Raw genomic sequence first — 72,089 nt, forward strand, 5'->3', positions numbered from 1 at the left:
ACATAATAAGTCAGTAGGTCCCAATCCAACTTGATTCCAACCTCTCTTTTAACAAGGAGGTAAAAAAAAAGGTAACTCAAATAACCAAATTCAAGTTAGCTAATAAAAATGTACTTCAAATCTGATATTCCCCCACTTAACATACTGCTTGACTAGTTGCGCACAAGCTTGCTGTACAATATTAAAACCCATTCAGTCTGTCTACAAATAGGATCTCAAAGTGCTTGATAGGAAGCCCAATAGCCATCATCACTGTTACATCCTCAGAAAGTATGAGCTCTTGAGTTGGAAAAATCTTGTGCAATACACAGACACATTTAAAAAATAAATTATTTCACCTTTATTTAACCTGGTCGGCTAGTTGAGAACAAGTTCTCATTTGCAACTGCGATCTGGCCAAGATGAAGCATAGAAATTCGACACATACAACAACACAGAGTTACACATGGAATAAACAAAACATACAGTCAATAATACAGTAGAACAAAAGAAAACAAAAAGTATATATACAGTGAGTGCAAATGAGGTAAGATAAGGGAGTTAAGCCAATAAATAGGCCATGGTGGCGAAGTAATTACAATATAGCAATTAAATACTGGAATGGTAGATGTGCAGAAGATGAATGTGCAAGTAGAGATACTGGGGTGCAAAGGAGCAAGATAAATAAATAAACACAGTATGGGGATGAGGTAGGTAGATAGATGGGCTGTTTACAGATGGGCTATGTGCAGGTGCAGTGATCTGTGAGCTGCTCAGACAGCTGGTGCTTAAAGCTGGTGAGGGAGATACGAGTCTCCAGCTTCAGAGATTTTTGCAGTTCGTTGCAGTCATTGACAGCAGAGAACTGGAAGGAAAGACGACCAAAGGAGGAATTGGCTTTGGGGGTGACCAGTGAGATATACCTGCTGGAGAGCGTGCTACGAGTGGGTGCTGCTATGTTGACCAGTGAGCTGAGATAAGGCGGGGTTTTACCTAGCAGAGACTTGTAGATTACCTGTAGCCAGTGGGTTTGGCAACGAGTATGAAGCAAGGGCCAGCCAACGAGAGCATACAGGTTGCAGTGGTGGGTAGTGTATGTGGCTTTGGTGACAAAACAGATGGCAGTGTGATAGACTGCATCCAATTTGTTGAGTAGAGTGTTGGAGGCTATTTTATAGATGACGTCACCGAAGTTGAGGATTGGTAGGATGGTCAGTTTTACAAGGGTATGTTTGGCAGCATGGGTGAAGGATGCTTTGTTGCGATATAGAAAGCAGATTCTAGATTTAATTTTGGATTGGAGATGCTTAATGTGAGTCTGGAAGGAGAGTTGACAGTCTAACCAGACACCTAGGTATTTGTAGTTGTCCACGTATTCTAAGTCAGAGCCGTCCAGAGTAGTGATGCTGGTCGGGCGAGCAGGTGCGGTCAGTGATCGATTGAATAGCATGCATTTAGTTTTACTTGCGTTTAAGAGCAGTTGGAGGCCACGGAAGGAGAGTTGTATGGCATTGAGGCTCGTCTGGAAGTTAGTTAACACAGCGTCCAAAGAGAGGCCAGAAGTATACAGGATGGTGTCGTCTGCGTAGAGGTGGATCAGAGAATCACCAGCAGCAAGAGCGACATCATTGATGTATACAGAGAAGAGAGTCTGCCCGAGAATTGAACCCTGTGTCACCCCCATAGAGACTGCAATTAGTCCGGACAACAGGCCCTCCAATTTGACACACTGAACTCTATCAGAGAAGTAGTTTGTAAACCAGGCGAGGCAATCATTTGAGAAACCAAGGCTGTCGAGTCTGCCAATAAGAATGTGGTGATTGACAGAGTCGAAAGACTTGGCCAGGTCGATGAATACGGCTGCACAGTCATGTCTCTTATCGATGGCAGTTATGATGTCGTTTAGGACCTTGAGCGTGGCTGAGGTGCAGCTCTGTGGTCCATGACCAGCTCTGAAACCAGATTGCATAGCGGAGAAGGTACGGTGGGATTCAAAATGGTTGATAATCTGTTTGTTAACTTGGCTTTCGAAGACCTTAGAAAGACAGGGTAGGATAGATATAGGTCTGTAGCAGTTTGGGTCTAGAGTGTCACACCCTTTGAAGCGGGGGATGACAGTGGCATCTTTCCAATCTTTGGGAATCTCAAACGATATGAAAGAGAGGTTGAAGAGACTAGTAATAGGGGTTGCAACCATTTTGACAGATGATTTTAGAAAGAGAGGGTCCAGATTGTCTAGTCCGGCTGATTTGTAGGGGTCCAGATTTTTAGAGCTCTTTCAAAACATCAGCTATCTGGATTTGGGTGAAGGAGAAATGGTGGGGGCTTTGGCAGGTTGCTGTGGAGGGTGCCGGGCAGTTGACCGGGGTAGGGGTAGCCAGGTGGAAAGCATGGCCAGCCGTAGAGAAATGCTTATTGAAATTCTCAATTATAGTGGATTTATCGGTGGTAACAATCCTTCTTAGCCTCAGAGCAGTGGGCAGCTGGGAGGAGGTGCTCTTATTCTCCAAGTCTTTACAGTGTCCCAGAACTTTTTTGAGTTAGTACTACAGATTGCAAATTTCTGTTTGAAAAAGCTAGCCTTAGCTTTCCTAACTGCCTGTGTATATTTGTTCCTAACTTCCCTGAAAAGTTGCATATCATGGGGGCTATTCGATGCTAATGCAGAAAGCCACAGGATGGTTTTGTTGGTCGAGGGCAGACAGGTCTGGAGTGAACCAAGGACTATATCTATTCCTAGTTCTACATTTTTTGAACGGGGCATGCTTATTTAAGATGGTGAGGAAGGCACTTTTAAAGAATAGCCAGGCATCATCTACTGATGGGAGGAGGTCAATGTCATTCCAGGATACCCCGGCCAGGTCGATTAGAAAGGCCTGCTCGTAGAAGTGTTTTAGGGAGCGTTTGACAGTGATGAGGGTTGGTCGTTTGGTCGCAGACCCATTACGGATGCAGGCAATGAGGCTGTGATCGCTGAGATCTTGATTGAAAACAGCAGAGGTGTATTTGGAGGGTGAGTTAGTTAGGATGATATCTATGAGGGTGCCCGTGTTTACGGATTTGGGGTTGTACCTGGTAGGTTCATTGATAATTTGTGAGAGATTGAGGGCATCAAGCTTAGATTGTAGGATGGCTGGGGTGTTAAGGCATATTAAGCAGGGCTAGAGGCTCTACAGTGAAATAAGACAGTAATCACTAACCATGACAGTAATGGACGAGACATATTGATATTAGAGAGAGGCATGCGTAGCCAAGTGAACATATGGTTCCAGTGAGTGGCTGGGCTGACTGGGGACATGGCGATTCAGACAGTTAGCAGGCCGATGCTAACAAGCTAACAGTTAGTAGGCCGGGGCTGAACAAGCTAGCAGTTAGCAGCTAGCAGTTAGCAGACCGGGGCTAGCAAGCTAGCAGTTAGCAGACTGGGTTAGCAAGCAAGCAGTTAGCAGACCGGACAAGCAAGCTAGCAGTTAGCAGCTAGCAGTTAGCAGACCGGGGCAAGCAAGTTAGCAGAAGGGCCTTTGGGGGACATCGCGATGGGGGTAAGTCTGCTTTTGCCTCTTCGTGCGGTGACATCGATAGACATGTCGTGGATTAGTAGTTAGGGTTCCAATTAGCTCTAGTAAGTTCCAAGTAGCTCTAATACATGTCTTGTATTCAAGATCTTAAATGGCATGCCCCCCCCCCCCACCCCCCCACATGGCAGCAGATCCACAAGGTCTGCCGTGAGAGGTGACTGTAAAGTTCCCTTAAGGAAAAGCACCTTTAGTCAAAATGCTTTTTCTGTGAGAGCTTCCCATGCCTAGAACACACTGCTATCAGACACATACAACTGCACCACCTATCACACTTTCACAAAAAACATGAACACATGGCTAAAGGCCAATCAGACTTGTGAACATAATCCCTAGCTGTGTATTGTCCCTTTACATGTTGTCTGTAGCTTGTGAGGTATGGAAACACTTCATTGCTTTTATGTATTTTGTTGTGTTGCTTTTTGTGCTATTGCTCTGTCTGCATGCTACGTGTTGCTTGTCCTATGTTGCTCTGCATCTGCTCACTGCTCATTGTTTGTCTGTATTGTTGTCGGAATTTGTTTTTAATAACCTGCCCAGGGACTGTGGTTGAATATTAGCCGGCTGGCTAAAACCAGCACTTTTACTGAAACGTTGATTAATGTGCACTGTCCCTGTAAAAATAAAAAAATAACTCAAACTCAAATCATTAAGCATTTCCCAATCAAAATGTACAACTATTACTTCCCATTGAAAAAAAACCTTTGATGTTTAGCACACAAAGTAACCAGTGACCTAAAGTTTAAAGTGGAACTGACAGCGTTTTAACTACTTCGCAGATATGAAACAAACAGTCAATCATAATATCAGTAAAAAATATAAAATTCCCAGTTTATGCTGCAAAACCAATTTTATAATCGGTTTTAAAAATAGTTTTTTTTACTTAACATTCCATAACATACACTAAGGCATTAATTCACCAATACATTTCTTGGTAGTCCAAAATATATTGCTATCAGGTTGTAAATCACATCTGGCCTGGTACATTGTTTGCTGCCTCCAGTCGGGATGCACTGTTTCAGTTTCAATGACTCAATATTCAGAGCAAAAACTGACAAATGGGACTAAGGCTTGGAATGTCAATACAATCAAACTAGCAAGGGCAATGATCACAAGTCAGTCATAACGTGGCTAATAAGCTAGTGTATCCATTTATGTAGCAAGCTAAAAACACAGAGCCTAACGTTAGCTAGCTAGCTGCAAGGAGGATGTCATTAGAGTGAGTGAGTAATGACTTTTTCCCCTCATATCGTTTTTCGGTGGCTATACACAGCTAGAGATGCAGGTGTCATTTGGTTAGCTAGCAAGAACTTGAAGGACAGTTTGAATTGACAAATGTGCAACGCCTACTGGTGTTGACCGGTGTCAGTAAACGTAGGCAAAAAAAGTTATAGTAAGTAAAGAACTAGATAACAGCCTAACCAGCTCTGCTACAGCGAGTAAAATGGTCAGAGTGAGATGTTATTTCATTTGTGTCTGGAAGTAGCTAGCTAGCAATCTAGCCAACTTTAGCCAGTTAGCTTGGGTGCTTGGTTGGGACAAGCATGTTCTGCAGCTTGCCTGCCAATGCGACAAGGAAGCTACAATTCCCCATTGTTTATCAGTCCTATTTGGACAGCCAACCAACTGAAAAAGTTAGAGAGGGTTTGTCTAATGTTCCTTCGTTAGATTTTAGCTCATCATGCTCTGGCTAGCATTAGTTGTTGATGTGTATAACTAAGGGAAAGCCTACCTCCCGTGGTGTTTTTTTTTCTTCATATTTGAAGAATCCATTCAGGTGTATTTTGTGGCTTATGGCGAATGCGTACTAATGATCTAAAATTGAGCTGTTGCAACTGCCTATAAACACACAGTCCAGTTCAAAGTGAATGATGGTAGGTCCATGTGGCAAATGGCTTGTTTGTATAAAGGTCTACTGTATCTCTTATTGGCTATAGCACACCTGTCTATGTAGAGTCCGGTCCTGAATAAGACAGATGGTTTTATTCAGTTTTATTTATGGCCGTGTCTATTAATTGTCCAAATGCACTGCCACTTTCCCACTCTATATTGCTATAGAATTTTCACAAATGCCTCAGTATAAGTCGTTCCCAAACATTCTAAGAGTTGATGAAAACGTTAAAATGACCATATCTAAATGGTCTCTTGTCATGTTTTTTTTAAGTGTCATATTCTTCCTGGGTGTGTACATGAACAGATTTGAATAAGACTTCATGTTGCTAAAATGCTGTCAGTTCCACTTTAAACGCAACAATGTTTCACACATAAATTATTTTCAAAGAGATGGCGAACAACAGCAAGCGTGCTGTAAAAAAACACACAGTTACACTCACTAGATTTATGATCATTTGAAACTTAACTTCTTGTTGAAAGTTATTCTTGAAAAGGGAGAAGCTAACAAATTAGCAACAACATCCTCTTTGATAACAGCTGCTGTGGCCGCGTCAAACTAGCCAACAGCACATTTTTGCTAGCTAGCTAGACCATGGGAAAAACTACTACTGCGCAGTGACCTGTTGGCATTCAAGAAGGTAGACGTTTCCATACTGTACATTTTTTGAAAAACTATCCCACTCATTAAGTCAAAATGTGACTTAATACAGTTGAATGGCACATGCCATCTAGCTTCTGAAGGCCTAGCCAATGGCTGACTAGCTAAATTTATCTCCCCAGAGACCAGCAAAGAAAAATCCTTATAGTATTTTTTTGTTGTTAATCCTTTCATTCCAACAAAAACTGAATAGATTAAATGAGAACATCATTAAAAATAATAATATAATTATCATTATTATTTTATTATAATCATTATTTTATAAATCCTTAACCCTTCTCTGAAGGTGTAGAGGGCCCATTGTTCCCCACTGTGTTTGGGTTAGTAATAATTCGTAGAGTGGCTCTATTTTCCCTCAGCCTGCATTTATTCACTATTCTGAATGTCTAAAGAATCCATGTGTTTTTCAGAAATATGAACACAGAAATATTGGACATTTTTAACTCTTATTATGGTGGGGATTTGATAAAATTACAATCATGGTCTTGAATTGGACTTGCATTTTTTGGTCTCGGTCTTAACTCAGTGTCTGACCCCTTGTCCCTCTCCCGGTCTCAATCTTGACTTTGCCACCCCCTCCACCGGTCTTGGTCTTGACAAGGCAGCTTTGCCCCAGTGATGTACTGGGCCGTACGCACTACCATCTGAAGTGCCTTCCGGTCGGAGGCCGAGCAATTGCCGTACCAGGTAGTGATGCAACCGGTCAGGATGCTCTCGATGTTGCTGCTGTAGAACCTTTTGAGGATCTCAAGAACCATGCCAAATCTTTTTAGTTTCCTGCGGGGGAATAGGCTTTGTCGTGCCCTCTTCACGACTGTATTGGTGTGTTTGGACCAATCTAGTTTGTTGTTGATGTGGACACCAAGGAATTTGAAGCTCTCAACCTGCTCCACTACAGCCCCATCAATGAGAATGGGGACGTGCTCGGTGCTCCTTTTCCTGTAGTCCACAATCATCTCCTTAGTCTTGGTTACATTGAGGGATAGGTTGTTATTCTGGCACCACCCGGCCAGGTCTCTGACCTCCTCCCTATAGGCTGTCTCATCGTTGCCGGTGCTCAGGCCTACCACTGTTGTGTCGTCAGCAACTTAATGATGGTGTTGGAGTCGTGCCTGGCCATGCAGTCATGGGTGAACAGGGAGTACAGGAGGGGACTGAGCACGCACCCCTGGGGAGCTCCAGTGTTGAGGATCAGCATGGCAGATGTGTTGCTACCTACCCTCACCACCTGGGGGTGGCCTGTCAGGAAGTCCAGGATCCAGTTGCAGAGGGAGGTGTAGTAGTCCCAGGTTCCTTAGCTTGGTGATGAGCTTTGAGGGTACCATGGTGTTGAACTGCAGTCAATGAACAGTATTCTCACATAGGTGTTCCTTTTGTCCAGGTGTGAAAGGGCAGTGTGGAGTGCAATAGAGATTGCGTCATCTGTGGATCTGTTTGGGCGGTATGCAATTTTGGAGTGGGTCTAGTGTTTCTGGGATAATGGTGTTGATGTGAGCCATTACCAGCCTTTCAAAGCACTTCATGGCTACGGACGTGAGTTCTACGGGTCTGTAGTAATTTAGGCAGGTTGCCTTTGTGTTCTTGGGCACAGGGACTATGGTGGTCTGCTTGAAGCATGTTGGTATTACAGACTCAATCAGGGACATGTTGAAATTGTCAGTGAAGACACCTGACAGTTGGTCAGCACATGCCCGGAGCACAAGTCCTGGTAATCCGTCTGGCCCCGCAGCCTTGTGTATGTTGACCTGTTTAAAGGTCTTACTCGGCGTGATCACACAGTCGTCCGAAACAGCTGATGCTCTCATGCATGCCTCAGGGTTGCTTGCCTCGTCTGGTAGGCTCGTGTCACTGGGCAGCTTGCGGCTGTGCTTCCCTTTGTAGTCTGTAATAGTTTGCAAGCCCTGCCACATCCCGACTAGTGTCGGAGCCGGTGTAGTATGATTCAATCTTAGCCCTGTATTTATGCGTTGCCTGTTTGATGGTTCGTCGCAGGGCATAGCGGGATTTCTTGTAAGCTTCCGGGTTAGAGTCCCGCACCTTGAAAGCGGCAGCTCTACCCTTTAGCTCAGTGCGAATGTTGCCTGTAATCTATGGCTTCTGGTTGGGGTATGTACGTACAGTCACTGTGGGGACAACGTCCTCAATGCACTTATTGATAAAGCCAGTGACTGATGTGGTGTATTCCTCAATGTCATCGGAAGAATCCCGGAACATGTTCCAGTCTGTGATAGCAAAGCAGTCCTGTAGTTTAGTATCTGCTTCATCTGACCATTTATTTATAGACTGAGTCACTGGTGCTTCCTGCTTTAATTTTTGCTTGTAAGCAGGAATCAGGAGGATTTGTGGTCGGATTTACCAAATGGAGGGCGAGGGAGAGCTTTGTACGTGTCTCTGTGTGTGGAGTACAGGTGATCTAGAATTGTTTTCCCTCTGGTTGCACATTTAAAATGTTGATAGAGATTTGGTAGAACTGATTTAAGTTTCCGTGCATTAATGTCTCCGGCCACTAGGAACGCCGCCTCTGGCTGAGTGGTTTCCTGTTTGCTTATTTCCTTATACAGCTGACTGAGTGCGGTCTTAGTGCCAGCATCTGTCTGTGGTGGTAAATAAACAGCCACGAAAAGTTTAGCTGAGAACTCTCTAGGCAAGTAGTTTGGCCTGCAGTTTATCACAATATACTCAACTTCAGGAGAGCAAAATCTAGAGACTTCCTTAGATTTCATGCACCAGCTGTTGTTTACAAATATGCACAGACTGCCCCGCCTCGTCTTACTGTGCTGTTCTATCCTGCCGGTGCAGCGTGTATCCCGCTAGCTGAATATCCATGTCGTCATTCATCCACGATTCTGTGAAGCATAGGATATTACAGTTTTTGATGTCCCGTTGGTAGGATATTCGTGATCTTACCTCATATAGTTTATTGTCCAATGATTGCACGTTGGCGAGTAATATTGACGGTAACGGCAGCTTTCCTAGTTGTCTTCTGCGGGTCCGGACGAGGCATCCAGCTCTTCGTCCTCTGCGTTGCTTCCTCTTGCGAATAATTTGGATGTCTGCCCTGTGGGTTGTTTGGAGAATATCGTGTGAGTCCTGCTTGCTGCTGCTGTTGTTGTTGTTGTTGTTGTTGAATAAATGATTGTCTAATCCGAGGTGAGTGATTGCTGTCCTGATATCTAGGAGCTCTTTTCTGCCGTAAGATACGGTTGCAGAAACATTATGTACAAAATAAGTTACAAATATCGCAAAAAAAAACACATAATAGCACAATTGGTTAGGAGACCGTAATACGGCCGCCATCTCCTCCGGCGCCATCTTGACTGTGGACTGGAGGCAGTGCATGAAAGGGATAACGAATCCAGTTGTTTGTCTCATCCGTTTTGGGAAAGTACCTGCGTAATTGCACACCCAGCTCACTCAGGTGCTTCGCTATATCACATTTGACATCGTCTGTAAGTTTGAGTTCATTTGCACACACAAAAAATCATACAATGATGAAAAGACATGTGTTTTCCTTGTAAATGCAGACAGAGAAGAGCTCCAACTTCTTAATCATAGCCTCAATTTTTTCACGCATATTGAATATAGTTGCGGAGAGTCCCTGTAATCCTAGATTCAGATCATTCAGGTGAGAAAAAACATCACCCAGATAGGTTAGTCGAGTGAGAAACTCATCATCATGCCAAGCGGTCAGACAAGTGAAAATTATGGTCAGTAAAGAAAACTTTAAGCTTGTCTCTCAATTTAAAAAAACATGTTGATACTTTGCCCCTTGATAACCAGCGCACTTTTGTATGTTGTAAAACTGCTACATGGTCGCTGCCTATGTCATTGCATGCTGCAGAAAATACATGAGAGTTCAGGGGCCTTGCTTTAACAAAGTTTACCATTTTCACTGTAGTGTCCAAAATGTCTTTCAAGCTGTCAGGCATTACCTTGGTAGCAAGAGCCTCTCGGAGGATGCTGCAGTGTACCCAAGTGGCATCTGGAGCAACTGCTTGCACAAGCGTTACCTCTCCACTATGTCTCCCTGTCACGGCTTTTGCGCTATCAGTACAGATACCAACACATCTTGACCTCCAAAGTCCATTTGATGTCACAAAGCTGTCCAGTACTTAAAAAATATAATCTCCTGTTGTCATGGTTTCTAGTGGTTTGCAGAAGAGGATGTCTTCCTTAATTGATCCCCCATAAACGTAACGGACTTAGACCAGGAGCTGTTGACTCATCCAGCTGAAACGCATAAAATTCATTGGCTTGTATGAGAAGCAGTAATTGTTTCAAAACATCTCCTGCCATGTCACTGATGTTTCGTAAAACAGTGTTATTTGATGGTTTTTGATGGTATAGTTTGATGGTATTTGATGGTATAGTTTTTTTGGCCTTTTCCCCCCCAGCATTGTCCCAGCCATATCCGTGGCAGCAGGAATAATTAAGTCCTCCAAAATAGTATGGCGCTTGCCTGTCCTAGCCACTCGGTAGTTCATCATATACGACACTTTTAGCCCCTTCTTATTAATGGTATCTGTTGCTTTTAAACATGTCTAACTACCCAAAAGTCATCTTAATTCTCGCTCAAAAAACTCCTGTGGCTTATTTTTTTTCAAATTAGCTTGTTTCATTTCTAAATGTCTGCGCAAGAGTGAAGGTTTCATCGAGTTGTGAGACAGTACTTTTGCACATATAACACTCTGTGGCTGAGGAAAGGCACTACTCCCAATATAAGTGAACCCCAAATCAATGTAGTTCTCATCATATTTGCGCCTCTTCGATGGTTCAACGTCCTTGTCTGTTGTTCTAAGCTTTCCCGGTTAAGGGGGCAGTAGCTTTTCGGCTGCATCAGATTCACAACTGTCAATGTCTATGCTAGCTGGGCTAGCAACAAATGATGTAGAATTACTGATGCGGGCATTGAATGTGCTCGTGGAAGCAGAACAACTTGTGTCATCGACAGGTGCAGGTGTAGTACTGCTGGTAGTTGTGCTACCAGTAGAGCTGGTATGTGTCTCTATGGACGCGGGCCTTAATTTTTTAAAACAATTTATCCATTTTCAAGCAAACTGAATGAGCAGCAGCTACGTTTGGCTACATACGGACCGTTAGTGGAATTCCCACGAGAGAGTAACAGTTAATGTGATTGGATGTTAATTATTTGACTAGGCTACCTGTATTTGACATTGTGTTGTTATTTCGCTGAACACTAGATTGTTTGATTTTATTTTTGGCAGTGAAACGAGACTACTCAAGAAAGAGAAAAACACCCACATTTATAGCCCCGTTGGAAAATCTAAATGGACTGTTTGAAAATGTGAATCACATTTTTTGGGGCATAACCGCCCACGGCATTGTGTGCACCCTGGGGGTACGCGTACCCCAGTTTGGGAATAGCTGTGTTAGAAGATACTTCAGAGCATATTTGAAAGACAAAGTTGCAATACTTGCTATTTACATGTGTATCATCATTATTACTAGCATCAGTAGTGTTATTACCAGGGGCAGTCATAGCACCGTTGAAGACACACAGAAGGCAGAGGAGGTTGCCTTTTGGCTGAGTTATCACTTCCTCTCCTTCTATCTCCTTCTTTATCTACCAGGATCAGTTCTTAGCCCTGCTAAGTTTCTCCTCCTGCCTGGCCGTGTCCTCTGGAGAGAGGTGGCTCTCAGCTGGGGAGAGGCGCCAGGGGCTACGCACTTTTCTCCATTGTGTGGAGAGACACATAGGACATGGGAGACTAGATCTGTGCTAGGGGAGAGAGAGAGAGAGAGAGCATCTGGGTGTTATTCTTTCTTTTATTTACTTTTTTTGTTATCTCATTTGATAGTTGAAAGCATCACGATGAAAATCTAATTTGAACCCTATCCAAATCTGTTAGATCACTGAAATCAAGTGGAACAATACTGAACTAAAATGTAAAGTGTTGGTCCCATGTTTCATGAGCTGAAATAAAAGATCCCAGAAATGTTCCATATGCACAAAAAGCTTATTTCTATTATTTTGTGCACAAATCTGTATACATCCCTGTTAGTGAGCATTTATCCTTTTCCAAGATAATCCATCCACCTGACAGGTGTACATATCAAGAAGCTGATTAAACAGCATGATGATTACACCGGTGCACCTTGTGCTGGGGACAATAAAGTGCCAATCTAAAATGTGCAGTTTTATCACACAATATAATGCCACAGATGTCTCAAGTATTGAGGGAGCGCGCATTTGGCATGCTGATTGCACAAATGTCCACCAGAGCTGTTGCCAGAGAATGTAATATTAATTTCTCTACCATAACCCACCTCCAATGTTGTTTTAGAGAATTTGGCAGTTCGTCCAACCGGGCTCACAACTGCAGACTACGTGTAGCCACGCCAGCCCAGGACCTCCACATCCGGTTTCTTCACCTGCGGGATTGTCTGAGACCAGCCACCCGGACAGCTGATGAAACTGAGGTGTATTCCTGCAATAAACCCTTTTTATGGGGAAAAACTACTTCTGATTGCCCACCCATGGCTGCGCCCCTGCCCAGTCATGTGTAATCCATAGATTAGGGCCTAATTAATTTTTTACAATTCAAACTGATTTCCTTATATGAACTGTAACTCAGTAAAATCATTGAAATTGTCGCATGTTGCGTTTATATTTTTGTTCAGTATATATGTAAGTGGACATGAATAAGTAGACAAAAACCGTATCAAAAAGTCTGTCTTACCTACTACTAAAAGTAGATACTGTGTACTAATAGTACTGCATACTATTTAGAAGGCACTTTTTAGTAAAATCGAATGCAGTAAGCAACAAATATCTACATACAAGGCTCGTCTATACTGACAATGTATCATCAAATGCAGAATTGCTTTTATTCCAGCCATTCATAATTTTGGAACAGTAGGTCGGTCACCTTATGTCATTATTAACTGCTGTCAAACACATGTGGGTCTCGAAAGACGATTCTCTTCCTCAACAGCGTGCAACGAATTGCACTAGACGGAAAGCCGCAATGAGTACGACATCCTGGAATTTAAAGCATACTGTCAGGTATACTCCCTCTCCGGCCTCTAGGTCATCAGGCTGCTGATTATCCTGCACACCTGTCACCATTGTCAAGTGCAACCAGCACCTCCTGACACTCACCTGGACTCCATCACCTCCTTGATTATCTTCCCTATATCTGTCACTCCCTTTGGTTCTCTCTTCAGGTGTTATTGACTCTGTTTCATGTCGGTGTGTGTTTTGTGTTTCTTGTTACGGTGCTTTATTGACACACACTCCCTGTACTTGCTTCCCCACTCGTTATAACATTGCTAAATGTCACATACTATAAAATGTTATATTTTCGCATACCCAAAATGTCTATTATTTAGAACCCAGGTATGGGTATTCAGAAACGGTCAGTGTTGTTCAAAATTATTATGGACACTGAATGAACAAGATCAAACAATTAGCTATTTTTGTTTGGCATTAATACGGATACTGAAGGCAATCAGATTCCTGTGATAACATTGCTGAAGACAGGAGAAATGCTCATTCTACTTGTGAGGCCATATTTGTATCTTTCTGCTTCATTGGCAGGATACATCTTCCCACACCCTCACAGGTGTGAGTTGAGGGGTTGTGACTGAGGCAAGCTAATGATCTTACCTCAGACTCTCAGGTCTCCTGTGAAAGTGATGCTTTCAGTGACTGTTTGTTTGAAAGCTGACAGGCTACAAGAGTCTCAGTGACACTGCCTATTCATCTCACAGAGTGTCAGAGAGAGGGAGAGAAAGGTGAGAAAGAGATACCATAGGTGAGATTGTTCATTGAAACCCATTCTAGGGGCATTGCCACAATCTATTCAATAGTTCAAGCTTATATCTTTGGCTTTGAATCGTCTATAGAAGGTCCCAGTTGTAATTGGAGAATTCACTCAGTCAGATAATGAATGGATGCTGATGTTTTCATCACAGCACAGCAGTATAACCCTGATTTGAATTATACATCTCACTCAGCAGATTCTTTCCCTCCATTCGGCTAATTTAGATTGAGATCCTTCCAGGCTTCCCCCCCATCTTTCATTCCCTCCCTCCTTTCCTCCCTACACCCTCTCCTCTCTGCCTCCCATCAGGCCTCTCTCTTTGTGAGAAAAAAAGGAGGAAGCCGAAGAAAAAAAAAACTAATGTCTGTGACTTTCTTGCCCTCCAGCACATGAAGCCCTCTTTTATTTTGATCATCGCAGCACAATGGATTCATGCCATTCTGGCAACTTTATTCAGTATCAGCCTAAATTTACATACTGCTTAACAAGTTGCTGTGGATGCCTCTGATCAAAGTGCTTTTGGAAATCTTTCTCTCATCACATTTTCTTTTCTGATTGCATACTGAAGACAGGCATGTTTGACTTCAGGGGGCATAAAGGTAACCTCAGCGCTGCACAAGCCCAAATGTCATCCAGCAAGGAAGGTGCATGTCCAGAGGACAAATATAATGTAATCTAAGCAGTATACAGCATGTGTTGGGATGGGGGGGGGGGTCATGTGTCATTTTTGGTGCTGAAGGGCTAAGACCTGCCTTCAGGCTTGTCCTCCCTGTCAGAGGTACTCAGCTATCTGCACACACACACACACACACACACACACACACACACACACACACACACACACACACACACACACACACACACACACACACACACACAATAACACACACACTCTGACAAACATAATATTACACACATTTCCATATGATACCGTAATGATAGACCTCCCAAAAAGAACATGACAGTTAAAAACACAACATGTACTTATTTCAACTGTCCAATTCAATTAATTATTAAAGGCCTCAAGTGTCTCACATCATGACTGGGAGGGAAAGAATATGTCCGACAAGTAATAGAATGATAGGCATTTTGTGTGGTGAAGACAATATGAGAGTGAGACTAAGGGAGAGCATGAACAGAAAGCAGCAGGTCCTGAATCAAGCCATCCAACAGTCAGGTCAGGGGAGCCTTTAAACCAATAGCCCTGAACATTTCCATGGGGAATGGCGACAGGCGGTAGAGGATACTGCAGTCAATTCTCATGGAAATACACTAGCCACACATTTACCATGTTATATTCATGAGTATGCTTGGCTACTAGAGAGCACAGTACAATTGAAAACATTAAATAATGGAGCAGAGAGAGAGAGATAAAATTGATTTAAAAATACAATGAAAAGAGGGTGTGTGGGTGGAAAGAGAGGATTCGTGGGAATGTGAGATTGCAACCCCCTCAGGCCATCGAATTATCCTATGGGTCGATGGTTCCTCCTTATGCGTTGGCTGACATTTTGCTGTAACCTCATTCCGTGTAATCCTATGTGATGTGTGTGACTGACTTCTGCCACGGCCCTGAGAGGCCAAGCACCCCCGGGCTACTGCTTCCTGCCCCACGGCATCATGGGAATTGTTTACTTAGCCCTGTCTGCTCCTTTTTGCCAATCTCTCCTTCCTTTATTTATTTTACCCCCTCTGTCTAGTTTTCCATGCCTTCTCTCTCCCTCCATCCCTCTAGTTCTCTCTCCCTGTGTATCTGATGGTATCATCTTTCAATTAGAAGAGGATGTACTCATATTCTTCACCAGTGAGACAAAACCATTGTATGTTGACTCTTGAGGGGTAACAGTAAACCAGCCCTTTAGTCTGTTAACACTGAACTGTTAGTGTTCCAAAACCCATTCAACACACACACAGGCCAAGGCTATCAATGCAGCTTGTTGTATCATTTACGCCACTGTGTATGTTGGCAACTGTGGTGACATTGACAGAGGGTGTGTTCACGAGGCGAAGATAGCTACTTTGCAGACCTATGAATGAAATATGTGGAAATGACTCTAGTCAATATCCCCGGAACTATAGTAGGGGATCACACATGTGATTACACATCTGTCTTAGGACTACACACTTACTTCCAATTTGTCCACCCTTTATTTCGTGGTGTAACCATAAACCCTGTAGGGGATGAGTGAAGGCTAGCGGTTCAGATCGCTAGCCTTCACGGATAATGGTGTATATATCTGTCAACAAGTGACAAGCAGAAAAGGGACAGTGTTGAGAGTGTAGCCTTTCATGACCCAACACACTATGACAGCTTGGCCATGGCTGCAGGACATTAGCCTTGTTTTTTTTTCTTCTGACAGTTTTAAGCAAACACAACTCTCCCTCTCTCTCTTTCCACATATATATATATATATATATATGGATTCAATTGTTCTTAGAGCCTCTGAGGCTCTATGTTAAAGCACAGAGCGACAAAAACATGTCAGAGGCCAGTATATTCAGCTAGCTGTTAGCTAGACTCATACTGTAAGCCTTAATGACAAAAGTGAGATGAAAGTGTAACTGAGAGGAACGTGCTGCTTTTATGCAACACTGCACCCGGCTGGTAACGAGTGGTACTGGCTCCATTTGATTTCAGCGGAACGGAAGCACTCTGTAAGAGAGGACTGATATAACCTTAGCTCCCAGGGGTTGTGTGTCTGTGTGTGTGTCTCTCTGTCTGTGTGTGTGTGTTTTGCCCTTGAAGCAGTTATCTTATCTGGACCTGGGGACATTCCACACTGATAATTTCAAACATCCCAAGAGGGGCCTGCTTTGAAATACAGCTAAGGGGGTAACACATTAGAATGACAAAATGTAGATCCCAAACCTGCGCTGCCTGCAATATGCACTGTATATGAATTGAAATCAACATGACAGGAAGCTACATTGATTTGGTTAATATTAGGCAAAAGTGCAGCAGACTCATACTACAGGCAGTTTCCATCTATGTTGTATGCATTCAAGTAACATAAAAGTCTATTAATTCAAACGCATAAATACACTGTGTTGAGAGTATGTGTGTTGAGCTCTGTGGCCTGTGTGTGTGTGTTGATGTACATTTCCATTTAGTTTGCAATGTCTTCTAAGTGTAGTCCGCAATATAAGAATACTATTGGTTTGTGAGGTGTGTGTGTACATCTCATACGGTTTAGGCTACTGTGTTGTCAGTAGTCTAAAAAACGCAAAATGTTTGCACAATTGGTTTGTGAGGTACATTAAGAGAGTGTGTGTGTGTGTGTGTACAATGTAATGCACTCAGTCTACAGCCTTGGGCACTGTGCATTCTTGCTTTGAGAGCACATGTCCCCGGGCCTTGTTCCTCCGTCAATGACCTCTGGTGGAGCCATTATTTTCTGCATTAATGACGAACAGCAGTCAGCCAGTGATGGGCTTTGTCCCCAGGCAAAGTAGCTCGTTCTGATTATGGGCAACAACAACGGTAGGCAGTGAAAAACAAAGAGAAACTCTTCCCACAAGAAGTTGAAACAGAACTAGGAGCAGCAGCCAGCTTTGGCATTAGAAACATAAGCTGTTCTCGGTCTATTGACAAGATGGATCTAGATAACCTCTGTGTCTGAAGGGATTACCCTTAGTGAACTTGGAGAAAGTTAAGGAAGTAGCTTATTTTGTTGCTCCTTTGTAATTTGTCTTCACTTTCAACCACTACCACCAGGATCAGAAAAGCAGTGTTTGTCTGTCTGTTTCTGTCAGAATAAGAATTTTGCAAGCGCTTCTGACATACTGAGAGCTGATCTTCAACATACAACTGATTGAAATACAAAATGTGTGTGGTGTTTGGATAAAAAAAAAAATGGAAAGCTCATTCTTGATTAGCACACATCTGCACTACCATTGTCCTTAAAACATTGAAGAACTGAGTTTGATAAATAATTGAACAATCTATACATTTATAGTAGGGTTACAAAGTATTCTCCTGAAATTAACGGATTCATACCCACACATCTATAACCCACACAAACAAGACAAATTGCAGACAAATAGCAGTTTCTCTTGCCATGGCAGTCATGGCACCCACTCAGGAAATCCTGTCTGGGGGAGATGACTCTAAATGAAGGACTTTACCATTCACCATTATGTCTTTGGTGAGAGTCACAGGGACCCCCCGGGGCTCCTCAGCAACGCTCGGCAGCACAACTTTTCAAAGGGCTCCAGATTAAAGTCACTGAAGTTTCCCACTGGGGTCTGAGGCCAGGATCCCATTAAGCAGGCCTACTACACCGGCGGCCATAATTGTGTCTTTGAGAATTCAGAGCAGCGGTTGCTTGATAAGCAAATTTAGGGTGAAATAAAAGAAGGGGGTGAGGCAAGAAAGGAGGGAAGAGGCATACGGACACTTCCCTTGGTCCATCACTAATTTGTTGTAAAGCCCTCATGCAATCGTTTGTCATTTTATTTTAAAATCATCACTGTATGTCTAATACACCAATGTGTGTGTTTATTTAATGAAAATAACTACAAAATAAAAACATGTATTTATTTCCCTGGGCCTCCTTTGACCCTTGAAATCCCGTCTTGATCTTGTGGGCGTTAGGAAACAAATGTGAATATATTTACGTACACAGCCCTGATTGGCTGATAGGATGGTCTAGAGTCCACCCCCTTGCCCAGATGAAAAGTAATGTCTATTATAATTAGATCACATTGTGATGTCATGATGTGGGCTAAAAGTTCCATCCCACCTGAACAGGCTGAAATTCCAGGAATGTCTATCAAACAGCTCTTACACAAAAACAATCATAATTTTCACAATTTCAAAGCGTTATACTCCGAGTCTATATTTACGTCATAAAAAGGAATTCTCCTCAACCACACCCACAAATTGGGGAAAACAAACAATTCATTCTTTCCCATTGACAACGGGAAGCTGTAGATTTTTTGTTATACAGAAATACAAAAAGCTGAAAAGCTGCTGTGTTGTTCAATGTATATGCTCCCATGTAGGGAAATAAAGGCCGCGAGAACAGCCCTGTGGCTTCAGGCTATTTGGAGTGGGAAATGTGGCGACCCGGGTTCCAAGTAGGCTACGTCTAGCTAGCTATATTTGTGTAAAATATTTATCACAGGTAAGACATTTAACTTGTTATATTAGACCATTTGTAACTCCACTCACTACTTGTAGCTGTATAGCCCGTTAACTCCACTCACTACTTGTAGCTGTATAGTCTGTTAGTAACTCCACTCACTACTTGTAGCTGTATAGCCTGTTTGTTTGTGCTGTTGGTCTTCTTCTAGGCACAACGTTCCAATACAGACAGAGGGACTATTTCGACGTCATAGCAGGAAAATCACATGTACAGTTGAAGTCGGAAGTTTACATACACCTTAGCCAAATACATTTCAACTCAGTTTTTCATAATTCCTGACATTTAATCCGAGTAATAATTCCCTGTCTTAGGTCAGTTAGGATCAACATTTTATTTTAAGAATGTGAAATGTCAGAATAATAGTAGAGAGAATGATTTATTTCAGCTTTTATTTATTTCATCACATTCCCAGTGGGCCAGAAGTTTACATACACTTAGTATTTAGTAGCATTGCCTTTAAATTGTTTAACTTGGGTCAAACGTTTCGGATAGCCTTACACAAGCTTCCCACAATAAGTTGGGTGAATTTTTGCCCATTCCTCCTGACAGAGCTGGTGTAACTGAGTCAGGTATGTAGGCCTCCTTGCTCGAACATGCTTTTTCAATTCTGCCCACAAATGTTCTATGGGATTGAGGTCAGGGCTTTGTGATGGACACCAATACCTTGACTTTGTTGTCCTTAAGCCATTTTGTCACAACTTTGGCTGTATGCTTGGGGTCATTGTCCATTTTGAAGACCCATTTCTGACCAAGCCTTAACTGATGTCTTGAGATGTTGCTTCAATATATCCACTTAACTTTCCCTTCCTCATGATGCCATCTATTTGGTGAAGTGCACCAGTCTCTCCTGCAGCAAAGCACCCCCACAACATGATGCTGCCAGCCCCATGTTTCACGGTTGGTGAAGGAAAAAGCCTCCCCCTTTTTCCTCCAAACATAACGATGGTCATTATGGCCAAAAAGTTCTAATTTTGTTTCAAACCAGAGGACATTTCTCCAAAAAGTACAATCTTTGTTCCCATGTGCAGTTTCAAACCGTAGTCTGGCTTTTTTTATGCCGCTTTTGGAGCAGTGGCTTCTTCCTTGCTGAGCGGCCTTTCAGGTCATGTCAATATAGGGGACTCGTTTTACTGTGGAAATAGATACTTTTGTACCGGTTTCCTCCAGCATCTTCACAAGGTCCTTTGCTGTTGTTGCGGGATTGATTTGCACTTTCCACACCAAAATACGTTCATCTCTAGGAGACAGAACACATCTCCTTCCTGAATAGTATGACGGTTGCGTGGTCCCATGGTGTTTATACTTACGTACTATTGCTTGTACAGATGAACGTGGTTGTATGAACCAGACTTGTGGAGGTCTACAATTTTTGAGATCTTGGTTAAGTTCTTTGGATTTTCCCATGTCAAGCAAAGAAGCACTGAGTTTGGTAAGGTAGGCCTTGAAATACATTCATAGGTACACCGCCAATTGACTCAAATGATGTCAATTAGCCTATCAGAAGCTTCGAAAGCCATGACATCATTTTCTGGAATTTTCCAAGCTGTTTAATGGCAGAGTCAACTTAGTGTATTGTAAACTTCTGACCCACTGGAATTGTGATACAGTGAATTATAAGTGAAATAATCTGTCTGTAAACAATTGTTGGAAAAATATTACTTGTGATACAGTGAAAAGTAGATGTCCTAACCGACTTGCCAAAACTATAGTTTGTTAACAAGAAATTTGTGGAGTGGTTGAAAAAAAATAGCTATGACTCCAATCTAAGTGTATGTAAACTTCCGACTTCAACTGTAACTGCACTTTAAATGACTATGTGAGAGATGAGCGCATCATAAAGCAGACCGTCTGGGGCCTGGGCTACTCTGCATTCGCTGAATGAGTGATATTCCTAAAGAATGCTGGTAAATGGAAACATTGTCGTTAAGGATGTTGAGTCTACTCTCTGTCGGAGTGAGGGATAACAGTGATCTTTTTGTATACTGCTGGGTAGGATACTCAAGTGAAGCTAAAATTACATTGTCATTTCTTCATATTGACCCACTGATATGTCAAACTAAACCTTCATTATCCCCCACGATGAAATCAGGGAAGGGACTGTGGATCTGTCCCTGGCTGTCCATTAGTCACATGACATCTCAGACAGCAGTAGCCCAATTGACATAACTTGGGAGAATGACGCGTCCTGCCAGAGATCCGGCATGTACAGAATTACACTGATTGGACCAAGGCATTAGCATTAGAAATGAACTTAAAATATGTTAGTTATGCGCAATATCTAAATAGGTCCCGGGGGGGGGGGGGGGGGCTGAACCATTTACTACTTCCCTTTACTGTTTCATTGTTGATTCTTGACATAGTTTGTATAATGCTGTTCTGATTCCATTTTACTACAGTCTTTTTTTAAATTATTAGCTGGGATTGGGTGCTCGACTTCACTACAGACATATTTTAGCATCAACACACACAACAAAGATAACATGAATCTGAAGAAAATAAACTCTCCCTATAACCCGATGAATGAATAAAAACTAAGGTACATAAACAAGTTGACTTTATTAAGTATGTCGGTCTAAATTCACTTAAAATAAATAACATACTGTTCTTAAAAGAGGGCAGAGGTGAGATCTCCAAGTTCTGAATCCTAACTTGAGATCCACACAGCTCAACTTCCACATAAACCATGCATTGATGGCAATGCCGGTGGGATATTTATGTGAAAATTCAACATACGAACCTTAGTGTGTGACATGAAAGCTATATTTGGGCCTATAAACCTTGACACTTTTCTATATTTACCGACCAAATACACTGCCTTTACCCAAGGGCTAAATGAAAGCCAGTGGTTGAGTAACGACTTCAAGTAGATTTCTTCTGTTTTTTCTTCTCTGCCTCATCTTCTTTCTCTTTCTCGATCTCAGCCACCAGGGTCTCAATTTCTTTGGACTCCAATAACTACATGGAGCAACAGCAAAAGAAAGAAGCAATTAACTCATAGACAAGGACATGTGTAAAGCAGCAAATACTGGGATCAGACCACCAAACTCTTTGGTGAGGTTACCTTCAGTGGCTGGTTTCTTCTGATCACAGCGAGATCAATGTTCTTCCCACCAGACTGAACCACCTGTAAACATAGTTCAAAAGGTCAAATGTACACAATGGATTTAATATGCTAACAGACAAATTTTTGGCCATATTGAATACCCAAATATAACTGTCTCAGACCTACAGAAGTGCCTAGGGGAGTAGGAAGTAGGCGTCGGTTTGGAGTTTAGCATAAAAATGACAGTGGTTGACCTCACCTCAAGCAAGGCTTTGATTGCCAGCTTAATCGCCTCGTTGTCAGTGGCGATGGCTTCATCTGTGTAGTTCTTCTCCAGGAATTCCCTCACTGTCTTAGCACTGCGGCCAATTGCATTTGCCTGAACAAAGAGATGGGTAACAAATCAGTAACTGAGTATTTTTAAAACATTAAAATACCAATAGTGTGGTTTAAATCCAGCTCAATACCTAATGTTTATTTTCAAAAACAGACCGCACAATTAAGACAAGAAAATCTAACTTTTGCAATGATACACTTCAGATAATCATTATGGCTATGAAAAACATTAAAACATATTTATCTGTTGAGAAAGGTGAGATATTTTTGTGGATTGGCTGACCTTCCATGCATGGTATGTTCCTGAGGGGTCAGTCTGATAAAGCCTGGGGGTCCCATCGTAGTCAAAACCCACGATCAACGCCGAGATGCCAAACGGTCTTCGTCCATTACTCTGAGTGTAACGCTATAGAAAAAGATAAAAAGCTGGCTTTATATGAAAATAAACAAACAGTCAAGTATCATATGGACTCTAGTTTACTCTACCAAACTGGGTACAAGGTAGCCTTGCATGCAGGCTTGGGGAGTAACGGATTACAAAACAACTAACTGTAATCCATGACCAGCAAAAATGTTGTAATCAGATTAGATATACTTTTGAAAAACTAGATGATTACTTCTAGGGTTACTTTTAAAATATATAATTTGTACATTTATTTTCCTAATGACATTCAAAATCAGCATTGAAAAAAGGCGCAAGTTTAAGTTTGTCATGTCTGAAAGACCACAAATCAGAGACTAATATGATGACACACCAAATGTGTCTGATGGATAGTTGGGCTCCCGAGTGGCGCAGCGGTCTAAGGCACTGCATCTCAGTGCTAGAGGCATCACAACAGACCCTGGTTAAATTCCAGGCTGTATCACAACCGGCTGTGATTGGGAGTCCCATAGAGCGGCGCACAATTGGCCCAGCATTGTCCGGGTTTGGCCGGGGTAGACTGTCATTGTAAATAAGAATTTGTTCTTAACTGACTAGCCTAGTTAAATAACAAAAAATGGAATGTAATCAGATTACGTTATTTCGTTTGGGTAATCCAAAAGTTACATGTGTGATTACAATTTTGGACAGGTAACTACACTGAAGAGAAATATAATAATATGCCATGTTTCATGAGCTGAAATTAAATATCCCACACATTTTACACACGCACAAAAAGCTTCTCTTAAATTTTGTGCACAAATTTGTTTACATCCCTGTTAGTGAGCATTTCTCCTTTGCCAAGATAATCCATCCACCTGACAGGTGTGGCATATCAAGAAGCTGATGAAAAAGCATGATCTTTACACAGGTGCAACTCGTGCTGGGGACAAAAAGGCACTAAAATGTGCAGTTTTGTCACAACACCACAGATGTCTCAAGTTGAGGGAGGGGGCAATTAGCATGCTGACTGTAGGGATGTCCACCAGAGTTGTTGCTATGGAATTTAATGATAATTTCACTACCATAACGTTCAACCGGCCTCACAACCGCAAACCATGAGTATGGTGTCGTGTGGACGAGCGGTGTGCAGATTGTGGACGAGCGGTGTGCAACTTTGTGAACAGAGTGCCCCATGGTAGCAGTGGGGTTATGGTTCTGTCAGGCATTAGCTACGGACAACGAACACATTTTATCGGTGGCAATTTGAATGCACAGAGATACCATGACGAGATCCTGAGGCCCATTGTCATGCCATTAATCCGCTGCCATCACCTCATGTTTCAGCATGGTAATGCACAGCCCCATGTCGCAAAGATCTGTATACAATTCCTGAATGCTGAAAATGTCCCAGTTCTTCCATGGCCTAACCAGACATGTCACCCATTAAGCATGTTTGGGATGCTCTGGAACGATGTGTATGACAGCGTGTTCCAGATCCCTCCAATATCAAGCAACTTCGCACAGCCATTGAAGAGGAGTGGGACAACATTCTACGCTATGCATGAGGCAAATGGTCACACCAGATAGAATTATTTTCTGATCAATGCCACAACATTTTTTTTAAAGGTATCTGTGACCAACAGATGGTTATCTGTATTCCCAGTCATGTGATATCCATAGATTAGGGCCTAATGAATTTTATTTCAATTGACTGATTTCCTTACATTAACTGTGACTCAGTGAAATATTTTAAATTGTTGAATTTATATTTTTGTTCAGGATAGTGGTTAGATTCTGGGTTAAAATCAGAACAGTATTATACTAGAGACATGATACATTAGAAGTAATACTATAGTATCTGAGGAGTGAGAGACTGATTTTTACACCATAAGTTAATTGTTTTCTGTAGGAGTCAGATTAAACTATAAAATGAAAGAGAAACACCAGTGTCTATTCTATTTTACCATTGCTTTATGAGATACTATTATTTTCTTACGGAGTTATCAAGAGTTGTAATTCTAAGTTGATTGGTTATTCACATTTTTGATTTAACATGTTATTTTTGATTTAACATGTTATTTTTGATTTAACATGCTATTTTTGATTTAACATGCTATTTTTGATTTAACATGCTGTTTTTGATTTAACATGCTGTTTTTGATTTAACATGTTATTTTTGATTTAACATGCTGTTTTTGATTTAACATGTTATTTGATTTAACATGTTATTTTTGATTTAACATGTTATTTTTGATTTAACATGTTATTTTTGATTTAACATGTTATTTTTGATTTAACATGCTGTTTTTGAATCACAATGTGAATCATGTGTTCGAATGGAAAATACAGGAGTATGAACTAATTTTGAAAATGGTTTCATCAATAACCGTATGTTATTATGCTCGTTCCTCTCTTGAGGTTACCATGGAATGTGACATCAGATCGTGTCTTAAGACATGGTAGGAATAATTTGACCACAAACAGTGTGTGTGAACCACAAAACCCTCCCTAACCGGCTGAAGAAAGAGCGACAGCGACTTTTAACACTTCTGAGTCCGAGCCAAACCTGGGTACGGGCGGAAGGAGTGCTGAGACTGCGCGTGTGGAGAGAGATAACGGCTCAGGTGAGAGACTCGTGTTCGTGGGAGAAACAGATGTATCCATTTGGATATTGAAAATCGGGACATGATCAAGGGCCATCAAATGTGACAGGCACGAGTTACATGTGCCGTTGGGAAGATTAACTGTAACGCTATCTGAAGAAGACACGCTAGAATGATGTGTCGGGAGAGGGGGGGGGGGGATCTACACACTGCGAACAATTTCGACTAAGTATGCATTGAGATATCGCTCTTTCATTACCAGGCGACAGTAAAACAGGGACAAATGGGGGCTGTAATGAGAAGAGTTTTTACCGGCAATAAAAAGGTTCAGTTAATAAACAGACAATCTAACAGGGATGATGTGTGCTAGGTTGAGAGACTTGAATTCGAGTCGTAGACTCAAAGTAAGCACTAAGGACTGTCATTCTGAATTTGGGTTGGATAATTTATCAAATGTTTTAGTTATGATTCAGATAAGGGGGGGGGGGGGGGGGGGGGGCTCTAAAAGAGTGAGGGCACTGCAAAAATGTATTAGGCCTAGGGAGGCTCTAGAAACCTTATCTCTAAGTATCCTCCGACAGGGAGGTTGTTAGAGAACTCACTGGATGATAGCTTGGGCCAACCATGAAGGCTTTTTTTTGTTTTACCATGTCATCAGAATTTCTATGTTAAATCACAATACATATAGATGGCTGGAAGATACGGCACAATTAATTGCATAAAAGGCTCATAGTCTGTGTTTTGCAATAACACCCAAGGATGAAAATGAAGGAGAGGGCATGGAGACCAGCATCATATGGGTATAGAACGTTACGGATGGACGGTTCTTTCCACAGTTTTAGTCGCATCAAGGGTGGTGTGAAATTACTAAACATGTACTTTTCTTCCCTTTCCTTTTCAAGTCAATATGTTTTTAGGTTTCATGGAACATAAGAGTGATCCTTGTTCCAGAGGGGCTGATGTATATTGACTCATTGATTTGAGAATGTTTTAGTATGTTTATAACTGTAGAAGTGCATTAGTGACTAGTGTTTTATGGGTTAGATGGAATGATATTTGCAAATGTATCTGCAGCAGGAGGTGAAGTACACGAGGCCTGTGTTTGAGACAGAATGTTTATATAGGGCTGTTAAGTGGGATGGAATGTGACTGCGGGGGAGATCTGTGGGGGCTCATAAATTAAGGTTGTGTTGATAGAGGGGTATCATTCCCAGAGACTATGTATATTGTTAAAGGAGATAGCTCGTAGGAGAGGGAGGACCGCTAACTGTGCACAATATAGGGACTATTATGAAGTTAAATTGAACATTACACAAACCCAGATCATGGTGTTAGGTTGGATATTCTTCCAACTCATTAATCTCGTTCCCAATTTCTAACCGCCGGAAAACACTTGACAGATTACATGCAGTAGTTAGTCTCACAGCAGTCGCCTGTACCCCTGCACACTGACTCGGCACCAGTGCCCCCTGTATATAGCCTTGTTATTGCTTTTCTTATTGTGTTACTTTTTATTATAGCCTACTTGGTAAATACTTTCTTCTTCTTAAACTGCACTGTTGTAAGTAAGCATTTCACAGTAAAGCCTACACTTGTTGTATTCGGCGCATGTCGCAAATAAAGTCTGATTTGATTTGTAGGGACAGTAATTGAAGGAGGCTATAGTCATGGGCCATGTTAGGAGTAGCAGGGGTTACTTTAGCAGCATTGTTGGGTTATCAGTTTGAGGACTCATGCCAAATGGCTGGGTAGCTGGGAGACTGATGGGAGTGCCGGGGGCTGTTATTCAAATGCCACAAATTAGTGATCTGCCCATAAGGGGGGAGTGTATGTTGTCAGGAAATGACCCATGCGTTGCAGTGTGTATAATATCCTCAGGTGAAAGCAGCACATGAGGAGCAGGAGATAACCTAGGCACGGGCTGAATTCTGGAGATTTAGTGTACATCAAGATACACCAGGCAGGGATGTTGGGACAGCAATGTTCTGGTCTACACACAGTACTCCTTACAGCACCTGCAGCGGTGAAGATCGTCATGTCTCTCCTCGGTGGGCGCATAGTTCTCACAGGAAGTGAGGTCCAGCTGCATAATGGGTGAGCTTGAAGACGCCATGACAAAGGAAGTGGCGCTAAAGAGAGAGAGACTAGATTCCACCGTAGACATGCAGATTGGTTGGGTCTGGGAGCTACTTTAAACATAGTTGGGTTAGCTGCTTTATTGGTTAACTTCACTAGGGTACGGGGCAGCATTTGTAATTTTGGTTGAAAAGCGTGCCCAAATTAAACTGCCTGCTACTCAGGCCCATAAGCTAGTATATGCATATAATTAGTAGATTTGGATAGAAAACACTTAAAAGTTTCCAAAACTGTTAAAATAATGTCTGAGTATAACAGAAGTGATATGGCAGGCAAAAACCGAGGAAAATCCAACCAGGAAGTACTATTATTTTGAAAGGCTGTTTTTCCATTGAAAGCCTATCCACCATACAAAGACTTAGGACCCAGTTCACGATCTCTATGGCTTCCTCAGCATGTGATCAGTCTTTAGGCATTGTTTCAGGCTTTTACTCTGACAAATGAGGGAGATACACCGCTTTCAATGAGAGGACAGTGGAAATTTCCAGATATGAACCAAGCACGTGATCGGGAGCACGCATTTCTTGTTTACCTTTTCCATTGACGAAGCTTTTGTTCGGTTGAAATAATATTGATTATTTATGACAAAAACAACCCGAGGATTGATTTTAAACATCGTTTGACATGTTTCTACTATCTTTATTTGTACTTTTGTAACTTTTCGTCTTCGTGTTGAGAGTAGGGGTTAGAGCGCGCATGGTGCCTTTGGATTTCTGAACTAAACTCACCAACAAAATGTTGGTATTTGGACATAAAGATTAACTTTATCGAACAAAACAAACATTTGTTGTCTAACATGGAGACATGGGAGTGCCACCAGATGAAGAGCAAAGGTAAGTGGTTAAAGGTAAGTGGTTAATTTGAATGCTATTTCTGACTTTTGTGACACTCTCCTTGGTTGGAAAATGGCTGTATGGGTTTCTGTGTATAGGCGCTGACCTAACATAATCGCAAAGTGGGCTTTCACCATAAAGCCTTTTTGAAATCTGACACAGTGGTTGCATTAAGGATAACTTTATCTGTATTCGTATGTTTAGCACTTGTATATTTTATCAATGTTTATGATGAGTATTACTGTTATTTGATGTGTCTCTGCACTTTCACCGGATGTTTGTTTGAGACGACAATGCATTTCTGAACATAACACACCAATTTCAAATTAGGTTTTTGGACATAAATATGAACTTTATCAAACAAAACACACATTGTGTAACATGAAGTCCTGTGAGTGCCATCTGATGAAGATCAAAGGTTAGTGATTAATTTAATTGCTATTTTTGACTTTTGTGAGCCCTCTCCGTGGTTGGAAAATGGCTGTAAGGTCAGCACCTAGTCACAGAAAACCAAACATAATTTTTTGGGGTGCTTTCGCCGTAAGGCCTATTTGAAATCGGACACTGTCGCTGGATTTACAAGAAGTTTATCTTTAAAATGGTGGATAATACTTGTATGTTTGAGGAATTTTAACTATGGGATTTCTGTTTTGAATTTGGCCCCCTGCAATTTCACTGGCTGTTGTTGAGGTGGGACGCTAGCAAATCCTATTTGTTGTCATGTTTCCAGTGTGTCCATCTGTGTTGAAGTGACTGCATGGGAGAGAGGGCAGTGGGTAGAATTTCCCATGGGGAGGGAGAGGGAGGGGGAAAGAGAGAGGGACAGTAAACCCAGTGTTCCAGGCAGGTTAATGCATCATATAAAAGGATAGATGTGGGATAATTGTACTCTAAACAACATTTGAGGCATTGATATGAAAGTCTATTCAGTGCTGAGTTACCTCAAGAAGATGTAGCGTTGATTAGGGATACGCATTTGCCTATCAGGTGAGGTGCCCATCAGGTGGCAATGGAGGAGAATTGGGAACAAAGTGAAAATGACATGGCTTGGAAACACCTCTCAGAACCTGGGGCCGGTAAGGGGAAGACTGGGCGAAAGCATTAAGAAGCTTTTAGGGCTTTCATTTATGTGGAATCCAGCAGAAAAGTATCCTGGAGGCATAGAGTCAGGTGAAGAGAGAGTGGGAAGTGTCATGGTCTCAGACTTTGGTTTTCATGCATATATAATTATGCATAGCTTACCACATCAATACTGTTATGTTTCGTGTTTCTCGCTGCTTTGGAAGTTTTGTGCTATCACTCTTGGGAACCAGAAGGAGAACGTTGAACTGAAGTCAACAGAAGTCAACAGACCCAGGGGACACGTTATAATCAGTGTTCTATGAGGAATGGAAATAAGATTGTATGGTGTGATCATAGAACACCATAGAACATAAGTCTCAGAGTTTGTAACCCTCACTGTGAATGTTAATTATGTTTATTTTTTGTTCATGTTTTACTAATGATTGTTTGTCCATTGAAAAGTAATTTCCAAGTGTATGTAATGTTGAACAGTATGGAGTTAAATGTTCAAAACAGGGGACTGTTAGATTCTGAGTTAAAGTTGGAACATTATTATAATAGAGACAAGACACATCAGAAGTAATAGTATAGTATAGGAAGAGTGATAGAGGCTGTTTTTTACATCAGAAGTTAATGGTTATCTGTAGGAGCCAGATGGCTTTGGAATGTGCTGGGTAGAGGGGAGGCAGTCACATGATTGCTATAGGTGATACGGGTGGAGAGCTTTGGATTGGGAATCAAGGGGGTTAACGTCAGGTCACCTTAAGGGAGAAGGAACGGTTTATTACACCATCACTTCGTCTTCCTGTAGAACCATAAAAGATGTAAGGGTTGGAGAGAAGGAGGAGTGCATCTAAATTGGAGTATATATATATACTTGTGGTGGTGGAAACATGTTTTGTCCAATGCAGCTGTATTGATCCCCTGGGAAGAATTAAACTTGGTTCAGCTTTCATAGTGTCCTTAGAGTTTTCTGAGAATTAGAACCTAACAATAGTAACTGTAAAGGATTACATTCTGAATGTAACCTACCCAAACCTGGTAGCATGCGCCGATGCTGTCACTCTTGGACAACATCACCACGTTGACCCAACACAAAAAGTCCCCTCTGTGTCACTAATGTTGAATAAACTTGAACTTCCATTGACAGTTGTCCAGGTGGTTGGTCTTTATGACGTTGACAAAATAAACACAGGGAAGTCTTATTAAACAGACTTTTTAAACGTGGGTCTGCTACAGGTTCCTGACAAATTGCTTCCCCTAACATTAAAATAAAAGTCTTACACAAGCCATCTCTTGCTTGTGCACATATGAGAGAGACTATTGGAGGGCTGTGACTTCCTGTTTTAGTGAAATCTAATTGCTGAGTGGTGTCTGTCACGGATGGCAATAGCAAGTCGTTAGGGGCTGTTAGTTGGAGGTGGTGTGTATTGTACCTGTTTCAGGGTGGCGATGTGCCGTGTGATGTACTCAACGGTGACTGGGTCCTCCACTGTGAGCCTGTGACTCTGGCACTCCACCCGAGCTCTGTTGATCACAATGCGGGCATCTGCTGTCAGACCTGACAGAGGCAGACAACTGGTTAAATGAGAGACAATAAGAGCGAAACGTTCAGCTGGTTTGGTTATGAACCACAGCAAACCAAACAATATTGAAACCAGACAAATGGCGGAAAAAAAACTCCCTAGACAAAGTTTTACCTCTGGAAACAGCCATTACACGAATTGTTCATGCTAGGCAATGTTAGCTACAGTTGAAGTCAGAAGTTTACATACACTTAGGTTGGAGTCATAACAACTCGTTTTTCAACCACTCCACAAATTTCTTGTTAACAAACTGTAGTTTTGGCAAGTTGGTTAGGACATCTACTTTGTGGATGACAAATACTATTTTCAACAATTGTTTACAGACAGATTACTTCACTTATAATTAATTGTGTCACAATTCCAGTGGGTCAGAAGTTTACATACACTAAGTTGACTGTGCCATTAAACAGCTTGGAAAATTCCAGAAAATGATGTCATGGCTTTCGAAGCTTCTGATAGGCTAATTGACATAATTTGAGTCAATTGGAGGTGTACCTGTGGATGTATTGCAAGGCCTACCTTCAAACTCAGTGCCTCGTTGCTTGACATCATGAGAAAAATCAAAAGAAATTAGCCAAAACCTCAGAAAGCAAATTGTAGACATCCACAAGTCTGGTTCATCCTTGGGAGAAATGTCCAAATGCCTGACGGTAGCACTTTCGTCTGTACAAGCGACAGTACGCAAGAATAAACACCATGGGACCACGCAGGAGTCATACCAGTCAGGAAGGAGGTGCATTCTGTCTCCTAGAGATGAACGTACTTTTGTGAAAAAGTGCAAATCAATCCCAGAACAAAAGCAAAGGACCTTGTGAAGATGCTTCAGGAAACAGGTACAAAAGTATCTATCCACAGTAAAACGAGTCCTATATCGACATAACCTGAAAGGCCGCTCAGCAAGGAAGAAGCCACTGCTCCAAAAGCGGCATAAAAAAGCCAGACTACGGTTTGCAACTGCACATGGGGACAACGATTGTACTTTTTGGAAAAATATCCTCTGGTCTGATGAAACAAAAATATAACTTTTTGGCCATAATGACCATCGTTATGTTTGGAGGAAAAAGGGGAAGGCTTGTAAGCCGAAGAACACCATCCCAACCTTGAAGCACGGGGGTGGTAGCATCATGTTGTGGGGATGCTTTGCTTCAGGAGGGCCTGGTGCACTTCACAAAATAGATGGCATCACGAGGGAGGAAAATTGTGGATATATTGAAGCAACATCTCAAGACATCAGTCAGGAAGTTAAAGCTTTGTCGTCACAAATTTGTCATCCAAATGGACAATGACACCAGGCATACTTCCAAAGTTGTGGTAAACTGGCTTAAGGACAACAAAGTCAAGTTATTGGAGTGGCCATCACAAAGCCCTGACCTCAATCCTATAGAAAATTTGTGGGCAGAACTGAAAAATCATGTGCAAGCAAGGAGGCCTACAAACCTGACTCAGTTACACCAGCTCTGTCAGGAGGAATGGGCCAAAATTCACCCAATTTATTGTGGGAAGCCGTTGGAAGGTTTCCCAAAGGCAATGCTACCAAATACTAATTGAGTCTATGTAAACTTCTTACCCACTAGGAATGTGACGAAATAAATAAAAGATGATATAATTCTCTACTATTAATCTGACATTTCACATTCTTAAAGTAAAGTGGTGATCCTAACTGACCTAAAACAGGGATTTTTTTACAAGGATTAAATGTCAGGAATTGTGAAAAACTGAGTTTACATACACCTTAGCCAAATACATTTAAACTTCCGACTTCAACGGTACTTACTTTGGCATGTCGTCTGATGATCAAGATAACATACAAATTAATGAATACGTAGTTAGCTAGTTAGATACCTGCGAATGCCATGCAAACATGTTCGTCTAGGGCGCAGATCTTGCGGACTGTTCTTTCCTCCTGTAGTTTGGCGACAGACTTCTTCTCAACTCCAAGGACAACAATGTCTTTGCCCCGGATGCCCACCTAAATTAGGAATGGGGAAATGAAACAGTTTAGTAGTTCGACACTAGCTAAGTAATTTCACCGAAATGCAAGTGAATATTGCGTTCAACAACAGAACATGATAGCTAGCTAAATTGAGTTAGCTAGCAATTTTCTCAAACAGCATCACAATGTTACGGTAGCTAGCTATCTTTTCATACATGTATAGCTAAATGACACAGCTTACGTTAGCTTAGCTTCGTAAACTTACAGCAGTGGAGCCTTTCTTCACAGCCTCTTGTGCATATTCCACCTGAAAAAGGTGACCGTCGGGAGAAAACACAGTGATCGCCCTGTCATATCTTGCTGCCATTGTGTTTCTCGAAACAGATGTACTGAAATGTTTAAAACGTGTAGCTAGCTACTCCGCTAGCGAATGTTTGCCAGTTAGTTTTGAGTGAGAGTAATCACAGGGCGCATGCGCTTGAACTCTTTCAATTTTGAGCATTTCACCAAGAAAATTTTCAGAAATTCACAAATGCCTCTGCAACATTTTATTTTACTCTTTATAAACTCAACAGCATTCCATTGTTATCATAAGTGGTTCCGGAACTATAATAAGGGTTTAATACAGACGTTTTCAGCGCTGTTTGGACCCTTTCCGGGGGATACTATTTTCCATTCCCCTGTGGCCTTTGGGTTGAGTTTGGATTATTCCACCTTTCGACAGGGGTTGAAAACATTGTTTTGTTTTTATAAAAGTCTTAATTGTACCCCACAAAACAACAATACAATGCATTGACATGTTTTTATAATTTCGATATATATATCATGAAGATATATTACATTTCAAGGGCATTATCGTTCAGCCCTGTAGTTGGCCGTGTTCGAGAGCATCAGAACGACTGCAGGCCACTGCCGATTTACTGATCTACAAATCAAGGTGGATCATAAATAATGACTCATTGTTGTTTGTAGATCAGTCGATCAGTCATAATTTACCCATGATACATTGCGGATTTGATCCTCTCGAACATGGCCATGGACTACATCACAGAATAACATCAGATGTTGCTAATCTAAACTGTCTGCTTTGAGTTCTACAGATTTGTTAGTTGTATGTTTTAGTTTATTTAGCTTTATATGAAAACACCATGTCGGTGGCGTTTGCACCTCACAGACAACGTGGAAAGGGTGATATAACACCCGCTGGAATTCAAAAGGTAGCTAATTCATTTTTTTTATCACGCACCGCAACGGAATGGAGGCGGATACAGCACCAGCTGCTGTTGCTAGCTAACTAGCCTAGCCAGCGGCCAGGTCGAGCTGTAAAGAGGGAAATAGATGGTAACAATGTTGCTAGGGTAAAGCGCGGTCAATATGAACTTCGCGGTAGTGGGCAAATAATCTAAAAAATAACAAACATGTTTAGTCGATTCGATGGACTAACATTGAATTAGTTTCTGATATAAATGGAAGCATAGGCTAAGGTTTTCTTAGCTAGTTGGATTGTTAGCGTCTTTTGTTAGCCAGGCACGCACAGAACAGGACTACTAGTATATATGACATTGATTATAGCTAGCTAACGTTTGGAGAAAAAGGCCGGTTGACCAGCTAACTACGATGTTGCCATCAACGTCATGTACTACTGTACTACCAAAGAACATATGATTTCATGAGTAGTCTGCATTGGAATGGGACAGCCGTTTGTCCTGCTGAAGTTCAACCACTCAATACAAGCAACATTGTTTTCATGCATGTTTCCAATACCCTTAAAATTGTATTTAGGCTACTGTATTCTCTCATATGTAACAGGTCCGAATGCGAACATTACTGGATATGAAGATGCAGTTGTCTTCTACAGGCCTATCCACATTTTTTTCAGTTTTCTTTCCTTTTTGCTCTGTCATGTTTCAGTTACTGGATGAGAACAATCAGCTGATTCAATGTATAATGGATTTCCAGAGCAAAGGAAAGACCGCAGAATGTTCACAGTAAGTTATCATTTATGTACCATACAAAAGTTCCATACCTGATGCTTTCAGGTTCCACACTGTCATGCATGTACGTTTTTGCAGTGTATTGACGGCCCATCTCCCTGTCTTTTTTTATGTTAATTCTGTCAAAAGGTACCAACAAATGCTCCACAGAAATTTGGTTTACCTGGCCACGATAGCAGACTCCAATCAGAACATGCAGTCTCTGCTCCCTGCTGTGAGTATGGGTCCAGGGCGAAGGGCAGTGACGTAGGTGCTGATTCACTCTGACACATTTCTGCCAGAGAGAAAACATGAAGCGTACTAGAATTCATGAAGTTGTACAGATATTGTACAATTTCAAATAAGGTGTTGTTCTTGGCTAGTAGCCTAGTATATATTTTTTTATTGCCCCAAACATGGCAATAAAAAAATATCCTCTCCATAATATTCCCTTCATCAACTGATATAATATATAGGCCTAGATCACAACTTGAATTTTTTTTTATTCAACTAGGCAAGTCAGTTAAGAACAAATTCATATTTACAATGACGGCCTAGGAACAGTGGGTTAACTGCCTTGTTCAGGGGTAGAAAGACAGATTTTTACCTTGTCAGCTCGGGCATTCGATTTAGCAAACTTTCGGTTACTGGCCAAACACTCTAACCACTAGGCTTCCTTGCCGCTCCAAATATAAGGGCATAGACAGGCAACCACAGAGCTATTGTGCAATTAGAGAATACCCTCTACATATAGAGTACCAGTCAAAGTATGGGATTTTCTTTATTTGTACTATTTTCTGGAATAATAGTGAAGACATTAAAACTATGAAATAACACATATGGAATAATGTAGTAAGACAAGTGTTAAGCAAATCAAAATATATTTTATATTTAAGAATTCAAAGTAGCAGTGACAGCTTTGTACACTCTTGGCATTCTCTCAACCAGCTGCATGAGTAATGTATTTAAATTAACAGGTGTGCCTTAAGTTAATTTGTGGAATTTCGTCCCTTAATGGGTTTGAGTCAATCAGTTGTGTTGTGACAAGGTAGGGGTGGTATACAGAATATAGCCCTATTTGGTAAAAGGCCAAGTTCATATTATGGCAAGAACAGCTCAAATAAGAAAATAGAAATGACAGTCCATCATTACTTTAAGACATGAAGGTCAGTCAATCTGGGAAATTTCAAGGACTTCAAGTGCAGTCGCAAAAACCATCCAGCTCTGTGATGAAACTGTCTCATGAGGACCACCACAGGAAAGGAAGACCCGGAGTTACCGTTGCTGCAGAGAATAAGTTCATTAAAGTTACCAGCCTCAGAAATTGCAGCCAAAAAAATGCTTCACAGAGTTCAAGTAACAGACATATCTCAACTGTTCAGAGGAGACTGCGTGAATCCGGCCTTCATGGTCGACTTGCTGCAAGGAAGTCACTACTCAAGGACACCAATGAGAAGAAGAGACATGCTTGGGCCAAGAAACATGAGCAATGGACCTTAGACCGGTGAAAATCTGTCCTTTGGTCTGATGAGTCCCAATTTCTGATAAAACATTTTTTGTTGGTCTAACAGCTGTGTCTTTGTGAGACACAGAGTAGGTGAACGGACGATCTCTGCATGTGTGTTTCCCACTGTGAAGCATGGAGGAGGTGGTGTGGGGATGCTTTGCTGGTGATACTGTTGACTTATTTAGGATTCAAGGCACACTTCACCACCATGGCTACCACAGCATTCTGCAGCGATACACCATCCCATCTGGTTTGCGCTTAGTGGGACTATCGTTTTTTTTCAACAGGACAATGACCCAACATACCTACAGGCTGTGTAAGGACTATTTGACCAAGAAGGAGAGTGATGTAGTGCTGCATCAGATGACCAGGCCTCCACAATCACCTGACCTCAACCCAATTGAGATGGGTTGAGATGATTTGGACCGCAGAGTGAAGGAATAGCAGCCAATGTGGGGACTCCTTCAAGACTGTTGGAATAGCATTCCAGGTGAAGCTGATTGAGAGAATGCCAAGAGTGTGTAAAGCTGTCAAGGCAAGGGTGGCTACTTTGAAGAATCAAACAAATATTTTGACATAACACCTTTTTTTTGGTTACGACATGATTCCATATGTGTTATTATCACTATTATTCTACAATGTAGAAAATAGTCAAACGGAAGAAAAACCCTTGAATGAGTAGGTGTGTCCAAACGTTTGACTGGTACTGTACATTACACTGCTGGTCAGAAATTCCACTAGATTCGTCAAGTACAGGAAATGAGGCCATAATACGTGTTACCCCTTCCCTTTTGCTTGTATATCTACCGCTGTCAAGCTCTGACGATAGATTTTGTGGTGCATGTGAGATTGAAAGCAATCATTTGATATGCCTCATATGCCACCCAAATGCAAGCTTGCTCGGTCTCCCCTGTTGTTGGACAAAGGGGAGGTGTATAATGTTCACCTAGATGCTCTGTACTTGATTTCAGAAGTGTGACTCCCCTACTCCTCCAGAGGTAAAGCTTGAAGTGAGTATGGATGGAGAAGTGGTGTTTGAATTATGATAGGGTGTCTAAGGTGTCTTGGTTCACACAATATTCATACTGTGTATTGCAGGTTTTTTCCCATAGATATTCAAACAGGGTATTTTGTGACACGTCACACCTCTGAGACACACTGCTGGTGATAGGCCAGTTGATGGCCTTTACAATAGTATGAGATAATGTAATGGTATACTCTGTTGATAGGCCATCCTTTATTATATAAGCTTGCTTGTTGCTTCAATCTGGCGCTGTGATATAGAGGATAGAATAACATATATCCAGAGATTATACAGTGCATTCGGAAAGTATTCAGACCCCTTCAATTTTCCAAATTTTGTTACGTTACAGCCTTATTCTGAATTTGATTAAATTATTATTTTTCATCATGATTGTACACACAATACTCCACAATGACAAAGCAAAAACAGATTTTTAGAAATGTTTGCAAATGTATAAAAAAAATGAAATGTAACATTTACATAAGTATTCAGACCCTTTACTTAATAGTTTTTTGAAGCACCTTTCACAGTGATTACATCCTTGAGTCTTCTTGGGTATTACGCTACAAGCTTTGCACTCCTGTATTTGGGGAGTTTCTCCCATTCTTCTAGGAAGAGTCTTGGTGGTTCCAAACTTAAGAATGATGGAGGCCACTGTGTTCTTGGAGACTTTCAATGCTGCAAACATTTTTTGGTACCCTTTCCCAGATTTGTGCCTCGACACAATCCTGTCTCGGGGCTCTATGGACAATTCCTTCAACATCATGGCTTGGTTTTTGCTCTGACATGCACTGTCAACTGTGGGACCTTTTATATAGCCTTTTCAAATAATTTCCAATCAATTTGAATTTACCACAGGTGGACTCCAAGTTGTAGGAACATCTCAAGGATGGTCAATGGAAATAGGATGCACCTGAGCTCAATTTCGAGTGTCATAGCAAGGTGTCTGAATACTTGTGTAAATATTTTTTTTGTTTGTTTTTAATACATTTGCAAACATTTCTAAAAAATAAAAAAAAAACTGGATCTTGCTTTGTCATTATGGGGTATTGTGTGTAGATTCACGAGGGGGAAAAACAACATAATCAATTTTAGAATAAGACTAACTTAACAAAATGTTGAAAGGGTGAAGGGGTCTGAATACTTTACGAATGCACTGTATAGCCAGAGATTGTGTCCACAGTTAGATGAAGCCTTTTTAATTCTGTACCTTCAACATCAGTTGCTTTCTTTCTCATACGTGGCTCAGATATGTACCTTAACACAGATGGTGTTTCTCTCCTTGTGTCTGTCTAGCCACCCACTCAGAACATGCCCATGGGCCCTGGTGGGATGAACCCGAGTGGAGCGCCTGGCCCCCAGCCCCCCCACGGACACAACATGCCCCCGGAGGGCATGGTCAGCGGCGGCCCCACTGCCCCACACATGCAGAACCAGATGAACGGACAGATGCCTGGTAAGTGACCTCTCCGTCACCACCACCTCCCTCTGTCCCTTTCTCACTCACGAGGGTTGCCTAGCAACACCACAGATCTGGGATGGGAGGGGATGGTGCTCTGCTAAATGATGATGTCACTCGTCGGTCTGTGAGCTCTGGTGGTCTTCTAAGAGAAGGAACAGTCAGATGTGTCATGGTGCCACCGGAAATAGCCACACTGGGACCCAAATTTGAACCGCAATTACCAAAACAATGGAGCTGGGTGAAAAATGATCTTATTAAAACACGATTTAAATGTATTTTTGGGAGGCCTGTGGTCACCATTCATGTAATACATAAAATATTATCAAACAGTATTGGGGAGCTATTTCATATATATTTTTTTCCCCGGTTACATTATTTTCCCGGTTCAATCATATAGCAACCCTATATGCTTCGCAGACCTGGTGTGACTGAGAGGAAGGGCAGAGCAGACTGTCATATGCCCCTAAATATTTTGTTCAGTGCTTCTAGAGTGACATAAATCTCACATCTCTGCTGTTTGCAAGCGAGGTTGTTCGGCTACATTGTATCGTTATTTACTCTTCAGAGCGTACGGGTGTAAAATTGATACATTGTATAATTTCGCTTGACCATGAGAACGACAAGTTTGGCACTGTGTTTTCTGAAGGTTTGTATAAAAATAAAGTGTTGGGGTAGCCTATAGGCCTACTATAGGGATTGGGTCCCCCTCTCTAAAACTCTCCCTTCTGAACTAACGCGCTATCCAGCACATAACCTGCCACCTGATCTACAGCCCATTTGGGCTACAAACTAATATGACCTCACAAGTGTCATGGAACTCGTCTGAAGGTAACCCGTACCGTTTAAAAAAACATTCTTATGAAAGGACGAAGGTAGTTTTGTGCCTACCCTAAAAAAGGGTTAAATATGTGTAAAAATATATATATATATATATATACAGTGCCTTGCGAAAGTATTCGGCGACCTTTTGTCACATTTCAGGCTTCAAACATAAAGATATAAAACTGTATTTTTTTTGTGAAGAATCAACAACAAGTGGGACACAATCATGAAGTGGAACGACATTTATTGGATATTTCAAACATTTTTAACAAATCAAAAACTGAAAATTTGGGCGTGCAAAATTATTCAGCCCCTTTACTTTCAGTGCAGCAAACTCTCTCCAGAAGTTCAGTGAGGATCTCTGAATGATCCAATGTTGACCTAAATGACTAATGATGATAAATACAATCCACCTGTGTGTAATCAAGTCTCCGTATAAATGCACCTGCACTGTGATAGTCTCAGAGGTCCGTTAAAAGCGCAGAGAGCATCATGAAGAACAAGGAACACACCAGGCAGGTCCGAGATACTGTTGTGAAGAAGTTTAAAGCCGGATTTGGATACAAAAAGATTTCCCAAGCTTTAAACATCCCAAGGAGCACTGTGCAAGCAATAATATCGAAATGGAAGGAGTATCAGTCCACTGCAAATCTACCAAGACCTGGCCGTCCCTCTAAACTTTCAGCTCATACAGCTCATGCAATTGTTATTTGGTTTACAACATGAAAATATTGTCCCATTTACATTTGTGTAATTATCATTCGCATGTTTTACACTTTTTATCAAGCTGTTGCTGATTGCTTCTATTTATGCCAAATCATTTGACAGCTGTAGGTTGAGATTACTGTTTCCTAACGTTACTCCTTTGCAATTTTCTGTAGCGAATAGAGAAGACTATATACCCATCACATCCAACATTATGAAAATGAATTCCTTGTGTGTTATATACCCATCACATCCAACATTATGAAAATGAATTCCTCGTGTGAGTGTTATATACCCATCACATCCAACATTATGAAAATGAATTCCTCGTGTGAGTGTTATATACCCATCACATCCAACATTATGAAAATTAATTCCTCGTGTGAGTGTTATATACCCATCACATCCAACATTATGAAAATGAATTCCTCGTGTGAGTGTTATATACCCATCACATCCAACATTATGAAAATTAATTCCTCGTGTGTGTTTGTAACTCGTGTGTGCTTGGTTCTGGATTGGAAAGGTGTGAAACGTATCGATGAGAGAAAGAAGCCAATTCAATGTTATCGTAGAAGCTCTCTCTAGTTTATGAGCTTTCGCATTCTGCATGCCATGAAGGAGAAAATAATAGCATCATTAAACGGGGCCTGAACTCGATTTAGCCTCGGTTTTAATTCTCCTTATTAGGAAATTCAACAGAACGAAATTTGGGTCTTGGAGGCGTGCTTTGATGTGGGGTGTGTGTGTTCGAACGTGGGAAGCGCTTGTACTTTCACTCTGCCAAAACAATACACAGTTAGTCACTCACCCTTCTAGATAGATAACTTGAATAATGATAGTAAAAAGCTTTGGTGCACCTTCAATTAAATGTTGGAGAAAAAAGGCAAACTCAGCTCCATTCATTCCAAAACAACTGAAATTGGCAACAACTTTAATTACTTTTTCATTGGCAAGATTAGCAAACTTAGGCATGACATGCCAGCAACAAACACTGACACTACACATCCAAGTATATCTGACCAAATTGTGAAAGGCAAGAATTATAAAGCAAGTGTGGAAGAGGTGAAAAATAATTGTCTATCAACAATGACAAGCCACCGAGGTCTGACAACTTGGATGGAAAATTACTGAGGATAATAGTGGACGATATTGCCGCTCCTATTTGCCACATCTTCAATTTAAGCTTACAAGAAAGTGTGTGCCCTCAGGGCTGGAGGGAAGCTAAAGTCATTCCTGCTTACTAAGAATAGTAAAGCCCCCTTTACTGGCTCAAATAGCCCACCTATATACAATGCTATTTTACATTTAAATAAATTGAAAACAGACTAACGGCATGCTTATAGGGAAGGACATTCAACAAGCACAGCACTTAAGCAAATGACTGAGAGAAATTGATGATAAAAATATTGGGGGGGGGGGGGGGGTGTTTCAGTGCAGCTTTTGACATCGATCATAGTCTGCTGCTGGAAACTTGTTATGGCTTTACATCCCCTGCTATATTGTGGATAGATAGTTACCTGTCTAACAGAACATAGGGCAGCTGTTTAGGCCCCTTTACTTTTTAAAATCTTTACTAACGACATGCCACTGGCTTTGGGTGTCTATGTATGCGGATGACTCAACACTACACGTCAGCTACCAAGCATCTGAAATAGCAGTTGGTTTCAGAGTAGGTGGCATGGAATAAGTTGGTATTTCAGGGGGGAAAAGCATTGTATTTGGGACAAATCATTCACTAAACCTTGCAAATAATATTGTGGAAATTGAGCAAGTTGAGGTGACTAAACTGCTTGCAGTAACCCTGGATTGTAAACTGTCATGGTCAAAACATATTGATACAACAGTAGCTAAGATGGGGAGAAGTCTGTCCATAATAAAGCACTGCTCAACCTTAACAGTTGCCACAAAGAGGAAAAATTGCAATTGGCTCAGAACAGGGCAGCACGGGTTGCCCTTGGATGTACACAGAGCGCAAACATTAATAATATGCATGTCAATCTCTCCTGGCTCAAAGTGGAGGAGAGATTAACTTCATCACTACTTGTGTTTGTGAGAGGTATTTACATGTTGAAACTAAGCACTGAGCTATATGTTTAAATGACTAGCACACAGCTCGGACCCCCATGCATACCCCACAAGACGTGCCACCAGAGGTCTCTTCAGTCCCCAAGTCCAGAACAGACTATGGGAGGCACACAGTACTACATAGAGCCATGACTACATGGAACTATATTCCACATCAGGTAACTGATGCAAGCAGTAGAATCAGATTTTTAAATTTTTTTTAAGATTGATAAAAATACACCTTATGGAACAGTGGAGACTGTGAAGCAACACAGGCACAAACACATAACATATGAACTATACACACATGTAGACAAGGATTTTGTGTTGTAGATAGATTTTCACTGATGCCCACTCACTAACATTCTCCCTCGCTTCTAAACCGGCATTGGCCAGTTTCTGGACTGTCGTGGTCCTGATGCTGTGATTTGTGTATGTAGTTGTTCCCGCTGCCCTGCAGATCTTGGGTAGAAGTGCTGCCAGATAGTTCACGCCCATCGGCTCTGATGTGTACCAGATCGAGTCCCCGATACACACTCCTCTCCTTGGGCGGAGATAAAATTGAAGGGCTTTCTCTGGGCATTTCGATAGATATTTTTCCAGTGATGCCACCGGGCATAGTTGGTTCCCTGGCTGCTCGAACATGAATCCCGTCTTGGACTCCCTGCCCCTCTCCCTTGGGTCCAGTGGATTCTTTGTTGCCTCGTTATATGCGAGAGTGGCGTATCTGAGAGAGAATGCGTTGTTATAATATTGTTTTCCAATAGCCTAATTACGAGTGCAACTTAGAAATAACACAAACAGGCTATGCATAACATACCTTAGACCGTTCTCGTCTGTTTTTACGAGGAATGAGTTGGGCTTTAGTTCCTCTCTTTTCCTCTTCGACCCAGATGTAACTGGAGGTTGAACCACACTTTCTGGACCAGACCCCTTGGTGTACCGGGATTCAGACCCTGGGAGTTTTGGAGCTGGGCCATGTCCTTATCGGTGATGGGAGGGTGTCTGTTTGTGAAATATTTGCTTTGCTGCCTTAGCTGTTTAATGTTTCCCAGAAATACATGATTCTGGGTGGTAAATCGGGTGTCCTTCATAAGGCACCAGCTACGACCGATGGGTGGGTCATTTAGAAACCAGTTGAGCCCACCACGGAGTGCCAGGTATTATGCTGTTGTGCTCCCCCTTCCCATTTTGTACATCTCCATAAAACTATAGGTGAAGGATGTTAAACTTTTAGTGACAGTTTTGAAGTCCACAACCTTTTCTTCTTCTCTGCTAGCCAGCCCCCAAAGCAACACACAGCCCAGTTTGTATTCTTAACTGTGTTTTTGTATCTTTTTTTTGTCGCTGCTTTTCTCTAGGTCATTCAATGCAGTATCCTCCAAATCTGCATGCCTGGGTATTATTGCCATCTCTTTTTCCCATTCATCCATAGTCATGCTGCCGAAAAAAAATCTAAAGAAATATTCCACTCATCCGTTTTAGTTTTGGCAACAAAATATCGATTTAGCCAGTCTACTTGATGTTGCTATGACAACCAGCTCAATTTGCTGTAAGGCTCATTCGGACACGGTCACTTTATATGGGACGATGGAGATCGCAATTCCATATTGAAACACAATTGAAAAGGTCGGAGAGACAGACAGCAAGGTTTATACAAGTCTCTGCTGTTAAACTACATGTTAGTCTAAAAGAAATGTGAGGTAATGTCTAGATGCTTTTTATAGTGGAGATCAAGTTTATAATTGCCTGGCTGGGCTGATGAGACTGGATTGTACAGTCAGATGGAACAAAGAAAATGGGCATTTCAACGTGAGCCGCTGGCTGGTAACTTGTGGAATAGACACTGGCTGGAATGCGGTTTTAACCAATCAGCATTCAGGACTAGACTCGCCCGTTGTATAATGTACATTTAATCACCCCCTTCACCACAAACATCATCATTCAAAAATGTGTGGATGCTAAACCTGAAGATCTCGTGGTTCTCTCTGCGAAGTAAAAGTATGTTGTTTCTCACTAGAGCGCTCTGAAGAAGAAGCAACGATGCAATGTAGCCTAACAACATCGCTCGCAAACGGCACAGATGTGAGATTTATTTCACTACAGAAGCACTGGTCCTCTTACATTTTCATTCCAGGTTGCACTTCAAAAAATGTAATAGCTTATCATATGGTCTGCCCTGCCCATAAGTCATGAAAAGCTGTAAGTTGGAGTTGCTGTAAGATTCAAATGGGGGAAACAATGTACCTGTGATGACTATGAAATGGTTCTCCAATGATGTATATATTTAATGTATTACATGAATGGTGACCACATACATTTTTGTAGTGTTTTCTTTGTAATTCCGTTTCAAATGTGGCTCCCAGTGCAGCTAGTTCAGGGTTATAATTGTGCATCTGACTGTTTCTTCGCTTTATGTTCCTAGGTGGTCTTGGACTCCACTTCACTGTGGTTGTGCTTTATATGCATGTTCGTTTGAGTGAGGGAGACTGAGCATTTAGTCTACTTTGTTATGGCAATTATTACCAGTTGTCAAGGCTCTATACAGCACACATGGTTGTAAATATTAGTATAGGGAGAAAATACTTTCTCGGGAGAGAATCTTTTAATTTAACAGTTCCATCTTAATCTCTGTACTGTATGGTAATATACAGTGGCTTGCGAACATATTCACCCCCCTTGGCATTTTTCTTATTTTGTTGCTTTACAACCTGGAATTCAAATAGATTTTTGGGGGTTTGGATAATCTGATTTACACAACATGCCTACCACTTTGAAGATGCAAAATATGTTTTATTGTGAAACGAGAAATAAGACACACAAAAAACAACTTGAGTGTGCATAACTAAATCAAACCAAACGTTGTCACATGTGCCGAATACAACAAGTGTAGACTTTACCGTGAAATGCTTACTTACAAGCCCTTAACCAACAGTGCAGTTGAAGACTATTCACCCCCATAAGTCAATACTTTGCAGAGGCACCTTTTGCAGCATTTACAGCTGCAAGTCTCTTGGGGTATGTGTCTATAAGCTTGGCACATCTAGCCACTGGGATTTTTGCCCATTCAAGGCAAAACTGCTCCAGCTCCTTCAAGTTGGATGGGTTCTGCTGGTGTACAGCAATCTTTAAGTCGTACCACAGATTCTCAATTGGATTGAGGTCTGGGCTTTGACTAGGCCATTCCAAGTCATTTAAATGTTTCCCCTTAAACCAATCAAGTGTTGCTTTCGCAGTATGCTTAGGGTCATTGTATTGCTGGAAGGTGAACCTCTGTCCCAGTCTCAAATCTCTGAAAGACTGAAACACACCAAATGTGTTCGCTTATTTTTTTCTTTTAGCAATGGCTTTTTTCTGGCCACTCTTCTGTAAAGCCCAGCTCTGTGGAGTAAGGTGGTCCTATGGACAGATACTTTGGAGCTTTGCAGCTCCTTCAGGGTTTTCTTTGGTCTCTTTGTTGCCTCTCTGATTTAATGGTGCTCTGAGGGATGTTCAAAGTTTCAGATTTTTTTTATAACCCAACCCTGATTTTATTTGAACTTTTATTTAACTAGTCAAGTCAGTTAAGAACAAATTCTTATTTTCAATGATGGCCTAGGAATAGTGGGTTATTTATTTATTTATTTATATATTGCACACAAGTGGACTTTATTTAACTAATACTGTGACTTCTGAAGGTAATTGGTCGCACCAGATCTTATTTCGGGGCTTCATAGCAAAGGGGATGAATACATATGCACACATCACTTTTCCTTTTTTAATTTTTTGAAACAAGTAATTGTTTTTCATTTCGCTATTTTGTGTATGTCCATTACATGAAATCCAAATAAACATCCATTTAAATTACAGGTTGTCACCTCCCGAGTGGTGCAGTGGTCTAAGGCACTGCATTGCAGTGCTAGCTGTGCCACTAGAGATTCTGGGTTTGAGCCCAAGAACTGTCACAGCCAGCCGCGACTGGGAGGCCCATGGGGCGGCGCACAATTGGCCCAGCGTCGTTCGGGTTAGGGAGGGTTTGGCCGGCAGAGATATCCTTGTCTCATCGCACACTAGCGACTCCTGTGGCGGGCCGGGCGCAGTGCACGCTGACACGGTCGCCAGGTGTACGGTGTTTCCTCCGACACATTGGTGCGGATGGCTTCCGGGTTGGATGGGCATTGTTTCAAGAAGCAGTGCGGCTTGGTTGGGTTGTGTTCCGGAGTGAGGGAGACTGGCTCTCGACCTTCGCCTCTCCCGAGTCCGTACGGGAGTTGCAGCGACGAGACAAGACTGTAACTACTACCAATTAGATACCATGAAATTGAGGAGAAAAATACAAACAAAAAAATGTACAGGTTGTCATGCAACAAAATAGTAAAAACGCCAGGGTGGTGAATATTTTTGCAAGGCACTGTATCATCCTGAAAGTTAAATGGTCTGTCCTTTTTTCCCAGGGCCCAATCACATGCCCATGCAGGGCCCCGGGCCTGGCCCCAACCAGCCTCCCAACATGCCCGGAAGTGGCGCCATGAACATGCCCCCCAGCAGCCACGGTTCCATGGGCGGCTACAACCACGCTGTGCCCTCGTCTCAGGGCATGCCTGCCCAGGGACAGATGAACATGACCCAGGGACAGGGACCCATGGGCAACTACGGCCCCCGGCCCAACATGAACATGCAGCCTAACCAAGGTACAGGAAAGGGGGGGGTGTATAATTGATAGACCTTATCACCTCTCACACTGGACCTTCAGTTGTCCTTCTATTGATGATGACATCCACCCATAGAGCATTTTATTATTATTATTATTTTTCTAATTGGGTTCTGTAATGAAATATTGTGTGTATTTGTGTTGTTCCCACCCCAGGCCCCATGATGCACCAGCAGCCTCCCTCCCAGCAGTACAACATGCCCCCTGGGGGTGGCGGGCAGCACTACCAGGGCCAGCAGAATCCCATGGGCATGATGGGTCAGGTCAACCCGGGCAACCATGTCATGGGGCAGAGGCCCATGCCCCCTTACAGACCCCCACAGCAAGGTATGCTCCGCTCCACAGAGTGGACCACTGAGCCAAGAGCAAGGCGCTTGGTTTGACTTTACACAGGGCTGCCACCTCCTCTCCTCTTCGTCTTTAAGTGGAGCTATCTTTCACTTCCACTGTCGTGGCTCACAGACGCAGGTAGCCCCATAACCATAGAAGGAACACTCACCCAGGTGCCCTAAAGGTTGTCAGTCCCAGCACTACTAAACTGTAGTTTGGTGACCAACGAGACTCACACAGGAGTTCTCTAGCAAATAAGCGACCAAAATTACAACTTCCTCGCCGAAATTACCCCCCCAACAACACCTTGAATCTACCTGTGTGTGTGTTGTTTGCCGTATGTGTGTGTAGGACCCCCTCAGCAGTACCCAGGGCAGGAAGACTACTATGGGGACCAGTACAGTCACGCAGGACAGGGAGCTTCAGAAGGTAGGAGATCCAACCAACCGCTTGCTCGCTCGTAGAACCAACCAAACCTCTGCCTGTCTAAGGTTCACTTAGAGGAGCTGTGTTGAGGCATGGAGAAGGACAGAGGATGGAGAGCGTAACAAAGCAAAACAACATTGTGTGACAGATGGTGACCCTGTCCATCAGCTAAGGGAGTGGATCGTTCAGCACCACCTCACACCCAAGCCTTATACTGAGCGTCGACGGTGTATTTCGGTTCCTACGCGGTTATCTAGAACATTTGTGGAAGTAGAGAATGAAAGTCCTCTAACTTCAGTTGGACATTAGTCACTGTGCTCTGTAAGTCTGGCCTGAAGGAAGCTCTGATGTTCGGTTTTCCCGCCCACCGTCCCATTTAGGACTGTGCGTCGTCGATAAACAAATAGCTAGTCGGCTAGTTATTCTGTCGAACCCTGATCTTCTCATGGTGGGACTCCAAATGCATACAGCGATTCAATCCTGGAAGTTGATCTCCGGTCGTGCTTTTAGCGGAAGCAGAGGTCCTACTTTAGCAGAAGCCCCCCCCCCCCCCCCCCACACACACACACACGAGTTAGCAGATTTGTCAGATGTTGTGTTAAAGTCTCATGGCGGAAAATGAGATTAGTTGGACTGGGATGATTTCCCCAGTGATTTCCAACCCCTTCATAGTGATTTTGTGTCATAGCATCAACATAAACAAGTATTCTCAAATTAATAATTTTCTCTTGCATGTGTCAATCACCTTTTTACACCTTTTTCTACATTCTACTCCCTTTGGAACGTTGACACAGCAGTCTCCAATAGCTAGGTTGTACTCTGATGGGAATTACAGGATTTTAAATATTGTTTTGGAAAAATATGTATATTCTCAAAAGAAAGTAGTTTATTTTCTCCCATGATTACTTTAAACTTTTGCAAAACTATATTTCTGAACATTTCAACGCACAGAGACACTGTGTGAAGCACAATAAATGTTTATGCGTATATAACAATATCTTAATCCCCCGAATTTCCCCCCCATTGACTTCTACCTCCTCCAAAATGGACATGAAATAACATGTCTCCTATCTCCCTGTGAAGTAATGCTATAGGTGATGGTGAGTACGATTTGCTTTAGCCACCGTTTCCTGATCAACACTTTGATTTCTCAGAACAATACTACCATGGAGGTATCGTTGTAGTTTCACAAAAATGTATGTAGGGAAAAAGAAAGCTATGCTAAAGCCATATAACTAATGCAACTTTTTTTGTTGCTAAGGCTATTTTGTTCAATAACTGCAGTAGCCTAAATGCTAGTTTTTTACAATTAACATGCCTAAAATACACTTTCTACACCGGTATTATTTCTCCCAATTAGCCTTCCCTGGCCAGCTCAGTTCAGGTTAAGGGAGGTTGAGTTGAGCGGCTGAAGCTTCCTGAGTCTGCTCTGTTTTCTGCCTTCCTAAAAACTTTTTTATCATTCTTGGTTTCTCACTCACAAATATTTCATTTCTCATAAACGTTGTCGTTCAAGCTTTTATTTTATTTTACGGCTCATAGCAGGTGTCAGGTAAGGATGCTGAAAAGGTGTCACTATAACAATTCTGTATATTAAAAACAAAACTTAATGTTTCAATGGGCGTGCTCACAGTGTTGGTTCTTTTTCTCCTGTGGTTCTTGTCTTGTCTGCCAGAGCGAGACCCAGCAGCCAACCAACAGTCCCCCTATGAAAAAGATCATGGTTTGTTAACTTTGTTTGTTAACAGCCTAAATCAGTGTTTTCAAAACATTCGGATCAGGGTTGGGGTCAATTTCCTGTTCAGTTTAGTCAACTCAGGAAGTAAACTGAAATTCCAAACAACATTTTGAATTGGAATTTCTGTGTACCTCCGGAGTTGACTGAATCGAAATGGAATGGACCCCAACCCTGATTCTGGCCACACTAAGCACTGCTGTGCTGTCTGCTGTTATGTCGTCGAGCCTGGTTCAGATACTGTAATGTCACAGGTACTGTAATGTCTCTGTTGTCCCCCCTATAGGAAACGCCCAGTATGGCCAGCAGCAGGAGGCCTACCAGCAAGGTCCTCCTCAACAGCAGGGCTACCCCCCACAGCAGCAGTACCCCGGACAGCAGGGCTATCCTGGACAGCAACAGGGTTATGGTGGGTGGAAATACTCAGTCTCCCTTTGACTTCCTCTTTCTCTGTCAGTCCACACTCATCCTGTAGGAGGCACCATTTGATTTAGTTGTCTTGAAACATCAGTCCTTGATTCCAAATGGCACCAACCCAGCGCCTCCTGTATGTTTACTGTACCACGCCACTGTTTTCCTAATTGACATTGTGCACTTTCAATGTCGCAGCAGCACAGTCAAGACTACAGACACTGGCACGTTGATCAGAAGAGGGAGCTGGCAGACAATGTGCTGTGTTAGGTGTCCCTCTAGTACTACGGTGGGTCACTGTACAGGCCTAGTCACTGTTATAGAAAGTGAGAGAGTGAGTGAAAGAGAAAGGAAAGGTCAGGCTTATGGGTAACCGCCCATGGCAGTGTGTGCGAGTGGGCCTTCTCCCCTTCGTTTTTAAAATCCTGTCAGCTCTTCTTCTCCTGCTTTCGCTCTCTCTCTTTCTCTCTGAGCCAGAGGCATTTCTCTCATGTCAGTAATGAGCTGGTGGAGAGAGGCAGAAGCTGTGAGGTAGGCTCCATCTGCCACGCTCGTTCACTCTCGCAGGCGGGCCCCCTCTAAGTTAAGCTTTGCGGCGTTGGCATTACGAGCGCCCTAACGATGTTGCGTGGCTCTCTTTTGACTCTCTTTTGGCCCCAGTCAGTCAGGCATCCTATCACTGATCAGCCGTTGGAATGCCTGATAGCACGGCGCTATGCGGCGGTACGGTAACACCAGTGCAACGGTAGTATTCAGAGGCTGTCCGATGAAATGGGTTTTAATGAGGCTCTGCTTCTCTAATGAAGGCCCACGGAATCTCCTTGATGTCTCCTTGCATTAGATGACTTAACACCCAGCCCCGTCCCTGGTGCTGGCTACAGCTCTGGCTGCAGTTAGTCAGACTCTCTGACTCTCATTACAGAGAAGAGTAGGCCAGTGTTAGTGTGGAGCCAAACTTCAACGAATGGCCCAGGGCCCAACTAATACGACCCACTAGTTTCTCTCTCTGCCATGCCTCTGTTGGTCTGCCTGTCAGTGGACCTGTGTTCATGGGTAGATAGAGGTGGATTGACTCTGAGTTCCCCTGAAGCGCTCAATTGTGCAAGAATACGACGTGTCATAATGATTGACATCGAACAGCAATATCTGGGAATCTAGCATGCTGTTTATGCTCCCAGACACTGTACGTTTGATGATTGAACAGACAATGTCTATAATAATGTCGTTGTGAAGAACAGTATCTTCATGTACATGTAATATTTCAGTCAGATGTCCATAAACTTTGATTTATGTGTGTCCACCAGGTCCATCCCAGGGAGCTCCAGGCCAGTACCCTCAGGGTTACCCCCAGGGCCAGGGGCAGCAGTACGGGGCCTACCGGGGCCCCCAGCCCGGCCCCCCTCAGGCCCAGCAACAACGCCCATACCCAGGCTACGACCAGGTGAGCATGAGCCCATGAGTAGGCAGGTCTTACTGTGTCCTTGTATGTTGGCTAAAGATGGATAGAAGTTAAAGATGAGATATAACATTTAGTTTATCCAGGGTTCAGGGAGTGTCCATAAGCAAGAGACCAGGGAGGAGTGGGTGTCTTGTGCATGCTGACGTTGTATGGGGAGGTTAATATATAATTCCTTAAACGGTTTGATGTGTTTAGCCAGCTTACAGCTTAGTATGGTTCTCCTCTGTTAAGAGAAACCTGCCTTCACAGTTGAGTTGTGAGTGGAAAAGAGTTTATGATATATTGCCTTGAATAATACAGCAAGTCAGAGCAGAGCAGGGTAATGTAGAATCTCTCCTCCCCAAATGTAACATAGACCTTTGGTAGTGTTGACAGGGAGGGGAGAGCTACGTGTTGCCCTGTATTTTCTGTGGTCCTTTGCGGAGGCCACAGCTACACTTTGATTCTTTATCTTTGAATATTCAGGGACACATGAGGAAATAAAGACCCGGGGATTTGAACCCCTGACTAGCTCTGTAAGAAGCAAAGGTAATGGTTGCTGTGAAGACGTCACCTCAACGTCAAATCTGGACGTTTGACCTGTTCGCCTAGCCTTGATCTGCATTTGTTATGTTTCTCCTCCTGTCTTCTGTTTAAACATCTGATTTCTTTACGTCTTTTTGTAACCAGGGGTCGAACTTTATGCTTGAGGTCTTATAATATAACAAGCACAATCTGTAGGGGAACTTGAGAAAATGTAGATGTTTTGGAATTGACAAAATCAAAAATACAACTCTCCATACTTTGGTTAATATTCATATTTTTTTTCATGCAATTAACTGCATTTAAATGTTTTATGTATCATTTATTAATAATTATGCACTGTGTAGATATAGTATCTGATCAAAGTAATAGTCAAATTGAAACTGAAAATCTTAAATATGTAACTAATGACAATTGTTCCTAAAGAGCAGCCACTTTCGACCCCTGTTTAGAAATGAACCTTTAAAATACCAACAAACAAAAAACATCCCTCCTATCATATTAAATGCACAAGTCACAGAGCAGCATTTTGCTTAATGCTGCAGAATACTAATAAGAAGTTGCGTCCCTCCTTTCATGAGCTTTTCTGAGGCCATGCTGCCACCTGCTGGTTAAATCCAGCCAATGCAGCCAGACAGGAATAGTCTGCATCTGTGACATAAGGTTGATAGCTACCACAGATGTGCTTGTTTGCATCCTATTTAGATATATAAATATGAGCTTTTCTCAAGTAAATGCCTGTTTGTTCAGACGTTAGAATGAGAAGTCATTAAGATGTGTCCATTTACAGTACTTTCTTCCTTCCTCCACAGGGTCAATATGGAAATTACCAGCAATGAGAGATGGTCATGGCAGTCAACAAGAGCCCTGCTCTGACCTCTAACCTCTAAACTCGGCTGCAGCTCACTGAGACACCCTCTCTCTCACACACGCACACACACGCACACACTTTGTGGTCCTTATGTGAAAAGTGTAATTTTTGTTAATGTCGATAATGAGATGATTTTGTCCACTTCCATCACTTCGCTTCTGGTCTGTGTTAGTCTCAAAGCAGCGATGCCTTAAAAGGAAACAGAGCTGCCTTATACAGAGCCCCGCAGATGGTGAAATGGGCAAAAATAACAAGTTACATTCATTTTTGGGATATAACAGGACAGAATTGTACAGAACTGAACTTCACACTCATGTAGTGCAATGTTTCTCCATCCAATAGCCCCCCGTTCATAAGAAGCAATAATGCCAATGGGAGGGGGTGGGCGGCATGAGGAGATCTTGCATCTGAAACAAAATTCTGTTAGGCCATGGTACATGTCAAGGTCAACATGTGTGATGTAAAAATCAATTTTATGCTTTTTAGATTAAGCTAACTTTGTATAAGAATTTGGAGACTATCGTTGAATATTGTTTTTGTTTTTTCTCTCTCTTGAACTATGTCTATTGATGTCATTTTTTGTTGTTGTGATGACATTCTATTCATCCCCCATTTTGTTTGTTCTTTTATTTGTTCCCCCTGAATTCTCTTTGCTTCTTCAGTGACTTGTACAAAGAATATGTTCTTGGGGTGAACAAATCGGATGCCTTGGTTTTATGAATGGATTGTACACAGAAAGCCCTCAAAAACAAACAGAGAACACCCATCTGCATTGAAGCATCAGTGCTGAAACATTTCTTTGGGCAGCAGAAGCAGAACATGACCTGTGAGTGGGGCTGAATTCTGACTTGAGATATACAGTGCATTCAGGGAAGTTATCAGACCCCTTGACTTTTCCCACATTTTGTTACATTACAGCCTTATTCTAAAACATAAATAGTTTTTTCCCCCTCGTCAATCTACACAATGGAGATATGACATTACCATAAGTATTCAGACCCTTTACTCAGTACTTTGTTGAAGCATCTTTGGCAGCGATTACAGCCTCGAGTCTTCTTGGGTATGTACAGTGGGGCAAAAAAGTATTTAGTCAGCCACCAATTGTGCAAGTTCTCCCACTTAGAAAGATGAGAGAGGCCTGTAATTTTCATCATCAGTACACTTCAACTATGACAGACAAAAAGAACAAAAAATCCCAAAATCACATTGTAGGATTTTTTAATGAATTTATTTGCAAATTATGGTGGAAAATAAGGATTTGGTCACCTACAAACAAGCAAGATTTCTGGCTCTCACAGACCTGTAACTTCTTCTTTAAGAGGCTCCTCTGTCCTCCACTTGTTACCTGTATTAATGGCACCTGTTTGAACTTGTTATCAGTATAAAATACACCTGTCCACAACCTCAAACAGTCACACTCCAAACTCCACTATGGCCAAGACCAAAGAGCTGTCAAAGGACACCCAAAACAAAATTGTAGACCTGCACCAGGCTGGGAAGACTGAATCTGTAATAGGTAAGCAGCTTGGTTTGAAGAAATCAACTGTGGGAGCAATTATTAGAAAATGGAAGACATACAAGATCACTGATAATCTCCCTCGATCTGGGGCTCCACGCAAGATCTCACCCCGTGGGGTCAAAATAATCACAAGAACGGTGAGCAAAAATCCCAGACCCACACAGGGGGACCTAGTGAATGACCTGCAGAGAGTTGGGACCAAAGTAACAAAGCCTACCATCAGTAACACACTACGCCGCCAGGGACTCAAATCCTGCAGTGCCAGACGTGTCTCCCTGCTTAAGTCGGTACATGTCCAGGCCTGTCTGAGGTTTGCTAGAGAGCATTTGGATGATCCAGAAGAAGATTGGGAGAATGTCATGTGGTCAGATATAGAACTTTTTGGTAAATAGAATATAACTTTTTGGTAAAAACTCAACTCGTTGTGTTTGGGGGACAAAGAATGCCATACCTACTGTGAAGCATGGGAGTGGAAACATCATGCTTTGGGGATGTTTTTCTGCAAAGGGACCAGGACGACTGATCCGTGTAAAGGAAATAATGAATGGGGCCATGTATCGTGAGATTTTGAGTGAAAACCTCCTTCCATCAGCAAGGGCATTGAAGATGAAACGTGGCTGGGTCTTTCAGCATGACAATGATCCCAAACACACCGCCCGGGCAACGAAGGAGTGGCTTCGTAAGAAGCATTTCAAGGTCCTGGAGTGGCCTAGCCAGTCTCCAGATCTCAACCCCATAGAAAATCTTTGGAGGGAGTTGAAAGTCCGTGTTGCCCAGCAACAGCCCCAAAACATCACTGCTCTAGAGGAGATCTGCATGGAGGAATGGGCCAAAATACCAGCAACAGTATGTGAAAACCTTGTGAAGACTTACAGAAAACGTTTGACCTCTGTCATTGCCAACAAAGGGTATATAACAAAGTATTGAGATAAACTTTTGTTATTGACCAAATACTTATTTTCCACTATAATATGCAAATAAATTCATAAAAAAATCCTACAATGTGATTTTCTGGGAAAAAAAATCTAATTTTGTCATAGTTGAAGTGTACAGGCCTCATCTTTTTAAGTAGGAGAACTTGCACAATTGGTGGCTGACTAAATACTTTTTTGCCCCACTGTATTTGGGGAGTTTATCCGGTTCTTCTTTGCAGATCCTCTCATGCTTTGTCAGGTTGGATGGGGAGTGTCGCTGCACAGCTATTTTCAGGTCTCCAGAGATGTTTGATCGGGTTCAACTCCAGGCTCTGGCTGAGCCACTCAATGACTTTGAGACCTGTCCAGAATCCACTCCTGTCTTGTGCTTAGGGTCGTTGTCCTGTTGGAAGGTGAACCTTCTGCCCAGTATTGAGGTCCTGAGCGCTCTGGAGCAGGTTTTCATCAAGGATCTCTGTACTTTGCTCCATTCATCTTTCCCTCGATCCTGATTAGTCTACCAGTCCCTGCTGCTGAAAAACATCCCGACATGATGCTGCCAGGTTTCCTCCAGATGTGACGCTTGGCATTCAGGCCAATGAGTTCAATCTTGGTTTCATCAGACCAGAGAATCTTAAATCCTTTAGGTGCCTTTTGGCAAATTCCAAGCGGGCTGCTGTGCCTTTTACTGAGGAGTGGCTTCCTTCTGACCACTACCATAAAGGCCTGCTTGGTGGTGAGCTACAGAGATGGTTGTCCTCCTGGAACATTCTCCCATCTCCACAGAGGAACTCTGGAGCTCTGTCAGAATGACCATTGGGTTCTTAGGCACCTCCCTGACCAAGGTCCTTCTCTCCCGATTGCTCAGCTCTATGAAGAGTCTTGGTGGTTCCAAACTTCCATTTAAGAATGGAGGCCACTGTGTTCTTGGGGACCTTCAATGATGCAGAAATGTCTCAGCTCTACGGACAATTGCTTCTACCTTATGGCTTGGTTTTTGCTCTAACATGCACTGTCAACTGTAGGACCTTACTTAGACATGTGTGTGCCTTTCCAAATCATGTCCAATCAATTGAATTTACCACAGGTGGACTCCAATCAAGTTGCAGAAACATCTCAATGATGATCAATGGAAACAGGATGCACCTGAGCTCAATCTCGAGTCCAGTAGCAAAGGGTCTGAGTAGTTATGTAAATAGGGTATTTCTGTAAAAAAAAAAAAAAAACAATTTGCAAATGTTTATTAAAAACCTGTTTTCTCTTTTTAATTATGGGGTATTGTGTGTAGATTGAGTTTTTATTTTATTAAATCCATTTTAGCATAAGGTTGTAACGTTACAAAATATGGAAAAAGTGAAGGTGTGTAAATACTTTCCGAATGCACTGTATGTATGTAAAACCGCGCTGAGCCCAAACTCGTAAAGTGTCTGTTTAGGATAGCTGATTTGCGATCAGTTTTTACTTGGCGATCACAGTGTGAAGGACTACATGGACCCAAGATCAGCACTCCTACTCTGAGACGCTTTATGAATAGGGCACCTGAATGCTTCCAATGCCCCCTGCTACTCCTAAAGGTTAAAGTCAGTAGCATCTACAGTATCTGTTGTCAGAATATGGCCTTGACGCTTCAGTGTGCTCTGTTATTGGACAGCTGGTTAAGAGCTTTATTCAGTTGGGCGAAATTCCAAACATATGTCTTAATGTACATCCGACACAGATCTCTGTTCCATGTGATGGAGAATAGTGTCTGCTCGATACATAACATTTTTTATTTGCAACTTTATGAACATTATGTCCATACTGAATATTCCCATTATGGGTCTGGGGGAGTGCTTTGACCACAGACTGTCCAATCAGACTCACTCGTACATTCAGTATAATCAGTCCCACATAAGATTATTTCAGTCTGATGGAGTCTTCTTTACAATGACGTAAGCCATTTCCCCCCCAGAATAAACGTGTAATTCAAATTGTCATGTTGTACGTTACCACCAACCGAATGTGAGTTAGGTACAATATCACATGAAACACTCAGAGGGAGTGTGTTGTGAGGCTTTGAGATACATTTCCATTAATGTCATGCAGCATCTTACGCTTGTACAGACTAGTTGTGTTATTCTATTAAACCTTGGGCTTGATACACTATTACTACATGGACACCATTCACATGTTACAGAGAAGAGAAGTATATCATTGATTTCCAGTCAGCCTCAAAGATACTAACCTTGGTATACTGTAGTACATATCTTGTAATTAATGTTTTGTTTTTCATTCAGCACCCTGTAGCCAATATGATGGGGTTGTTACTGTAAGTGTCACTGTGATGTTAAATGGTACAGTATGTCACTGGAAAAACTGCAACAATAAATTGTTAGAATTTTTATACAGTGTCTTTCTTTCAAATGTCTCTTCTCCAAATGTATGGATATAGCCAGATAATATTGTACGATTGCTTTGTGAGTTCCTTGTTCTGAATATCTGTGTATTTACTGTATTGGCAGTATAGGTTCAATACGCTCCCACCACACCCTGCATACCCGGTCTGTCTGGTCCAGATGTGTCTGGAAAGGTCCAGGGCATATTTACACCCAAAATGACCTCCCCTCCCCCTTCTTCTCCCTCTCAGCTCACGTAGGGGGGAGAGATACAGATGGTGCACCAGATGTGTGGCCAGAACACGTGACCAGAGTGTGGAGATGATGGCCCTGCCTTGCCCTGCTGCTGATGATGATAATGTGTGTGTTAGCCTAGCGGTTAAAAGCGTTGGGCCAGTAACTGAAAGGTCGCTGGTTCGAATCACCGAGCTGACTCGGTGAAAAATCCACCTATGTGCCCTTGAGCAATGCACTTAACCCTATGTGATCCTGTGAGTTGTTTTGGATGAGTGTCTACTAAAATGTAAATGTTTATGGATGTTTCAAAAACTACGAGAAAATAGAGAAATCCTGTTTGTGTTAGTTTGCACTCCTTTATAACGATCTGCATGTAACCTATGTGTCTTTATGTATGTGCAGTGATCAGGGTCTGGTGGCATCTCCCAGTCACCCCAGCACCATCCTGCTGCTCCACAGCTGGCTGCCCCACCCTTCCCAGCTGCCACTGGGGCTCCCCCTGGCCCCTTGGCTTGGCAGACACACCGTTTTGGGCGCTCCCCCACCAGCCCTCCCTGGCAGCTGCCACCCTCGCAGACGGGAATGGGGTCGGACAAAGTCACTCCTCCTGTGACTGTCTGGTGCCACGGGGTGCACAGGGATGAGGGGGTGAAGGGATGGGAGGAGGAGGAAGACTCTTCCCTTATACTCCTGTACTGTGGGATCTCTTTTGGGCACTCATCAATTCAGCAAGATGGAGACGTCACTGTGCTAATTGTTGAGCGTAATAGGATAGTGGGAGAAAGCAACCCCTCACTAGTCCACATTTCGATTTACATAGTGTTTTTGATGAGTATGACCCCGTGACTCTTTATGTGACAGGGTGGGATTGTTGGATGTTTTGAATGTGGCCTCTTTTTCAGAACCAGGTGTAGGGAATTGGAATTGACGGTGATGTTATCAATGGAGCTGTCTATAAAAGTCCTTGTGTTTGAGTCATTCTGCAGATTTCACAACCATGAGAAGGCTACCGCGTGCAGGGCGGACAGGAGCGAGTGGTGATAGTGGTTCTAGTCCAAATTTGAAAGAAACAAAGACTCAAACTACCGATGGGTCATTTTGACCCCAGGGGCATATTTTTGATTTTCTCATGACTTTGTCACTCAACTTGTTCTTAATACATCTAAATCATTATTGAGTGTTTTTGTATCAATATGATCATTTAGACCCCAGCCAAAAATGCCTAATTCCGACTATAGTAATTTGATAAGGCCTTTATTTGAATCGTGTTTTTTTTGGAGACATACACTAAGTGTACAAAACATTAAGAACACCTGCTCTTTCCATGATATAGACTGACCAGGTGAATCCAGGTGAAGCTATGATCCCTTATTGATGTCTCTTTATAAATCCACTTCAATCAGTGTAGATGGAGGGGAGGAGACGGGTTTTTTAAGCTTTGAGACAATTGAGACATGGATTGTGTATGTGTGCCATTCGGAGGGTGAATGATCAAGACAAAAGATTTAAGTGCCTTTGAATTGGGTATGGTAGTAGGTGCCAGGTGCACCGATTTGAGTGTGTCAAGAACTGCAACGCTGCTGGGTTTTTCACCACCAACAGTTTCCCGTGTGTATCAAAAATGGTCCACCACCCAAAGGGTATCCAGCCAACTTGACACAACTGTGACGCATTGTAGTCAACATGGGCCAGCATCCTTGCGAAACGCTTTCGACAACTTGTCCATTCCCCACAAATTGAGGCTGTTCTGAAGGCAAAAGGGGGTGCAACTCAAAATGAGGTGTATAAACTATTTATCCATACCACCAGAGGGTGTATGGGGATCTGTATCAGTAGTTTTGAACAGATAGATCATGTGCAGAGATATAGCTCCCAGTGATTGTACTTTTCCATATCCCATATCGTAGGACTGTGCACAAAACAAAAAATAAAACATTTGCCAATGGTAGACACACTTGATAGAACTGCAATACAAAACTCAAATATGATCGGAATACACAGAGAGGTGTATTGGTTATTCTAGGGCAAATCTAAAAAAGTATTTATTTGAGTCAAAGTTGCTCAGGAGACAAAATATTTAGTTAAACATAATCTGAGGGTGGATTTTTGGTCAATGTCTCTCAGGATTCATGGATGAATCACTTTTTGGCAATACAATTAAGTACAGTTGAAGTCAGAGTCATGAGATCATTTATTTTGGTATTGTCCATATGTAGCTCGTTTTTGGTCACATGTCCAGGAATGGCTGAAGAATTGCAACATTTGCCTAGAACTAACGCTACAGATAGCAATACTGGGTGATTTGAAAAGCCATAGTCAATCAATCAATAATATAATAATTATTTTAGCAAAAATGTTTATTTTTAATTTACAATCTGTAGAATCTATGAGAATAGGAAGGTTCAATTATTTTGTGAAGCATCACAGCACTGTTGAAAAATATATGGCAAATAGAAATCCGAAATGGATGATGTCGAAAGATAGATGGGAGGGGTTGAGTGGAGCTGAAGGGTGGGACTAATAACAAGATAAACAATGTAAAACATACGGGATCTGTAAAATGTATCTAGGTTCGGAACTTTAGTGAAATAGCATAGTTACAAATAGAAATCAAACTGGATGGACATCAGAAATAGAGGAAGGACTAAGAACAAACAAGAGTATTGTAAAGTAGACTGTGTCTGTAAAATGTGTATAAGATGTATAAATTGAAGGTAAAAGCAGAAGTGTTTATTAGTTTACTCCAATTGGGGGATCGGTGGTAGGGTTTGTGGGGAATAATAATAAAGGTATATTATTTTTAAAAGTATGTATGTCTACATAGGTATGTGAATGTATATATATGTATGCATGCGTGTATGGATATATATACAGTATTTACCAAAAATACATGGGGGATTGGAAATGATGCAGACAATTACATTGGAAGCAACATTCTTTCCGCAATATTAAGCTGATCCTCCCTCAATAAAAAAATTAAAAAGCACAGTTGAAGTCAGAAGTTTACATACACCTTAGCCAAATACATTTTAACTCAGTTTTTCACAATTCCTGACATTTAATCCAAGTAAGAATTCCCTGTCTTAGGTCAGTTAGGATCATCAATCAATTTTAAGAATGTGAAATGTCAGAATAATAGTAGAGGGAATGATTTATTTCAGCTTTTATTTCTTTCATCACACTCCAAGTGGGTCAGAAGTTTACATACACTCAATTGGTATTTGGTAGCATTGCCCTTAAATTGTTTAACTTGGGTCAAATGTTTCGGGTAGCCTTCCGCAAGCTTCCCACAATAAGTTGGGTGAATTTGGCCCATTCCTCCTGACAAAGCTGGTGTAACTGAGTCAGGATTGTAAGGCCTACTTGCTCGCACATGCTTTTTCAGTTCTGCCCACAAATTTTCTATAGGAATGAGGTCAGGGTGATGCCATCTATTTTGTGAAGTGCACCAGTCCCTCCTGCAGCAAAGCACCCCCACAACATGATGCTGCCACCCTCATGCTTCACATTTGGGATGGCATTCTTCGGCTTGCAAGCCTCCCCCTTTTTCCTCCAAACATAATGATGGTCATTATGGCCAAACAGTTCTATTTTTTTTCCATCAGACCAGAGGACATTTCTCCAAAAAGCATGATATTTTTCCCCATGTGCATTTGCAAACTGTAGTCTGGCTTTTTTATGGCAGTTGTGGAGCAGTGGCTTCTTCCTTGCTCAGCGGCCTTTCAGGTTATGTCGATAAAGGACTATTTTTACTGTGGATATAAATACCTTTGTACCTGTTTCCTCCAGCATCTTCACATGGTCCTTTGCTGTTGTTCTGGGATTGATTTGCACTTTTTGCGCCAAGGTACGTTCATCTTTAGGAGACAGAACGCGTCTCCTTCCTGAGCGGTATGTTGGCTGCATGTTCCCATGGTGTTAATACTTGCATACTATTGTTTGAACAGATGAACGTGGTACCTTGAGGCATTTGGAAATTGCTCCCAAGGATGAACCTGACTTGTAAAGTCCTATAATTATAGGTATTGGCTGATTTATTTAGATTTTCCCATGATGTCAAGCAACGAGGCACTGCATTTGAAGGTAGGCCTTGAAATACATCCACATGTACACCTCCAATTGACTCAAATGATATCAATTAGCCTATCAGAAGCTTCTAAAGCCATGACATAATTTTCTGGAATTTTCCAAGCTGTTTAAAGGCACAGTCAACTTAGTGCATGTAAACTTCTGACCCACTGGAATTGTGATACAGTGAATTATAAGGGAAATAATCTGTCTGTAAACAATTGTTGGCAAAATGACTTGTGTCATGCACAAAGTAGATGTCCTAACCGACTTGACAAAATTATAGTTGGTTGAGTAGTTTAACAAGTTTTAATGACTCCAACCTAAGTGTATGTAAACTTCTGACTTCAATTGTGTATTTCAAATTTTGTGAACTGGCTCTTTAAATGGCAGTTGCTTTTACCACATAAATATGAAGAAAAAACTACTAAATGATACTACAATCAAATTATGGTAAATCGGCTTTTTGTTGCGAATGGGGATTGCACTTTGGAAAAAAGATGCACATTATATAAGGGAAAATATAGCACATATTTTGTTTTGACAGAATATGCAAATTATCTGAACATTTTTGGTCTGTTTTGGTTATTTAAAAAAAATGTCTGATGACATTATTTACATACCTAATGATGTTTTCATTAGCATTACGTTTCTATTATGCTATGATTGCTGATATTTCGAACAGTTTCTTCTTGGGGTCAAAATGACCCCACACTTAAAAAATAAGATGTTATCTAGTACCTAAAGGGGTTCTTCAGCTGTCACCATAGGATAACAGTTTGAGGAACCCTTTTTGGTTCCAGATAGAACCCTTTTGGTTCATGGAACCCAAAATAGTTATAACTGGAACCTAAAAGGGTTCTCCTATGGGGACAGCTGAAGAAACAGTTGGTAATCCATATAAGTAAATGATGTATGGCAAGAGTGCCCCTTACATTTAGCACTAATTAACTGTAGCACGCTTGTTTTTGGTATGAAGTAAAGATATCATTTGATTCATCATAAATGTTAATTCAGTACCTTTTCATCCCATGGACTATTAGGCAAGAGGTATAAATGAGGACAAATACTACTGACCAAAAATATAAACGCAACATGCAACAATTTCCAAGATTTTACTGAGTTACAGTAGAAATCAATCAATTGAAATACTTTCACAGATACCTTTAAAAAAAGTAGGGGCATGGATCAGGAAACCAGTCAGTATCTGGTGTGACCACCTCATGCAGCTAGACACATCTCGTTCACATAGAGTTGATCAGACTGTTGATTGTGGTCTTTGGAATGTTATCCCACTCCTCTTTAATGGCTGTGCGATGTTGCTGGATATTAGCGGGATGCTCTGATGCTGCTGACGGTCATAAGTAGCCTACAAAACCTGCTAAATGCCTGGTAACCAGCACTCTATTGTCCCTCCAATCACTCTGACATCAATGCAAATATATCAAACACTTCATGGGTGCCCATGACATATTGTTGCGCAACATTTCTATAGGCGATGCACTTGCTTTAGAAAACAGAGTGATGGCATCTATTAAAAAGAGGAGGATCCCATCAGCTTTCTATAGGCTAGGCCTACTATATTTATTTCTCAACTTTCCTAATATTAAGCACATCGCTTCTCTTTACAACAGCTTACCTGGCTGGCATGAAAATTAACCACTGAAAAGCATTTTTCATTTAAGTTCATATATGATATATTTTTTTCCATTGCCCCTGTTGAGACAGGTGCATGATAATGGTCTATTTTAAATCAAACAAATGTCACACATATTTGATTTAGTATTTGTAAAGACAAGATTAAATAAAGAATAATGTGATGGGTGACAATATTAGCCTAGCACTTGTGAATGATGCCCAGTTTAAGCCAAACAGCACATTACTTTTCTTTGTGTGACCTTCTCAAATCATAGCTGCACACCTCATGTAGCCCATAAGCCTATATGTTTCACAACTAAAGTTGCCAAATAACTTCTTAAAATGTAGCACTTTAATCCACTGTACATCGTGTGTAGAGCCTAACTGGCATACACATGAAGCGCGTGAGTTTCAAGTTTTGGGGAAGATCATTTTCACCATAAAAATGCAGTTTTATAATGAGAGCATTATGTGCATAATCACATTTATGGCAACTTTTGTCGCGGCTTTCTTCCTGGGAAGGAAAGGCGGACCAAAACGCAGCGTGGTTATAGTTCATGGTTCTTTAATAAGAAAACTCAAACATGAACAAACTACAAAACAATAACTGTGAAAACCGAAACAGTCCTAACTGGTGCATAAAACACAAAAACAGGAAACAATCACCCACAAAATACCCAAAGAATATGGTTCCCAATCAGAGACAACGAAAAACACCTGCCTCTGATTGCGAACCAATCTAGACAACCATAGACTTACCTAGACACCTAAACTGAACACAACCCCATAAATCTACAAAAAAACCCTAGACAAGATAAACACATAAATCACCCATGTCACACCCTGGCCTAACCAAAATAATAAAGAAAACAAAGATAACTAAGGCCAGGGCGTGACAACTTTTGACAATGGGGTTTTCCTGCTAATAGAAGACTCATGTCTATAGCCTACTGTCGTGTGCACAATGCTGCGTATATAATGTGAAAAAATAGCCTTATAGTTTATCAAAATTTTAAGGTAAATGTTCTCATCTGTTGCGTCAGGCTCGTTGCTTAAAACAGTTTTTTATGTTAGTGGTTGTATTAATTTGAGATCTATCGCATCCCACAACTGCCCCAGACTATGTTTGGAATATTTATTTATCGCACAGAATAGAATAGGTTGACTTTTGTACTATGGGGGATAGTAGATTGACATTGGCTAGTGCTTTTGCTGTTGGTTAGGCCTACTCATCTTGTTGGCTGAGGAAAAGTAAATGTGGACAGTTCTTCCAATATCGTCACTATGCGCCTCTGAATTGGATAAGGACACACACAGATGCATCCCGGATGTGTCTGTCTTCACTTGTAGAAAGACCCAATCACGTGACTGAGAGCCATGTGCATGAGAGGAGCTTTAGCAGCCGGGAAATTTGAGGCATTGTCAAGTGCTTGTCAAATTGTGGATGAGAGACTGATAAAGTGTGTACAACCTGCACACAAAAAAAACAAAGAGCGCTCATGCCTTCCATGCAACTTTTTTAAAATCATCATTAGAGTCGCATCATGCAGCCTTAGAATGTAAAATATATAGCTCAACATTTGTATCACAACTAAAGTTACATAAATAACTTTAAATTAAGCATATAGGAGTACCTGTTTCTTTGTTAACCGCTCACCACAGAATAGCCGCATGTGTTCACTCCCTCAAATCGTTTGGAGAAAATATCCTGTCTATTTTATTCAGCTTTGTTCAATTGTATTCTTCATACTATAAAATAATGCCATGGAATTATAAGCAAATCTTGTCGGCTAAATGAACTAGTGTAGCCCACAGCCATATGGCATAGTCAGATCAGGACCTAATATAAGGACAACTCAGAATATGCTATTCTGTTCTTCTGAAATAGACTACATTTTCTTCATGTCATATTTCTTTAGACCTGTCTAAAATAAATAATGGATATATTGTGATGGTGTAGGTAATATTTCATAGATTTATTACACTTTTTAAAGTGTAAATGTTCCAAAGGTCTGCATCAGTTGCGTGTAGGCTATGCGTGGAAGCCAGGAGATGCTAAATGTTCTTATGTTAATTAATGGTCAATTACCGTGAGACTGGCAGTTATTTGCTTGACAATCACCGGCTGACAAAATTGCATGACCACCACAGCCCTAATCCAGAGCATCCCAAACATGCTCAATGGGTGACGTGTGTGGTAAGTATGCAGGCCATGGAAGAACTGGGACATTTTAAGCTTCCAGGAATTGTGTACAGATCCTTGAGATATGTGGCCGTGCATTAATAATGCTGAATGCTGTGCATTCAAATTGCCATCAATAAAATGCAATTGTGTTCGTTGTCCGTAGCTTATACCTACCCATATCATAACTCCACCGGCACCATGGGGCTCTCTGTTCACATTCACATCACTGTTGACATTAGCAAACCGCTCGCTCACACAATGCCATACATGTGGTCTGCAGTTGTGAGACCGGTAGGATGTACTGCCAAATTCCCTAAAACAATGTTGGAGGCGGCTTATGGTAGAGAATTGAACATTAAACTCTCTGGCAATAGCTTTGATGGACATTCCTGCAGTCAGCATGCCAGCTTATTGATATGCCACACCTGTTGGGTGGATGGATTATCTTGGCAAAGGATAAATGCTAACAGGGATGTAAACAGGGATGTAAACAAATTTGTGCTCAAAATTTGAGAGAAGGAGGCTTTTGTACGTATGGAAATTTTCTGGGATATTTTGTTTCAGCTCATGAATTATGGAACCAATACTTTATATGTTGCGTTTATTTTTTTGTTCAGTGTATATGCAGTGTCTTCTCAGGTGTCAAGTTGACAGTATTATTTCAGAAGATTATCTTGTTCAATATTTTGATAATTATAATTCAAGGCACCTTTCAGGCGAGGCTTCTAACCACTGAGGGGAAAATGACTATTTGATCATATAGCTGGCAGGCAAGATGTGATCTCTCTCTCTCCATCCCCCTCTCTCTCCATCGCTCTCTCTCTCTCTCTCCCACCTTCCATCCCTCTCTCAGTGTGACAGAAAGTCTATGGGGAGGAATAAGAGGTAGTTATGGAGGAAATGCAGCAGCCTCCACAGTTTAATTGGAGATGTGTCACACTAAATAAATGGTGCAAAAACAAGCGTTGACTGGAGGCTTGAGGGAGGGGCCCTGGGGAGGCAGCCTGCTTTATTGGGCCGGAGCTCTGCACCACTTCAGGGTGAGATGGCACTAGGTTGTGCCCGGCTAAGGTAGCCTACCCTTCATAGAGTCCACCCACCCAACCACGAGCAGCTATCACAAACCAAACAGCACGACGAGGAGAGAGAAACATTGATTGATTTGTTGGCTAGGTATTGTTATGATAGTTTAGTGGATTTTGCTGTTAGACTCTGAATATCAGGTGTTGGTGAACTTGGTGACCTGGAAGCACATCTAGTGATTGTTCTGACAATTAGGAGGAAATTGGTTGCCTGATCTGCCATAAATTGAAATACCTACATGCCAACACAAAATCGATAAACATAACACATTTTGCTCAAACAATTTCGATCTCTCTAACCAGTATAGCTCCTCGAAATCGTCTATGTCAATTTATCTTTAAAAAAAAGCACGGCCAATCCAGTCTGCCTGTCCAATCCATACATGACCTGGGAGCACCTCAGGAGAATGTATTCTACAACCTGGCCTTGGTGAGAGTGCAAATGTGCTTGTGTGCATGTTTGTAGCGTAGATTGTAGCCTCTTGACATGAGTTGTAATTCATCTCTATAGTGTAGCCAGATAATTGGACATGACATTGTCCTCTGTGGTCTCTCAGGGGAACAGAAGAGGATTTAGACTATTATGGTCTGTGTCATGAATATGGCACACATACAGCCCACAACAAAAGGCCCATCATGTGGAAATGCATTCTGTATAAACAGATGAATATTACAATGATAGATCTGTCACATTTTCTGGGAAGCATGTTAGGGTGTTTCATTGGTGATCAGTTGGCACTGCCTGGGAAAAGATAGGAACTGCAGTAAATAAATAAAGTATCTATATACATCCTTATTCCTGGAAAATGATCAGAAAACATGTCCAATATACCGAAATGCATGGCGGCATAACAATGATGTTTACCAGTCAATCAACTGAAATGTGTGTTAGTGAGTTGAAGTTAGTGTGCACAACCGTGTGATCTCCAAAAAACAAATGATTCATTTCAATACATATGACGTGTGGGGCTTCACTTAGTTAAAACCGACCACCAATGTTTATTGCAGTTTAGCCGTCAAATCAAATGAACAGTGTGCTGTTTTTGTTTGTGTTCTATTCTCATAAAAGTTGTGTCTCTGGGAGGAATAGCAGGTATGTTGATATCAGTATTCCCACAGCCTGCATAATTGCAGTAATTTGCTTTCCCTTTGGGTAATCTGTAAACATGGCTGTTTTGATGTTTTTGGCATCCTCCATTGGCTGGGCTCTCTCCTCCTCCAGCAGAGACCCCATCTCAGCCCAGGGTGACACAAATAGATCCTTCCCCAGAAGGCGCACGTATTTCCAGTGTGGCATGATCGATATGGCCCAGTCCTCACTGGGACACACTGGGACGCTGGCGATATTAAAAGCGCCCTGTGAGTCGCCTCTCGCCATGCCGGTGTTTTAGGGAAATAAAGCTATCGATCCTCCAGGGCCTCTGGCTGAGCATTAACCTGGCTAAGAAATTAGAACGTACTCATCTGGACACATCTGCCCACAATGTTCCCAAAAAGGCCTGCCTGGGGAGAAGGAAGGGGGGTTGAGGAGGGTAGAGGGGGCCCGCTGGTCAGGATGATGAGTAGAGACCTACTTGATGCCCCCGTTAGGGCGAGAGGGACGGGGAGAGGCATCTGGATGCCCAGGACTTCCATTAGAGGGCCGGGTTGGTAGCATGGGTCGATGTGGCCAGGTCTGGTCGGGGTACTCTGTCTGGTTGGGGGTACTCCATCTCGGCACAGTGTGTTCAGCTCCCTGTGATGAGGAGAGAGAGCGGCTGCTGACCCACTGACAACGTGCTCCTGAGAGGGGGAAGGAGGGAGGGGGAAAGGGAGTGAGGAGGAGGGAGAACACGGTGTCCATGGCTGGGCTGGGCCCTTTAGAATTAAAGCACCTCTGTACCATTGGATCTTGTTTCTCTTTTTTCAGTGTAGTGTCTATTTGAAATGTCATCAAATAGGCCTCTCTCTTCATACTGGGATGAAGAGAATTGCTTATGAAGAGCACTTACGATGACCACCTGGATTGAAGTCAAGAAAACCGTCCAGAACAGAGATCGCAGGAGATGCACCTTTGAGGCCCTTTGGTCAACTAAAAAGTCAAAGTAATAGGTCAAGTAAGTCTTCATACAGGGAGAATATTCTAGAGGCATGCATGACTTCTTAAAATGGTGTAATATGTGTCCTGAAAGGTTGCCATGAATCCTGGACTCAAGAGAAAAATCTAACTTCTTAAAGCCATGGAAGCACACAAACGTGTTAGTGCGTTTCAAAACACTCATGTTTTTGGAAGTTGTCGAGTTGTGAAAACCATAGTCATGCATTGGCTAAGAAGTAAGTAAAACATTAAGCTGTAATTTACATTTTCAGATGATATTCTTATTTGTCTGTAAAATACATGGAAAGCAGGAATAAACAAGATGAGAAATTGATCCCAAACTAAACCACTCATTGGGATATTATACAACAAATGCGTTATTAGATATGACTGAGCCTAGTTAAATACACACAGGTAAGCAAGCACACACACACACACACACACACACACACACACACACACACACACACACACACACACACACACACACACACACACACACACACACACACACACTAGACTACATAATAATAAGAAATTAGGGGACTATTGTATGGTCTATAAGGCAAAATTAGATTCAAGACATTTATTTCATCAAGTGTCATTAAACCTCTTAGGGCTAGGAAGCAGTGTTCGGAAGTTCAGAGAACTGACGTGCCCAAAGTAAACTGTCTGTTACTCAGGCCCAGAAGCTAGGATATACATTTAATCTGTAGCATTGGATTTAGAACACTTTGAAGTTTCTAAAACTGTTTAAATAATGTCTGTGAGTATAACAGAACTGATATGGCAGGCAAAAACCTGAGGAAAATCCATCCGGAAATTTCTTTTGGAGGTAATTTCAATGCTAGCCTATGGGATATACAAATAAATAGGACCCAGATTGCAGCTCCTATGGCTTCCACTAGATGTCAACAGTCTTTAGACAGTTGTCAACAGTCTTTAGGCTTGTTTCTTGAAAAACAAACAAGTAGTTGTAGTTTATCTTTTTATGGCTGCAGGGGCAGTATTGAGTAGCTTGGATGAAAAGGTGCCCATTGTAAATGGCCAGCTCCTTAGTCTCAGTTGCTATTATTAGTGTTGGATAGAAAACACTCTGAAGTTTCTAAAACTGTTTGAATTATGTCTGTGAGTATAACAGAACTCATATTGCAGGCAAAAACCTGATAAATTCCACTTCCTGTTTGGATTTTTTCTGTGGGTGGCAGATTTTCAACCAAGCTCTCATTGAAATTACAGCGAGATATGGATGAGTTTTCACTTCCTACGCCTTCCACTAGATGTCAACAGTCAATAGAACTTTGTCTGATGACTCTAATGTGAAGGGGGGTCGAATGAGACAGGAAATAGTCACCACTGCCACGAGTTGACCATGCTTTCACCATGCGCGTTCACATGGGAAGGACCTGCTTTCCACCGGTCATCTGAAGTCATTCTAATTCTCCGGTTGGAATGTTATTCAAAATATATGTAAACAAACATTCTAAAGATTGATTCAGTACATCGTTTGACATGTTTCTACTGACTGTTACGGACCTTTTGGACATTTTGTCACGTTATAGTGGACACGCTTTGGGACTTTGGAATTGTTTACCAAACGCGCTATCCAACGTAGCTAATTGGACATAAATAACGGACATTTTCGAACAAATCAAGCATTTATTGTGGACCTGGGATTCCTAGGACTGCATTCTGATGAAGTTCATCAAAGGTAAGGAAAAATGTTCATGTATTTTCTGGTTTCTGCTGACTCCGACACGGTGGCTAATTTCGCTACTGTTCTGAGCTCTGTCTCAGATTATTGCATGGGTTGCTTTTTCCGTAAACTTTTTTTGAAATCTGACACAGCGGTTGCATTAAGGAGAGGTATATCTATAATTCCATGTGTATAACTATTGTCATCTACATTTATGATGAGTATTTCTGTAGAAACGATGTGGCTATGCAAAATCACTTGATGTTTTTAGAACTAGTGAATCTAATACGCCAATATAAACTCTGATTTTTTTATATAAATATGAACTTTATCAAACAAAACATGCATGTATTGTGTAACATGAAGTCCTATGAGTGTCATCTGATGAAGATAATTCAAGGTTAGTGATTTTTTTTCTTCTGCTTTTTGTGAATGCTATATTTCGCTGGAAAATGGCTGTGCTTATTGTGGTTTGGTGGAGACCTAACATAATCGTTTGTAGTGCTTTTGCGGAAAAGGATATTTGAAATCGGACACTTTGCTGGGATTAACAATAAGATGACCTTTAAAATGATATAAGACACATGCACCTGTATGTTTTAGGAATTGTAATTATGATATTTCTGTGGTTTGATTTTGGCGCCCTCTATTTTCACTGGTAGTTGTCATATCGATCCCGTTAGCGGGATTGCAGCCATAACAAGTTATCCAAGGCGTCCCTCATTAGAAAAGTAGTTTTGATGCGCGTGTGAATGAGGTGCCCTTTGTTATTTATCTTCTCTATTGAACATATTATTCTCAGTCTTAAATATTATCGTTTATCGTTTGACTTATTTGGACGAACTTTACCGGTAACTTTTTGAATTTGTTTGTATGCATGTTGAACGAGTGGATTACTGAAATCAATGGCGCCTACTAAACAGATTTTTTTGGATATAAAGGACTTTATTGAACAAAACCACCATTCATTGTGTAGCTGGGACCCTTGGGATTGCAAACCGAGGACGATCTTCAAAGGTTTATTTATTTTATTTCTATTTGTGATTTTTGTGATGCCTGTGCTGGTTTGAAAAAGTATTTTGATGTGGGGCGCTGTCCTCAGATAATCGCATGGTATGCTTTCACTGTAAAGCCTTTTTGAAATCTGACAACGAGGTTGGATTAACAAGAAGTCATGCTTTTAAATTATGTAAGACAGTTGTATGTTCATGAATGTTTAATATTACGATTTTGTCATTTGAATTTGGCGCCCTCCAACTTCACCGGATGTTGTTGAATTTGATCCCGGTAACGGGATCGGATCCCTAAGAGACAATGTCTCAGATAGGAGTTACTGGTTAATAGATCCAGAAACCATGC

At 41.8% G+C, this 72,089-nt stretch overlaps 2 protein-coding genes across 11 annotated transcripts; one reads left to right on the plus strand and one right to left on the minus strand.

Moving 5' to 3' along the window:
* Window positions 1-21,576: 21,576 nt before the first annotated feature.
* On the minus strand, window positions 21,577-33,609 carry LOC110508644 (proteasome subunit alpha type-7). The gene is made up of 7 exons (XM_021589320.2): window positions 33,201-33,609; window positions 32,845-32,971; window positions 30,853-30,977; window positions 22,702-22,824; window positions 22,342-22,461; window positions 22,101-22,163; window positions 21,577-21,994 (listed from the first exon to the last, which is right to left on the minus strand). Exons 1-7 carry the CDS (start codon window positions 33,300-33,302, stop codon window positions 21,899-21,901), a joined length of 756 nt encoding a protein of 251 aa, XP_021444995.1. The 5' UTR covers window positions 33,303-33,609; the 3' UTR covers window positions 21,577-21,898.
* A 326-nt stretch (window positions 33,610-33,935) lies between these two features.
* ss18 (SS18 subunit of BAF chromatin remodeling complex) lies at window positions 33,936-53,914 on the plus strand. Of its 10 annotated transcripts, XM_021589311.2 has the most exons (13): window positions 33,936-34,152; window positions 34,847-34,923; window positions 35,059-35,143; window positions 37,387-37,425; window positions 38,736-38,895; window positions 46,929-47,165; window positions 47,342-47,512; window positions 47,867-47,944; window positions 49,617-49,664; window positions 49,963-50,085; window positions 51,392-51,528; window positions 52,012-52,074; window positions 52,881-53,914. In XM_021589311.2, exons 1-12 carry the CDS (start codon window positions 34,084-34,086, stop codon window positions 52,027-52,029), a joined length of 1,242 nt encoding a protein of 413 aa, XP_021444986.1. In that variant the 5' UTR covers window positions 33,936-34,083; the 3' UTR covers window positions 52,030-52,074; window positions 52,881-53,914. The 10 variants fall into 10 exon arrangements, with proteins under 10 accessions (XP_021444986.1, XP_021444984.1, XP_021444985.1 ...); XM_021589309.2 differs by lacking the exon at window positions 52,012-52,074; XM_021589310.2 differs by lacking the exon at window positions 52,012-52,074 and having other exon boundaries at window positions 37,390-37,425.
* Window positions 53,915-72,089: the final 18,175 nt, after the last annotated feature.

Source organism: Oncorhynchus mykiss, chromosome 28 (assembly GCF_013265735.2).
Source record: "Oncorhynchus mykiss isolate Arlee chromosome 28, USDA_OmykA_1.1, whole genome shotgun sequence".
In the NCBI taxonomy this organism is placed as follows: Eukaryota; Metazoa; Chordata; class Actinopteri; order Salmoniformes; family Salmonidae; genus Oncorhynchus; species Oncorhynchus mykiss.

What these genes read in the sequence shown, in the direction of transcription:
- LOC110508644 (XM_021589320.2), bottom strand. Translation starts at nt 33,302, where the DNA reads ATGGCAGCAAGATATGACAGGGCGATCACTGTGTTTTCTCCCGACGGT. An exon ending in TGAAGAAAGGCTCCACTGCT is followed by an intron (nt 32,972 to 33,200) that starts GTAAGTTTACGA and finishes TTCCTAATTTAG; the next exon opens with GTGGGCATCCGGGGCAAAGA. An exon ending in CAATCAAAGCCTTGCTTGAG is followed by an intron (nt 22,164 to 22,341) that starts GTGAGGTCAACC and finishes CTATGTTTACAG; the next exon opens with GTGGTTCAGTCTGGTGGGAA.
- ss18 (XM_021589309.2), top strand. Translation starts at nt 34,084, where the DNA reads ATGTCGGTGGCGTTTGCACCTCACAGACAACGTGGAAAGGGTGATATA. An exon ending in GAACATGCAGCCTAACCAAG is followed by an intron (nt 47,166 to 47,341) that starts GTACAGGAAAGG and finishes TTCCCACCCCAG; the next exon opens with GCCCCATGATGCACCAGCAG. An exon ending in CCCCTATGAAAAAGATCATG is followed by an intron (nt 49,665 to 49,962) that starts GTTTGTTAACTT and finishes TCCCCCCTATAG; the next exon opens with GAAACGCCCAGTATGGCCAG.